The 72,089-nt window shown below is 42.2% G+C and overlaps 1 protein-coding gene and 1 long non-coding RNA gene across 2 annotated transcripts; both read right to left on the bottom strand.

The window, feature by feature from the left end:
• Positions 1–17,517: 17,517 nt before the first annotated feature.
• On the bottom strand, positions 17,518–19,136 carry LOC311029552. The gene is made up of 3 exons (XR_014598891.1): positions 19,076–19,136; positions 18,588–18,645; positions 17,518–18,404 (listed from the first exon to the last, which is right to left on the bottom strand). It is a non-coding gene; the product is annotated as an uncharacterized lncRNA (long non-coding RNA).
• Positions 19,137–25,681: 6,545 nt separating this feature from the next.
• LOC311029327 (uncharacterized protein) lies at positions 25,682–33,376 on the bottom strand (the record flags this gene model as incomplete). The annotated part of the gene is made up of 8 exons (XM_084034423.1): positions 25,682–25,765; positions 30,841–30,965; positions 31,257–31,404; positions 31,486–31,553; positions 31,656–32,022; positions 32,116–32,219; positions 32,384–32,491; positions 33,283–33,376. The coding sequence occupies 8 exons, from the start codon at positions 33,374–33,376 to the stop codon at positions 25,682–25,684; spliced, it is 1,098 nt and encodes a 365-aa protein (XP_083890549.1).
• Positions 33,377–72,089: the final 38,713 nt, after the last annotated feature.

Genomic DNA, 72,089 nt, shown 5'->3' on the forward strand with positions numbered 1-72,089 from the left:
GCCCGCTGTGTGACTGCTCAACTACTCCTGCTTTTTGGTCTACGGCGACGTGGTTGGGATGGATCCATCTCGGTGTGGCTGTGCCTGCTGCTATGGACTACTGTTACTGATACTATTGCTTCTGTTAACACCACCACTACTGTTAATGCTACTACTACCAACACCAAATGCAGTTGGAACCCAAGGGCCTGAGCTGCACGAGATTTCTGCCTAAAAGCCTATTAAGGCAGTTTTTTCTGGCCACTGTCGCTGTAACGCTTGCCCCTGGGTGTTGTTGGGACTTTGAAATTGTGTTGACTCTTGACCAATGTGTAAAGTGTCCTGAGATGACTTCTGTTGTGATTTGACACTATAAATAAAATTGAATTGAATTGAATAGTAGTTCGCTTTGTCTGCTCTGTCTTGACTCCAGAGCGAACTAAAGTTGTAAAGCTGCTGAAGAATTATCAAAATCACAAACGATCACGAGCATGTGTGTTTATTTGAAGCTGTCAATCAAACTCATCATCACCATGGAAACTGACAGGAAGTGGGGTTCATGGGTTTCACTTGTAGAGGACGTAGAAGGTGTAGCAGTGATGATTATAATGATGATGATGATGATGATGATGAAGGCTCTGGCCCTGAGCCAGACGTTGGTCTGTGTTGTCACTCAGTTGCCATGACGACAGAGCTGTCCACTTCTAGGGAGGAAAGGATCACAAGATGCAGCACTGAAGTTCTGAACACAATCAGATGATCAACATGTCAGATTCAAGGATGGAAATAATACACACACACACACACACACACACACACACACACACACATACACACACACACACACACACACACATACACATACACACACACACACACTCACCTGTTTTCAACGTGGTGGGCGGCCTGAAAAAGCAGGTTGAAATGTCAGTATAGCTTCATGATTGATCAGTAAAATGTGACTTTCATACGGTGCATTCTACAAACGTACAAATATTCAGATTAATTTGTATTTATATATATATATATATATATATATAATTATTTATATATATATATAAATATGTATTTATACACCTGTTTCCATATACACCTCCCCAACCGGTTAATAGGACGCAAACCTCACACATGCAGCTGATATGCCCCTCCTTATCTGTTCTTGGGGACGTCGTTTATATGAATACCTCAACCAGCTCTAGAAAGATGTTGGACGTTATCTGGAGCACTCAGATTATTTGAACGCCTCACTCACCATTACACTCTATACTCTGGAGTCAACAGGTCATCACTGCACTGCTATAACTTCATTTACAAATCCATTCTTGGTCTGCTGGCGAAACATGTATCCACCTATATGTTGTCCAATCAGCCCAACCAATGGCTGCACTCCCAGGCCTTCATGACCTTTAATGTTCCTTCAGCACTGAGCTGATTCTCCTTCTCCGCCCCTTCAACCTGGAATGCACTACAGCAGGACCTGAAGCTGTCCAGCTCATCCCACCAGGGGAATTCAGACTGATTTTAAGAGCACGGAAGATGGATTATTTAGAAACATGTTCCTGTTTATAGTCGTCAGTAATGCTTTGTGTTGATTGGCTGAAAGAAGATACAGTTACATTCATGTTTCTACTGTAAATAAAGCAGACTTACGGTGTCCTCCACCGAAACCACCGCCGAAACCACCACCAATACGGAAACCACCATATGAAGGTCCAACGTACTCCTGGACCACCTTTACATCCGGCTTCCTTTGTTGCCTCATTTCTGCATCTAGAGAACACTTAGCATTTTATCTGAACAACAATGTAACATACATATCAGTATTTGACATTATTGGTTTTGCCTGTGAAACTGGGGAAGAACTTGCATTTGGTCCAATAGAGGGGATGACACAAAAAAGTTCTTCTTCTTCAGAAGTGTATTTTATATGAATGATGAATGCTATTTCCGGCATTAAACATATTTATATCAATCAAGACATCAGTATGAAATATGTCACGCTTTCCAGATTATTGGCTGTCTAATCCGGTCGGTAAATATTCCAGATCACTGACATGACAGCTCACACTTTCCAGTTGTCATAGTAACGTTACACACTTTCTGTCAGTTATGTTTTCCAGATTCACAGCAGTGAGAAATAGTGATCTTCTTATACATAACGCTGATACATTGTGTGAAAAACTTAACTAATATATATATATATATATATATATATCTATACATGTCATGTCATATTTAGTGAGTGAACACTGAGGGGTACCATGAAATATAATTATAACAAAATATAATACATCTGGGTAAATTGCTGTATTATTAATATTCTAACTTTACTTTTAAAAGACAATCAGCTTTTGTTGACAGGAAACTCATACTGATGGATGAATATTACATTATTATCTTCACTAAAAAGAGCATTTCATATTTGGTTATTTACCCTGTGTATTGACAGGAAAGCTGGCTGAGCTCAGCAAGAGCAGGACGACAATCACAGCAGTAATCATTCTGGAAAAAACACAAAAACATCCATATGATGTCATGATATAGTTTGATGTTGCACTTTTCTGTCTTCCTGTAATGAGCAGTATACATCTATAAATGTATCATTTGTTCTTTAATTCTATTACCATTATGATACTTGAGGTTCAGTCCCAATAATAAAACAATAATTACATCAGTTTAAGAAATGTGAACATGTTCTTCTATAAAAGCATTAAATCAGGAACTATGTGATGAAATAACAAGTGAACAGGATTATGAATCTGAGCAACACGGACATATCTGAGTTGCTACTGAAAACTACCAGCTACTTCTCTACATCATGTGCAGAGTGTGAACTCACCTTCAGCAGCTTCTGATCAGATCACCTGATCACACACTCATCACCTGCACTTTATATCCTGACGCTCTCAGCCTGTGTGTGTGGCGGCATCACAGGTAACTAAAGGTCAACACCCACAGGCTGTCGATACATGAGCTGCTTTTTAATTAAATACTAATCATAATGTCCTGTGCCTGTTTGTTCTGTGTCACCCTGATACATCATGATGTGTTGGTTTAGGCTGAAGGGGAGAGAAGAGGGAGAGACGGAACTGAATTCATGGGTTGCGGTCGAGGAGTCAAAACATGAGATCCTAACGCCTTTTCCTTGACCTCTGGGCAAAAGGTCACGGGGTTAAGGAAAGTTGGAAGGAGAACTCAAAAGAATTTAGCCAAAGACCAGACTTTTACTAAACTACGTCATTATACTGCACCCACTGATGATTGACAGCGATAGACGTGAGTCTGCGGTGGAGAAACTACAATAATGGACGACTGTTGAGCTTTGCAGCATCACCAGTGCTGAACTCTGGGAATAAGTGGACGAAGAAGAAACCATCTTTAGCCTCTCTGGCATTTTTATTTGATACAAAGCAGTCTTACACTGTCTTCACAATGCAGGAATGAACTCTGAACTCAATGATGCTGCACGAGCCCTTCACCTGTAAACTAGCGCCACACTGTGGTGAACATAAAACACTGCACCTCAGTAAAACAGCAGTAAAATCACAATAAGTACACACAATACAGAATGTCTCTTAACACCCCTACTTGTACTCAGGTGGATGACATTTAAACAAAGATTACACACAATAAAATACAGTACAGATGTGGATCCCTCCCACTCTTTTCATACCAAACATAACACCTGCAAACTTCTTGGTGACAGGTTTGGTCATAACGTCTAACCATCTCTTCAGTAGTGCAATATAACAGGGTCACTTTCCCCTCGTTTACAACTGACCTTATAAAGTGGTTCTTAATGTCCACGTGTTTGCACCTCTGTCTGCTGACAGGATGTTTGGCTAAGGCAATTGTTCCCTGGTTCTCCTCATACAGTACTGTTGTGTATTTGTATTCATCAAGTCCTTCCAATAGCTGCTCTAGGTAGATACACTCTTGCATAGTAGAGGCCAGAGTCATATACTCTGCTTCACAGCTTGAGAGTGCTGCTGTAGGTTGTTTCTTAGTTTTCCATGAAACTAAAGAACTGTTTTTACTTCGGCTCACACAGTAGCCTGTGGTGCTACACCTGTCAGTAGTATCAGCTGCCCAGTCAGCGTCACTATAGGCTACTAGGCCGAACTCTAACACTTTTAGATCACAGGGAGTTTTTTTGGGTTTACAGTTTTGCATATTAAACCTCCAAAATCCTGTTGACATCTGCTCCATGTGACATCTTTACACATCCATCAGGGTCATTCCATGCCAACTCAGCCACCCATGTACATGACACCTCTCAGATTTGACTGGAAAGTTTCAGGTCAATATCTCAAACGGTTTGCCCGTGGCGTCCATTTGAATTTCAAGTGCCACGCCCCTTTTTGACACATTGGAATTTTGTATTTCATTTGTTGGCATTTTTGGAGGCCCATAACTTCTGTTCTAATAGTGATAGAAGGCTGGAAAATGGTCTGTTTGTTCATTGTGGATTGTACTACACAATACTGAAGAAGAATCAACATTCCCTACTGTTTGGGTGAGAGGTGGGTCACCAAAATGATGGGGTGTGGTACCACTGGTGGGGGTTTTATGGGGGTCCAAAAACCCTTTCGAGCAGAGGTGAATCTTTTGGAACCCCATATTTTGGACCCCCAACTGACCATGTGGGCACTTGATGATCCTAATGGGATTTATAGCAGATAAAGATACATATTTGTTCTTTCTTTTAATGAAATAAAACCTTTGACTATGAAGCTCCATAATATGAACATTATTCTTCATAATGCACCATTTTTTCCAGAAGTCTGGAATGTAGATCAGGAAGAATTTAGTGATGATAAAGCATGAAAATAGTGGAAATAACTTAGTATCTCCGCTGTTCTGCCTGCATTGTCTGTCCACGCTGCTCTGCTTTGCTCTGCCCGCTCACTCTACTCGGAGCATAATTAAAGGAGCTTTCAGGATTTTTATTACTTAGGACATGACCGTTGGGTTGCTTGTATCATTTCATGTATTTTTCTCCCAGTGTTTAGTTTGTTTATATTTTCCTTATTTCACTAGTCATTTATCAGTCATGGTGTCTGTGTGAAGCGCCAGTAAAACCAGTGCTGACATCTTGGCCTATTTTAGTGTGTTGGTGCTCTTTGAAGCCAGTGTGTTGGTTTGCACCATGCCCCCCTTCCAGGACTTGATTTTATAACGTTTGCTTTCTTTCATCAAACAGTGGCAGACTGATCCCTTTGGTGGCGGTCCCCTTCACTTCCTTGTTCAGCAGCGTGCAACGTGGTGTGATCCGATGGTGTGTGGTTTTTATGTTTGGTGTGTCTCATTGGACCCCTTCCCCTCTCTTTCAGCTAGTCACCTTCACTGGGAGGCCCACAGCCCTGTGTACTACACTTCTCATTTGGATTATACTTTTGAGTGAAGGGTATGGGGCGAAAAAAATAACTGTTCAATATTGGGCCAAAAGGGTGACTGTGCAATAAAAGTTACAAAATAACTTCCACCAGACCGTATATAATACTTTTAAAAGAGTTGTGTTCAATAAGAAGAAGAGAAATAGTTAATATACTGTCTATTTTTGGAAGCACGTCTCTGCCGAGAGATTTCGTACCTGTGACCTTTTTCTGTCCGTTATATCGAAGTGGTTGTACCCACTTAGACTATTTTTCTATGGGTGAAATTCCCCTTGGTGGCGTAATTGGAATTAAATAACCTTTTTAAGTGAACTTAATCAACTTAAAACGTAGAAACCTCACCGCATTGCCACACAATGATGACTTTTCTCCATGTGAACGGTCTGCTCTGCTGCAGAACTCACTCACTAACAGAAGGACAGAGCATGAGGTGAGTTTAAACCTCCATAATCTAATGTTGCATCCACATACTGTACATGTGAACGGGTAAACAGCCCCACCGTTTATTTAATTCAACTGTTCATGTATATAAGACGTGTCAGAAACCAGTGGGAAACAGGCATCAGAGATCAGCTGATTGAACGCGTGTTGTACAAGTTTCAGCCACTAGAGGTCATGAGTGGAGTGTTGTGAAGTGGGTGTGGTGACAGTGATGGTGACTGAGGGTGAAGGTGCTGCTGGTTCAGTCTCTCACAAGAAACAGCTGGACATGTTTGTGTTGAAAGTCTGCCCTCTTGTGGCTGAAAAGAGTCAAACAGTATCAAATACGTGTTCAATGGGGATGTTATATTAACAGGATGCATCCTTTTGCTCATTCTACAAGTATAAAAGGAAACAGACAACGACTAGTTATTTAATATGAGGTCATTTGAATTTTATTGAGGTCACAAAGTACTTTCTCATCCACAAATTGGTAAATTGTGGCTTTGATTCATGTTTTTATGTAGATGTATTTCAATGTTATGTATTATTTGGGGGTATTTTAGGATGAAAAAAACAGATATTTATAAAGAAATGTGCTTTTTTCGTTTGCATAGCAGCATCTCGTTCAGGTGTGCAGAAAAAAATCGACCTAGTTTTTTTGTTTGTGTGTGAAACATGTTTTTGAAAATCTGTTTACAGCAAAATATCCAATCCATGTCTATCGCGTCATAATGGAACGTTCTAATCTGGACGCAGAACGAAGAGAAGAGTCTCCGCTCATTTCAGCTGCAGACTCCGCTGTGTGAACAAGACAGAAACAAGTCTCACTGAACTAACTCACTGAACCGACACTGAACAGTAAAGTCCTCCAACAGCTTGCTAACCACGTGGAAACGTGCTGCATTCAGGCTCATAGCAGCTCAGTAAGTTGATACTAAGATCTCATTGAAACGGATTTCCTCTGGTCTGTTCATAGTTGAAGAAAGTGAAGAAACTCACTTTATTGGGGGGAAGATGTCGTGGAATCGGGGTAGGTTTAGGTCGACGTGTGGGGGGGGGCGATCGTTTGAGACACCGGAGTGTCGATATTTACTTGACCGCTAGAGGGCGCGCTATTTTGAAACGTAACATATGGTCGTAATTCGGTGCTTGACACACGACCTATGTGGTCGTTTTCTCGAGGAGGACAGTCTGCGTAGTTCACTCTTAAAATATTACTTACTCATAAAATGTGCAGTATTTTCCTTTGAAATGCAGTAAAGTAGAAAGTAGAACAAATAGGAAAAACAAAGTCCTATTAGTATTATTATTAGCAGTAGTAGAAGTTCAAGATTGTGTCATCTCTCTCAGTCAGCTATTGGGGGACATTTACCACCAGAATATAGTTGTAATCCCTCCAAAAGTGTCTCAACATCACCTTCTTCTGAATGTTTTTCACAGAATCCCTCAGACAGAATCAGGCCTCATTCTTCTGACACCGACAACAACGTGTAACCAAACAGAGTACAGCATGTCTGCTGACATGGACCAGTGTGCTGTATTTGCACAAATCTTGGAGGAGTTGGGCTTCGGAGACATGCAGTCCACTCTCCGGGACATGCTTGGTGATCTGTTGGACACGACCGACCCTCCAACGCCACCGCCTTCCTCTCCTCCTGTTGTCCACGCTGGGACAGAACTGGACATCCACCCTCAGCTCAGCTCCAGCCTTAGTGGAGGATATGATGTGTTCACTGACCTGGGAGCAGCTCCACATGGTGTTGAGCAGCCAAGTCTCCTGCACTGTCCAGCAGTTCCTCTTAGCCAGGGACCAGACTTCATCGTCCACCCTCAGCTCAGCTCCAGCCTTAGTGGAGGATATGATGGGTGCACCCTGATGGGAGCAGCTCCACGCAGCCTCAAGCAGGCAAATGCATCCATGGCTGCTCAGAGAGTCAATGTTGGACCGGCTGCTCCCATCATACACCAGGGAGGACAAGACGTCCTGCAGCCAGGTCCCCTGTACGATCAGGCCGCTGCTCACAGCCAGGGACAGGTAAGATAAAAAAATGTAAATAATCGATCCTTTAAGCAACAATGAGAATAATTTAGGGTTGTTACTCAACACACGTCACTGCAGCTACTTCCTACACGAGAGGGGAAACCCTCACACCCATCAGACAGTGTTATATCACCATAGCAACCTGTCTCACCACCTGCTCTGTGTGTTTGTCTCCAGTACAACAGCGTTCCAGCTGTGCAGCTCTCTCATGGCGTGACCCAGAGCCTGCACCCTGTTGGAGTCCTGTAACTAACACACACACACACACACACACACACGATACGGGCCGAGGACAACACAAGCTTGATGCCGGCTATCAACACCCTCCTGGGACAGAGGGTATGTGGGTCTGCTCTGTGAGACGCTGTGTTACACAACAACAACAAGCTTCTTTTTCACTCTGCATTTTCACTCATTATGACATCACCAGAGAACAGATCTAAATGCAAACTTTCTAGCGCTTTACGACACAAATGCACAGTGAGTTGATAACCACCGTCGTAGGACCACTTAGAGGGATCACAGTTAAACCAGATAAGCAAAAGATCCCCTGGCTAAGTGGAACTCGCTTCCTAGTCCAGATTGTGGAGTTGTGTGCTGACAGTGTGTCGTCTCTCCACAGTGGAAGTCGCTGTCGAAGGAGGAGCAAGCCAGATATTATGAGGCGGCAGATCACAAGAAACGTCTCCACGCACAGCTCCACCCGGACTGGTCACCCGGAGACAATTATGTATGTACATTCTGCTGACGTCCAGCTCATGCATGTTAACACCGGCATACCAGAGTTCATGAAACAGAGTCGGACAGAAAGTCTAATGTTGTTTTTTTGTGTAGGGCAAAAAGAGAAGAAGGGACCGGAGCTCGGCTGTGAATAGGGCTGAAGGGAAAACAGCTTGTTTTCATGTGAAAACGGAGCCGTCCACCTCATGGGCGTGTATGACGGAGCCGTCCCCCTCATGGACGTGTATGACGGAGCCCTCCATCTCATGGACGTGTATGACGGAGCCCTCCACCTCATGGACGTGTATGATGGAGCCATCCACCTCATGGACGTGTACGACGGAGCCCTCCATCTCATGGACGTGTATGACGGAGCCGTCCCCCTCATGGACGTGTATGACGGAGCCCTCCACCTCATGGACGTGTGTGACGGAGCCCTCCACCTCATGGATGTGTATGACGGAGCCGTCCACCTCTTGGACATGTGTGACGGAGCCCTCCATCTCATGGACGTGTATGACGGAGCCGTCCCCCTCATGGACGTGTATGACGGAGCCCTCCACCTCATGGACGTGTATGACGGAGCCGTCCCCCTCATGGACGTGTATGACGGAGCCCTCCACCTCATGGACGTCTGTGACGGAGCTGTCCACCTCATGGACGTCTGTGACGGAGCCGTCCACCTCTTGGATGTGTATGACGGAGCCATCCACCTCAAGCAGGAGTGTGATGGAGGCTCAGTCCAATGCTGGCGGAGCTGCTGGAGCCTCTTCCCGGCGCCACAGCCTCAGGAAGCCCAGATTGTGTGTGTGAGTCCAGTGTCCACAGGAGTGAGAGAGGCTCCGCCCCCACTGATGCAGCGTCCTCACACAGACACTTTAGTCACTGTTGATTTAAACAACATAGATGACTTGATCTGGACTATATTGGACCACTCTGGTCCAAGTGACTATTTAGATATTGTGTAAATGTATTTGTTGTTATTTGCTGTTTTGTATATTATATATATATATATACTTTTTTATTTATGTTTGGTCCATTTTAACTGTTGTGCATCTGTTTTTATTTGTGTGTGTGTGTGTGTGTGTGTGTGTGTGTGTGTGTGTTGGGATTTCAATAAAAAAACATTTATCTGTACTTGTATTCCTGTTAATAGTCATTTACATGTGTTATGATGTAATGTGTTAGTAGGTATAGTAGGGGTATTATTGCGGTGCCAAAAGTCACAGTGAAACATTTTGGGTGCATCTAAATTGTGTGCTGGTGCACCTAAATAAAAAGGTTAGGCGCACCAGTGTGACCAATGTAAAAAATTAATCTGGAGTCCTGCAGTGGCAGATTAGGATTGATCAGGATACAAAAGAAGGGAAATGTATTCCCTTACAATAACAGAAAAAAATTGCATAATCAGATACATTTAATAAAATAGGAATTATTAGCAGGATTACTATTTTAAAAAAATGTAGCATATTTCCTTTTTCTTCTAAATCATCAGGAATCCCAATCCCATTCGTATAAAGTAGAATAATATAACATAAACACTTCATTGTTGCCATGGTAACAGCTGCCCTTCCAGAATTGTGCACTGTGATGTCACACAGATGTCACTGGCTTTGATCTATGCCTTTGATGCCGGAATTCTAAATGAGACAGAGCCTATATATAGACCAAGGAGAAAGATACAGTATCATTCAGTATTTGCATCTGGATAACCCTGTTCAACTTTTTGTATTTGTGTTGTATTTCAGTGGTAAAAGGAGAAATTACTTCTTAGAAAAGCATGAAGACAGCAAAAAAAGACACAATGGATCAGTCCCACCACACCCAGGCACAAGATACCCAAAATAAAATGGATCAGATGCTAAGATGCATGACTGAATATCTCCTGATCATGCAAAAGCGTGTTTCCATGTTGGAGAGAGATGTCAAAAGGTGTGGAAAGTCAGCTGCGCTCGCTGACGAAGTCCAGGTCAAGGAAATGGACTGGCAGCGGAAAACACTGGAACTACAACTTACAGACCTCACAAAAACGCTGGAGAGTTTTGTTGGAGTGGAAGCCAATTACGCAGCTGCGAAACGAGAGAATGAGGAGCTCGATGCAGAAATTGAGTCCCTGCATCTTGAATACAAATTAGCCAGTGTGGAGGAGAACGCATGCACTGCATTGCAACTGGAGACAGAGGTATTGGTCCAGAGAAAGTTCATCATGCAAGAAGAAGTTAAGAAGCTCAGTGACAGGTACGCTCATCAAAAGGAAATGGAAGAATATCACATTTTTGAAAAAGATGAGATGAGGCGGCAAAATGAAAAGTTGCGTTGTAAAATTGAAGATATGTCCAAGGTGCTCCAAGATAAAACAGCAATGCTGAAAAACCTGGATGAAATGAAAGTATCACAAGAAGCCATGAGCCGCCAAAATGACACCCTGCAAAATCAACTCCAAGAGCTCAAGGAGAGGCATCAGAATGTCAACACTTTGGCTGAAACATGCAAAGTTGCCAGCGCTGAGAAAGAGGCCATTGAGGAGAAGAATGACGCCTTGCGACACGGAATTGACGAGTGGTACGAACTGGTGATGAATGAAGAAGAGTTGCCAGAAAACAATGACACACAGCAACCATCAGAAACAGCCTTGGTCCTTGAAAATTGTGCCCTGCAGCAGGAAGTACAGCATCTCAACAAAGAATGCAGTCATTTAAAGACCTCTGATTTGGTCAAGGAGGAAACACTGGTCCACATGAAGGCTCTGGAGGTTGAAAACCACAACTTGAAATTGGAAATTGATACCATCAATGAGCAGCTCAGCCTCAGAAAACATTTCAAGGACAATTACCCTGAACAGGAAGCCTTAGAGAAGGTCTTGATGGCTCAGAAGAGAAGCCTGCTCAAAAGTCACTCTGTCGCCCTTAACAAGCTTGGAATGGAACAAGACTGGCAGCAGAAGCACAGTGCGATGAAGGAGCACACAGACGCCTTGAAGCTTCAGAACAGCACAGTGACTGGAGAAATCCAGACTCTAAAAGACAGACTCGTAGCTCTGAATGAGTTAAAGGTCAATTATACATCTATGCAGGGTGACGAAAAAGCTCTCACCAGTCAGAATAAGTCTCTGCAAAAAGAATTTCAGGAGCTGATGAAAATGCTCTCCAAAGAAAAAACTCTGCAGGGCTTAAACGAAGACATAAAGTCAAAGATTGAAACCCTGAGGCTAGATAAAGACTTTCTTCAAGCTAAGGTTCAGAGGTTCCGCGACCTGCTCCGGGGTGAAAAAGTTCTGGCCGACATCTTCCATTCTCTGAAAGCAGAGAAGGCCGCCGTCAAACGGGAGAATGTCGGGCTTCAAAAGGAACTCAAGAAGCTCAGCGAAAAATTGGAAAAAGAAAGACATCTGATGGCAAACTGTAAGGCAATGAGGGAGGAGAAAGACCGGCACTGCAGACAACGGGACGCCCTCAACGAAAAAATGAGTGCCCAAACAGTTGGAAACTGAAACGTGATATGTTGGTGTCATGTTACAGTACTCCACACTGTACCCCTTCCCCTTCCCATTGTTACTGTTAATTCTTTAACGGGTTTCAATTAGATTTCTAAATGTGGCTATAAATTGCATTTAAGTGCATAAGTGCATTTAGGCCCTTTTGACACTGAGAAATGTATTATGGGCAAAGTCTGAAGACAGCACATAAACGGCTGATAGTAAATGTAAGATCAGAAAAGGCTGCCACAGCAAACTGAGATTCAGTGCCGATCAAACGAAGATGCCAGTGTGTTTTGTTCCTGAATGTTCCAGCAGGTGTGGCTGTTCGTGCTTTCTGCACCTCCAGTTTACCAAGTGCAGGTGATGACATATGTCATTCGTGAATGACATAAATGTGCTTTAAATAGGTGAAATCGGTACAGAAAGTAAGAGCAAACTATTGTCATTTTTATTTTGGCTCTCCTGTAAAGTTGGTGAAATGTCACTTACAGGGTTACAGGGTTCTCAGCCCTCGATATATAGATTAATTAATTCTATAATGGGTTTCCTCCGGGTGCTCCGGTTTTCCCACATCATTTAGATTTTTTAATTTGTTATAAATTCCTCAAAAATATATAGATTAATTAATTCTTTAACGGGTTTCCTCCGGGTGCTCCGGTTTTTCCCACATTAATTAGATTTCTAAATTTGGCTATAAATTCCTAAAAAACCTCTCCGGGAACCATCACCTTACCGTGGTGGAGAGGTTTGTGTGTCCCTATGACCCTGAGGGCTGTGTTGTCTGGAGCTTTGTGCTCCTGCTAGGGTTTCCCATGGCAAATTGGTCTCAGGCGAGGGGCCAGACTAAGAATGGTTCAAAAGACCCGATGTATATACGATATATACATATTTATTAGGGGTGTGAATCTTTGGCTTCACAGCGATTAACGATACAATAGTTGGCGATTCGATTCAAGGACGATTCTGTAAACCACGATTTGATTCAGTAACTTTTAACCAAAATTCTATATCCATGAAATAAACATGCAATAATAATGCAAGTGAGACTATCTGTATTCTTCTGATAAACAGACAACAGAATTACTTATTTAACATATTTATTCTATAAAAAAGTAGGTGGGTGAGAGTGAGTGGGTGGGTGGGTGAGTGAGTGCAGAGGTTAGCAGCAGTGTTACCGCTAGCAGAAGGGTTAGCCGAACTAGCTGCAGCTACTGAAGCGGACACTTCTGTGATACCGTGTCACCTTAAAAAGGTGGCTGGCCAGATTTGTAGTGTTTGCAGTGTATTTCCACACTGCAGACGTTTTGTCAATTTCACTTTTTTTCTTTGCGAAGCCAAAATGCTTCCACACTTTTGATTTTAAGTTTGCTGGTGCATTAATGATCTTGCTGCCGCTCTCTGCCGTGTTTGTTGTTGTCTCAAAACTCTTTCAAACTGACCGTTGTCGATCTAAAATAAAGACAGATTCAGCAACTTCATAGCTTATTTCTCGCCTAAAATGTTTTCAGAAACATATTTCGGTGAACTATTTGTGTAAAATAAGAGGGAGGTGGGAAGCTGCGAGGGGAGAACGATATGAGCTCAGAGGAGTACAGAGGGGAGGGGTGTGTGTGGGGGAGGATGCTTTTTTCAAACCTTTCAAATCATAGACTACAGCTTTAATGGGATGAATGGCATGTGCACCGTCAGTAATGCCACCAGGGGGCGTTGCATGCACACAGGATAGATGCTGGAGACAAGAACATTTCACTTTTGACTCACTTGCACACATTTTATGAGAGCAAACCTCATCTAGAAATGTTTTAGTCCAGCTTGATGATGCTCTATTTGATTGGCTGCCTGGGCCAACTGTGACATTTACTTGCACCTAAAAAACGTACATATTCAGGATGTATGTAGTGCTCCCCTCAGTAGTCATATTGATGAGGGCAGGGCTTTTGGGTTCTTTTAAGGTATCCAATATTATATATTATTAAACATTGCTAACCCTGATTAACTCAGTTTTAAATATTATCTTGGATTTCTGTTTAACATACACACGTGAAATGTTTTCAACCTACCTAAGAATTCACCATTCTTAAGATATAGTTCAATAGAGATTTTTAACCAAATGTGTCTCTCTCAACATGAAATGATCATTTCTTTCCAGGTAGGTAATAAAGTAACACACACAAGGTTTTAGAAAAATAAGTCTCAATTATTTACTTAAAAGGATAGTTCGGAAATTTGGACATAAGACCTATTTTCCAACTCAGCCGGTGTGTTGGAGACGTCTGGAGACGTTTCTGAAGACATTTCATTCAGTTCTTCTAGTTGCCGAGTTCGCTTGTGCTATGGCTAATGCAAGTCAATGGTTCTAGTTAGCATGGCATTAAAAACACTCATACCGACTCCACAGTGCACCAGAGGCAAATCAATTGTAACGGCAGACTATCGATGTACATATCTGTGTTGATAGAATGTTTGAAATAAAACCAACCTTGCATTTTTAAGGATTTATGTCTCAGCAGCAGCAGCAGCGTGTCATACTTCCTAGGAGGCTATGGTAGCGGCGGAGTGATATCACCTAGCGCTTATAACAGGGGTCTCAAACTCAACTTACCTATGGGCCGCTGGAGGTAGAGTCTGGGTGAGGCTGGGCCGCATCAAGTATTCCACAAAAAAGGGTTTAAGTATTCCCAAAAAAGTACAATAAAAAATTCAGAACCTGCAGAACATGCAGAACATGAACGGTTCTTCAGAACATTGGCTTCTCTCACGTCCTCCTACTCCTTGCTGCCAGAGACTTGGCAGCGCTTCCTCTTGACCAGCTGCGCCACATTTGGCTTGAGGGAGGAAGCAGTTGACACCCTCAGTATGGCTTGACGATGCTCATCTGTAAATTTGGACCTAAACTTTGACTTATTAAAGTTCATTGTGGAGAAGAGCTGTTCACACAGATACACTGCATGAAAAGTCGGATTTTCGTCCCTGTAAACGCCCGAAAATCTCCCTAATTTTCGGGAGTTAACGACAATTTACAGGCTGCGAACGCCGCGTTTGTCTGTGCCGAAAATTGTCGGAAACGAACCACAGCGAAGGCTCTAATTAGCATATGAATAGCGGCGAAACCCCGCCTGGCCAGAGATGGCTTGAATATCCTCACTCAGGATTGGATGAAACCACTAGTTTTAAACAAGTATAATCGCTCGTGATTGGTTGGCAGATCTGGTCATTATAAATGTAAAGCCAACCCACGTTGGTAGATCTGTCACTATTGGTCAACCTGATGAGTCATTATAAATGTAAACCCCACCCCCGTTGGCAGATGTGTTACTATTGGTCACACTGGGTCTTTTAAACAAGAATAATCACTAGTGATTGGTTAGCAGATCTATCACTATATATATATATACATGTTTATTTATATATATATATTATATATATATATATATATATATATATATATATATATATATATATATATATATATATATATATATATATATATATATATATATATATATATATATATATATATATATATATATATATATATATATATATATATATATATATATATATATATATATATATTTATATATTTATATATATATATATTTATATATATATATATATATATATATATATATATATATATATATAATTTATATATATATATATATATATTTATATATATATATATATTTATATATATATATATTTATATATATATATATATATATATATATATATATATATATATATATATATATATATATATATATATATATATATATTTATACATATATATATACACATTTTTTTTTTTTTATATATATATATTTATAAATATAAATATGAATGAATTTATTGAGGAAAGGAAAAATTGCCAGGAGGAAGTATTCAAAGAAAGAGCTTTATTGACAACACAACACACAAATGAACTGGCGACATTCTGTCCGAATTTGGTCAATTTTACAGCCGCCTGCGGTGCGTGGCCCTGTACTTGGGAGTCTTCTCTAATCGCGACTGTAGAGTCGCACAGAGCTCGGTGAGCTCCTGGCTACGAGAGGATGGAGGTCGCACAATCCATCCAGACACCCCGCCAACGACGCCGTCCTCCTCATCAGACATCATGTCTGTGGTGGCGCACTTCCAACGGTCCACCTCATCGCCAGCAAGCACACTCCGTCTCGCTTCCAGCAGCTGTAAAACAATCAATAAAGACAATCAGTACTGCGCGATGCACTGCGCATGGACACAACACATCTATTAATGCACCTGAAAATAGGTTTAGGTAGGTTTGGTCACATTGACCAAAAACGGATCTAATAAATCGAATAAGTCTTACCCTCTTTCTCCTGGAACGACTCCGAGCTGACCTCTTCACAGCTTCCGCCTGCGATGCGAGATCAGGCTGTGTGTGTCTGAAGCTCCTGCGTACCGTTTCATAGTATGTCTTACAGGCAGCTGGAAAACAATTAAATGAGTGGTATGAATAAGAAAACTTAAGTCACAGTAAAATTAAAACAAGGAAGAAGAAAACAGTAAAAGTTACTTACACACAATGGCGTCACTATCAGCGTCATAGACTTGCGGACAAAGCTCCGAGCAAGTAAGAGGTCACAGCTTCGTTATGAGGCGAGGTTCGTCTGTGAAAACAAAATGAACAGTTAAGATCGGTATCTACTGTTAACGCATCTATTTCCTTATACAGCAGAATGAAAGCATATTCTTTAACCTTTGTGTCGTGTTCGTTTCTCCCCCCTTACTTTAGTGTTCCCGGTCAAATTTGACCGGCCTGTTTTAACTGCTCTTACATTAACACAAAAAACACTGATCATCACCAAATTTTATTTTACTCCCCTTTAAGCTGTTAACAATGTCTCAGACTACTGGTTTACATGAATAACTGCAGTGAATATTAAAATTGTACACTTTATTCCAAAATTCGCGTGTATTGTCAAAACAGAGACCAAATTCACAAAACATCAGAACATCAGCATGAACACATCATCCATGTGTGAGTGTGTGTGTGTGTGTGTGTGTGTGTGTGTGTGTGTCTTCACACACAGGATTGGCATTTTGCAATCAGGTCAGAATGCACCTTGCAAACGTAGGCAAGGTCGGAAAGGTTGTGAAGTTCTGTCATCCAATCAGATAACTCGTGAGTGGACATGAAACTGTTGCAGGGACATAGTTGACCAGAATATAGGCCTCCCAGACTCCGCATCCCACAGACTTTTTGTAGCCTAATTGTTGGACCGATATACTCCTGCTAAAATCAACAGACCCATGTAGGCTTGGAGGTCTACCTGGTTCGATGCTTTCCATGTGTCTGCAAATACACGCCTCCCCTCCAGGTTTGTCATCAGTATAATTTCCATAATGGACTCTGGTAAAAAGAATTGGAAGCTGGACTTGATGTCATCCACATGAGATGTTGCATTCCGTGTTGGCCCTGGCATCATCCTAACAATATCCTAAACTCTTGCTCTGCCTCCTCTGTCCTGTGTGGATGAATACCAGAGCAAGTTGCCATCCTTGGACTGGAATGTCATCTCAGGTGCCTCTTCCCCAGGTGTGTCTTCCTCAGCTGTCTCTTCCTCAGGTGCCTCTTCCTCACCATCTGTTGACTGGTCGGTCTCACAATGGTCTGGGTCAAAATCAGGATCGATGTTGTCTTCTATTTCTGAGATATCCTCCTCTATTTCCGGTTCAACTTCAATCCCTTCTTCATCAGTTTGAAAAAAAAAGGTCAAGAGCCTCTCTGGCAAAAAATTGTCTTATCAGGCGCCTACTCATTGTGTTCAGAGTAAAATGACAGCAGTACACAATTAAAGCTTTATATAGGTGGTCTGTGTGAAGATATGATACATTTAGTATCAAAAAGTGTGGTTCACGTAGGTGAGAGGCACATAAGTGCAGGAAAGAGGTGAGAAGAGGAGACACCTAATTATTCAGTCTGAAAGGGGTTCACATGGGGTGTAGTGTGTGTGTGTGTGTGTGTGTGTGTGTGTGTGTAGTGGCGGTGGTGGATTTGTGGTTGTATACTATCTGATGGATGAACACAAACTAGGGTCACCCATTCATTTCCTATGGCGGTCATTTTTGACCGGGAACACCACAGGTGTTACAAAGTTGATTTAACCACTCAAAATTCAACGAAAGTGGTGATCATCAATTGTATATGTTCAAATGCCTAGTGTGGAGGATATCATAAGGCCTTGAGACAATAAAATGTAAAACACAATATTTATGATTGATGAAAGTAGGAAATCGGTCAGATTTGACCCGAACACGACAGAAAGGTTAAATCGTACCCTTGCTCCGGTTCGTAGCGCCTACAATTCGTCTCCGAGTTGTGAAGACGGCGTACTGCTTCCTGTAAAAGACCAACAACGTACACTTAACAAAGCAACTTAACGTTACACTGGTTCCTCTCTCTTGTTCTTTTACAAGGCTACTATGCTACTTTTAGCTTGGACTATTAGCTTTTAAGCTACTTTTAGCTTGGGCTTGCTTTGCTAATTTTAGCTTAGCTAGCAGTCACCGAACATATTCTTACCGCAATCATCCTGAGAGTCTCCAGCAGTCCTGGGACATCCTCAGAGTCTCCAGCAGTCCTGGATATAAGAATTATAACATTTAAACCACATTTTCTTAAGTGAAGCCTCTCAGAGCAGCATTCCTGCTGCCGGTGAACGTGAACGTCTCCGCCTCGTTCCCCCCACTGAATGAGGCGCCCGGTGTCTGCATCAGACCCTTTAACGGACAACGGTGCACGGCGTTATTAATCACCGTTAGTAAATATATAACCACGGTTTAACATAAGCACTATATTATTAGTTAACGTCGGTAAAAACGGCACATTTTCCGCTTCGCTTGCGCTCGCTAACCCCTAAATGGTAAATTACCGTCAGTAGGCTAGCCGGCTGGAAGGACCTTCGATTCGTAACGTTAACGTACAATGCCAACAACAATAAAGTAACGTTCATTATCAATACGATTTAAAAGTCAGCTGGAAACGTAAAAGTCATGTTACAGTATACTTACATGTGTACGCGGTTTGTGTCGGGCTCCTCGCCAGAATCACCGCAGTCGTCCGCCATTATCCAAAACTTGTGAAGTCAGACGAGCCGCAATGCATTTTGGGAAGTTGAGTAGATTTAGCAAGGTCCGCTGTACTCAGAAATTCTTGCCAATGCAGTATACATCCGGGCATTTCTCGCGTGCACAAATTCACATACTATTGTATGTGAACGCACTACGTACTCAAATTTACGTCACAATTAAGTACGAGTAGGACGTTAGTATGGCATTTTGAACACAGCCACAGCCTCTGATCCACAAATGCGTTTTTTCTAAGAGGAGGTTGTCTGTAGCCAATCAGATGTCTCCCTCCTTTACAGCCAATCACGTGAGTGTCTCCCCCAAAAGTCTAAAACACAACTCCGCCTGCACCGGTTCATCTTCCCCAGAATGAGGGAATAAATTACTTCCATAAAATGCTTCTTTATAAAAGAAAAATAGATATTTATATAACTGTACACCTAATCTATACAGCATAAAGACAGGGAGCACAGGAAGAAGGGAAATTATCTCCAGAAATAAGGTCGATTCTGGCTCTAGCACCCATATCCCTCCAACGCAACGCACTCACGTGATTGGCTGTAAAGGAGGGAGACATCTGATTGGCTACAGACAACCTCCTCTTAGAAAAAACGCATTTGTGGATCAGAGTCACGTCAGGGGAGTCTCAAAAGTTTCACACACAAATGCAGGGAGGTTTACAAATTAAAAGCACTTTGTAAATACAGGTCCAACACTCATATATGAATGTAACAAGCCCCAAATGCGTATTTGATGAAGATTGCAAATACTTTAACATTCATGTATTTGTGATTTTTTTTTTAGATTTGTGTGTGCATTGGAAATATGTTTATGAATCTTGTTTTTTATATGTGAATATGTTTTACTTACATATGAAATGAAACATATTTGTGTGTGCATTGAAAATGTATTTGTGTTTTGAGTCACATGTATATACAAATCCCCAAATACATTTGTAAATCTTTTTTGTGCATTTATGAATTATGAGACTGTTCTAGCTCCATATTTCTGTGAGTAAACCTTGTTCTTAAAGTTGTTTAAAAACAACCACCATCATTCTGAGTTCGTGAAGGTGTGAGCTTTTGAACGATCAAATCAATTTCCTCCCAACATTATGAACTTGGAAGTACGTCACCATACGGTAGAAAGGTTCTCCTTTTCAGCTCGACTTTGAAGACAATAAATCCACTCAAAATGAACCAAACTACAATCAAACAATAATAACTGAAGAACTCTCATACATAACATTATTTTTGTTTAATTTCCGTTTGGTTTATCAAAAATCCAGCCAAAGAGTGACAAGCGTTAGATGGGAGAAGACTAGTGGACGAAGGTCTGAAACCGAAGTCCTGTTACCCAGCCGACGTGTGTATTCATGACATTAGATTGTGTTAACATTAACGCGGTTTTATCCAAGATGGATTACTGTCCTTTTAAATCGATAATCTTGTCATGTTATCTCGATCAATATGTTAAGTCTGCACTTTCGTTCCAGGTTTACTGGTATATATTGATCTAAAGACATCCAGTGTTTGAAATAACACAAGTGAGAGGAAATGGTGATCTAGTCTAATTGTGAACGTATCACCTGTGCCAAAAAGATTTGTGTTTGTTGAGGAGAGGTTTAATCCAATTCAAAAAACTTTATTTGTCACCGGGGGAAAACATAAAATGTACAAAAAGAAATGTATAAAAATAAATGTACAAGAATAAATGCATACAAATAAATGTACAAGAATAAAATGAAAACATTCAAGAATGAAACATACAATTGTATTTCAGTACATCTGAAGAGGAAGCACAAACTCTTTTATCTGACATGTGACTACTTTAGAGGTAATCAAACCACAAAACTGCCACTTGAGGGAATTTGGAGTCTTTTCCAAGGCGTTCTTGCTTAACAGATGAGGTCTGCCATGACTTGTGAGTTTTGTGTTTTATTTTTGCAGAGAAATATTATTTAAAAACACTGGCTGTGATGAATGAGTAAAACTGAAACCAACGTGCATGGTTCCAACCAACAGCCCCCCCCCCCCCTTCTCCGGTGACTGCCCTCTATAGCTACGTCACCACCGTGATTCCCGCTATGCCCCCTAGTGGCCAGGTGAACAAGCATCACCACTACTTACGTGACTGAACCATACACAACACAACATATTCACAATCTATAGAAATTGGCTACAACATCATTATTTCTTGAAAGGAATGGAACTTATAAAATGTGATTAGTTTTCTAACAAATGTTGGGTAATAAACTGAAAAGTCAAAGCAGAAATACACTGATTACTGTAGTCTTAAAGTATGTACGCTGTACTGTAGAACCCTGCATGTTCAAATGAAACATTTTTGTTAAAACATATATGTCACAACACAAAATATTAGTGACGTTACACACTCAACCATTGATTTCCTGTGTACATATAATGTAAATGCTGACACAGCAGCTGTAGGACTGTTCATTCCAGTGACTGGTCTGTGCACTCACTGTGATATATTCCCTTGGTAAAATACTTCAATAACCACCTTCTTACTATTGTAAACGTGCATTTAAATGCCCTTTCCGCAAGAAATGACATTAAAAAAGATTTGACCTAAAACTACACACACACACACACACACACACACACACACACACACACACACACACACACACACACACACACACACACACTTGTAAGTCACACATCAATTATCATGCTTGCACCCTCCCTTTATGTATTGAGAATATTACACAACTATTAAAAACATGATCTAAATACATGTTCAAACCAAAAATGGCTTCCCACTTTGCTGTCCACCTTTACTTTGAAATATTATTGTAATTTGACATGTCATTTGAGAGGTTTAGCTCAGGAGGTAGAGCGGGTTGGCTGGTAACCGCAAGATTGCCGGTTCGATCCCCGGCTCCTCCTAGCTGAGTGCCTGATGTCCCTGAGCAAGACACCTCACCCTAATTGCTCCTGACGAGCTGGCTGTCGCCCTGCGTGGTTGACTCCGCCGTCGGTGTGTGAATGTGTGTATGAATGGGTGAATGTCAGTCATTGCTGTAAAGCACTTTGGACAAAAGCGCTATATAAATGAGGCCATTTACCATTTACATTTGCTATGGAAGGAATGTGTTGTCTGTGTGTAAACACAAGGTGTGAACTACAGCAGGATATTCTGCAAACAATATCCATTGATCAGGTCCATCATACATCAATCCACCACTCATCACAGGTCCACATAAGGTGACAGGATACACACTGAGGGAATGTCAGACATTGCCATTATAGCAGTTACAGTCCTGTGATACTTGCCAACTAATATTAAATCTGTGTGTGATTCTGCACTAGTAGTCCGCTTTGTCTTCTCTGTGGCGGTGAAATCTAACGTCAGGATAAACCAAAGCAGGGTTTTGACTCCAGAGCTGACTAAAGTTGTAAAGCTGCTGAAGAATGATCAAAATCACAAACCATCACGAGCATGTGTGTTTATTTGAAGCTGTCAATCAAACTCATCATCACCATGGAAACAGGAAGTGGGGTTCATGGGTTTCACTTGTAGAGGACGTAGAAGGTGTAGCAGTGATGATTATAATGATGATGATGATGATGATGAAGGCTCTGGCCCTGAGCCAGACGTTGGTCTGTGTTGTCACTCAGTTGCCATGACGACAGAGGTGTCCACTTCTAGGGAGGAAAGGATCACAAGATGCAGCACTGAAGTTCTGAACACAATCAGATAATCAACATGTCAGATTCAAGGATGGAAATAATACACACACACACACACATACAGACACACACTCACCTGCTTTCAACGTGATCGGTAGCCTGAAAAAGCAGGTTGAAATGTCAGTATATAGCTTTATGATTGATCAGTAAAATATGACTTTCATACGTCATTCTACAAACGTACAAATATTCAGATACATTTTTCTGTGATTATATTTATATTTATACACCTGCTTCCATTTACGCCTCCCCAACCGGTTAATAGGACACAAAGCTCACACATGCAGCTGATATGCCCCTCCTTATCTGTTCTTGGGGACGTCGTTTATATGAATACCTCAACCAGCTCTAGAAATATGTCGGACGCTATCTGGAGCACTCAGATTATTTGAACAGGCTGTAAACGCCTCACTCACCATTACACTGTTTACTCTGGAGTCAACAGGTCATCACTGCACTGCTATAACTTCATTTACAAATCCATTCTTGGTCTGCTGGCGAAACATTTATCCACCTACATGTTGTCCAATCAGCCCAACCAATGGCTGCACTCCCAGGCCTTCATGACCTTTAATGTTCCTTCAGCACTGAGCTGATTCTCCTTCTCCGCCCCTTCAACCTGGAATGCACTACAGCAGGACCTGAAGCTGTCCAGCTCATCCCACCAGGGGAATTCAGACTGATTTTAAGAGCACTGAAGATGGATTATTTAGAAACATGTTCCTGTTTATAGTCGTCAGTAACGCTTTGTGTTGATTGGCTGAAAGAAAATAATTCATGTTTCTACTGTAAATAAAGCAGACTTACGTCCTCTACCACCAACGCCGAAACCACCTCCACCGAAACCACCATCTGAAGGTCCAACATACGCCTGGACCACCTTTACATCCAGCTTCCTTGGTAGCTTCATTCTTGCATCTAGAGAACATTTAGCATTTTATCTGAACAACAATGTAAAGTACATATCAGTATTTGACATTATTGGTTTTGCCTGTGAAACTGGGGAAGAACTTGCATTTGTTCCAATAGAGGGGATGACACAAAAAAGTTCTTCTTCTACAGAAGTGTATTTTATATGAATGATGAATGCTATTTCTGGCATTAAACATATTTATATCAATCAAGACATCAGTATGAAATATGTCACATGCTTTTCAGAAATAGTGATCTTCTTATACATAACGCTGATACATTGTGTGAAAAACTTAACTAATATATATATCTATACATGTCATGTCATATTTAGTGAGTGAACACTGAGGGGTACCATGAAATATAATCATAACAAAATATGATACATCTGGGTAAATTGCTGTATTATTAATATTCTAACTTTACTTTTAAAAGACAATCAGCTTTTGTTGACAGGAAACTCGTACTGATGGATGAATATTACATTATTATCTTCACTAAAAAGAGCATTTCATATTTGGTTATTTACCCTGTGTATTGACAGGAAAGCTGGCTGAGCTCAGCAAGAGCAGGACGACAATCACAGCAGTAATCATTCTGGAAAAAACACAAAAACATCCATATGATGTCATGATATAGTTTGATGTTGCACTTTTCTTTTTCCTGTAATGAGCAGTATACATCTATAAATGTATCATTTGTTCTTTAATTCTATTACCATTATGATACTTGAGGTTCAGTCCCAATAATAAAACAATAATTACATCAGTTTAAGAAATGTGAACATGTTCTTCTATAAAAGCATTAAATCAGGAACTATGTGATGAAATAACAAGTGAACAGGATTATGAATCTGAGCAACACGGACATATCTGAGTTGCTACTGAAAACTACCAGCTACTTCTCTCCATCATGTGCAGAGTGTGAACTCACCTTCAGCAGCTTCTGATCAGATCACCTGATCACACACTCATCACCTGCACTTTATATCCTGACGCTCTCAGCCTGTGTGTGTGGCGGCATCACAGGTAACTAAAGGTCAACACCCACAGGCTGTCGATTCAGGAGCTGCTTTTTAATTAAATACTAATCATAATGTCCTGTTTCCTGTTTGTTCTGTGTCACCCTGATACATCATGATGTGTTGGTTTAGGCTGAAGGGGAGAGAAGAGGGAGAGACGGAACTGAATTCATGGGTTGCGGTCGAGGAGTCAAAACATGAGATCCTAACGCCTTTTCCTTGACCTCTGGGGAAAAGGTCATGGGGTTAAGGAAAGTTGGAAGGAGAACTCAAAAGAATTTAGCCAAAGACCAGACTTTTACTAAACTACATCATTATACTGCACCCACTGATGATTGACAGTGATTGACGTGAGTCTGCGGTGGAGAAACTACAATAATGGACGACTGTTGAGCTTTGCAGCATCACCAGCGCTGAACTCTGGGAATAAGTGGACGAAGAAGAAACCATCTTTAGCCTCTCTGGCGTTTTTATTTGAGACAAAGCAGTCTTACACTGTCTTCACAATGCAGGAATTCCTTGAAAGTGAAAACTTACTTTGGCAATAAACCTGATTCTGATTCTGATTCTGATGCAGCACAGACTCTTTGTATGTATGAACATGTATTACACTTTACTTATATGAGTACTTAGTAGAGTTAGTTGTGGTGGTAAAGGTCATGATGTAATATATCAGTCAACCTCTAGTTTAGAACTAGTCAAGAGCATCTATAAGACACTTGTATGTATCATTCATTAGAAGTCTCATCTATTTTTTGAATGCCTCATAATGCACTTTAGACGTGTTCTTCAGAGAAGGTTTGAACAAAATGGGGATCAGGGGAGGCCACTGGATCATGGAAGTGGTTCTCTCTCATGGATGAGGCTATAGGTGGCAGGCCATCTGTTCAGCCTCCTCCCTCATTGCCTCAGCCTGGGGAGACAACCCTTCCAGTCGTGAAGCAGCATCCCTTCATTCAGGGCCTTCTGAGCCAGAGAGTCCGACTCCAGAGCCAGGGAGTACGTCAGGGGTCAGGGGTCAGGGACGGAGGAGCCAGGGCCACCAACGAGGTAACTGGAGAGGGGAGAGGAGAGGTGGTTTTCTTTACAAATAAAATCATTTTTCAAATAATGAGCACAGACTGATAAATAATATGTATAGCATATTTTAACATGGACACATTTCCTTGACTTTCCAATGGGTTTAACACTGGTATGGAGAAGTTACAGATCAAAGGCGTTATGGTAACTTTACTATTAACCCGACTACAAACAGCATTTTGAACTATTTCCACTGGAATTGCAGGATTGTTTTGACTTGAACGTGTCTCCTTAATAGTAATGAAGAGCTGGAGGAGTGATGTTTGGTGCTGAAAGAGCAGCAAGTCTGGCTGAGGCTGACAGGAAGACAGGAACACTAGGATCTCAAGGTCACGACCCCGTTCATGCCCAATGGGGAACAGGAACATGGGGGTTAAGTGCACAATACTGAAGGTTCTTCACACTGTCAATAAAGATATTAAAACTGAGTATGGTGTGAAATGAAATGTGATGTCAAAACCGGAGCAGAATTAAGTCGGGATTAGACAAAAGCAGGAAAAACAAGAAAATGTTCCATTGTTCATCTGTCAAAATAATATAAAATATAAGAAATATAAGAAGAAGTCTACAGATTGTATTGTTTTCGCTCAGTAACAGAAGCACAGAGCATCAGGTGAGTCTAAACCTCCATAATCTAATGTTGCATCCACATACTGTACATGTGAACGGGTAAACAGCCCCACCGTTTATTTAATTCAACTGTTCATGTATATAAGACGTGTCAGAAACCAGTGGGAAACAGGCATCAGAGATCAGCTGATTGAACGCGTGTTGTACAAGTTTCAGCCACTAGAGGTCAGGAGACGAGCGTTGTGAAGTGGGTGTGGTGACAGTGATGGTGACTGAGGGTGAAGGTGCTGCTGGTTCAGTCTCTCAGAAGAAACAGCTGGACGTTTGTGTTGAAAGTCTGCCCTCTTGTGGCTGAAAAGAGTCAAACAGTATCAAATACAACGTGTTCAATGGGGATGTTATATTACAGTTTTTCTCCATTGGTTTGGCTCATTTCTTGAAACAGAAATTACATTCTCAAAACTCTAAGATCATTTGGCAAAACAGTCTTACAGTTCAGCACAACACCATAGTTCCCTTGCAAAAGCTCATATCTCTCCCAAAACTGTTCACTCATGCTTCAAAACTAAATTCCTTTCCCATATAAATAGTCAGTGCCCCCAAAAGACAAAAGATCCTTCTCAATTGCTTTGGCTAATTTCTCGAAACATGAGAACCGGACGTTCTCAACGCTCTTGGTGCTTTTGCCAAAATAACCTGGATGGTTCAGCACACCACCATGGCTCACCTGCAAAAGCTCATATCTCTCCCAAAACAGTTCACTCATGTGTCAAATCTAAATTCCTTTCTCATATAAATAGTCAGTGCCCCCAAAATGCATCATCCCTTTGGCATTGTGTAAGCACTGCAAGTCAAAATGTTTAGATGTTTTGTCACTATGGCAGAGGACAATTGAAATATCCCTCATGTGCACCACTAAGTCTTAGCCCAGTCCTTCATTGACAATGGTTACTGTACTCGTTTTTTTGTCTAGCTAACAGAATACAATTGTGTGTAAAACTGAAGAAAAAAAATGATTTTATGGTAAGAGTAGCCACCCGTGCCAGGTTGTCGTTCAACATAGAATTCAAAGGACAACACTCCATTCGTAATGTATGTCTTATGTATTTCTTACAGAATGAGTTACCAATGAAATTGTATTTTTGCTTTACTTTTTACCACTATTCTAATGCATCACTGAACAGTGACTGGAATACTACTGTATCCCATTGAGGTACATTACTGCAGGGCTATAACACACACACACACACACACACACACACACACACACACACACACACACTACAGTTTTTCTCAATTGTTTACACACAAATACTGGTACTTGAGACACAATGACCACAACATGTAACTCATGCACCAACACCCTGAACTAACTCTGCTAAACTGCAAGCACAATTCCTGCTTTACACTTAAATTGCAGTTTTAAAACACACTTTTTTCAAAACACTACACACAATTCTCTGCATTTGGCACAATTTTCATGTAGAAAATCCCTTGTTTTCACAAGGAACACACTGCCTTTCAAAATTCTAAAGTTAATTTCCCTATATGCACACTGACTCATCACATGGGAAAACACCTGCAACACAGTTTTACAATTTGCAATCAGAGCATTAGCATAAAAGGGTAACAGGTGAGCTCTTCTGTTTTGGAGCAATGGATGCTAACATTGGCAACAGAGGCAGAGCCAGAGGAGTGAGAGTACGAGGAGGAGCCTAGCATGGATTTGCCATGCTAGGCGATATTTCCCACGCTGCTTGGCCATCGCTTGCATTGCCTGTGATGGATGAGGTGCTGTGGCCAGACCGAAACAGAAGAGAGGATGCAGGATAGTTGTTGTTTTTGTAACTGTATACAGTAAATTCTTCTGGTTTTGTATGTAGACCACTGTATATGCAACCTTGTGTTGGTTGGGATGAAAACTGTATACAGTATTTACAGTATTCTTGTGGGAAAAATAAAATATATAAAAACAATATTCTAAAATATTTTACAACACATTTATGTATGTACTGTCTGTAGTGAGTGTAACACTGAACAAAAAAAGGCCTAAGTCATTATGGTAAATGGAGAAGAAGTGTTCATCGTGTTTTACATTGAGCACATCAGTGTTCAACTGGTTCTTATAAATGTCTATTCATATGATGGTTTGTGTGTGTCATTTGAAAACAAAATACCATTTTGAGAAGAAATAACATTGTTTTGAATGTAAAGTTTCATTTTGCAGGAGAATTGAGGGGTTTTGCCCATTGTGTGTGTGTTTTTTTGATTTGCGTGTAGAGTTCTGAGAGTATGAGGCATGCGTTCAGAAAATGTGTGTAAACAATCGAGAAAAACTGCAAATGAATAGGTAAATGCACATTTCTTGCTTTATGCACAGTGTCCAGTCCTACAGTATACAACATATAATTCAATTATTGACTGATATGAGTACATACCTGTTTTCCCTGTGAAAGGTTTGGATGATGGAGGAGACTGTAGAGTGAGGCACATTAGGCTGCACTCTGCGACCTGCCTCCACCATTGTGAGACGGTGGTTGACAACATGGTCTATAATTGTGGCCCGAATTTCATCCGGGACAACATGGTGTCTTCGTGCTCCTCGGCCTCTTCCCCCTATTCCACCACCACGCACCCTTACTCCTCTTCCTCTTCCTCTTCTTCTTCATGGAGCAGGCAGTTGCCCTTGTTCATTTGCTTGGCCAGGTGCCTCCATGTTCAGAAATGGTACTGGTCCTGGTCAACCTTATACTGTATATGTTTGGCAGCATTCACAATCATAGACAGCACCTGTCAGGTAACTAAACATACGGTTTGATTGGTCATCTGAGATGAGTGAAACTCCTCCTTCGTTAGTCAAGTTCTAGTTTCACCTGACTGTCAATGACTGTACTCAATTTATCAAATGTTCCAAGAGATTCATATATGGTATTCATGGTATTATGTTCTTGACTAATTTTGACAATTGATCAGACTATTGTGCAAGTGATGATTTACATAATGAAATGATGCTGACATGTTTTGAAGAGAACAACCATTAGACTGAGAATCGACAATCAGTTTAGATCAACAAGATCTATTCACATGGAAATTGTGCTAAATGTAGGCTACCTGTACTTAATCATTTGCAAAGATGTAATGAGATATTGAGACATGTACTAAGACAATTGCAATTTGATGAAATTAATGAGAAATGCAATTCTGTTGTGGACAATTGCCAAGTGGTTTGGAGATTTGTCCATGTTGTTTTGAGAATGTAATTTCTGTTTCAAGAAAAGAGCCAAACCAATGGAGAAAAACTGTAATAAATATATATATACACATGCAAACACCATTCTATATCCATCCTTGTGAACCTCAGCGCTCACAGGGAGAGGAATGAAGGACGACACAGCGTTGTTTGGGGTTCAGAGCGTTTATTTTTGCTCGCACAAAACATGGCTCAACGTAGCAAAAACAGAACATTGATGGATTGAATTCAGTTAGATGAGATGTATACAACATTAATACACAACCAAACCATCATAAATACACCAGGGGTCGACAGCAAGATAGAGAAAAAAACAAACAAACAAAAAAACAAAATGTAAATAAATATTTTGTAAAGCTTACAAGGATCATACGTTTTAACAGCTTTTTTTAGTCTCACAATCACAGAGGGAGGAGATATATCGACCAACATATGCAGACAGTTCCAGGAAGTTTGGCTTCTTACCAGAAAATTTTGACTTATGTTTGGAAAATTTGGATAAAATAATTAACAAATTAATTATATAAAACTGAGAATTTAGAATTTAAAACTGAAGCATTTTAAATGAGATCATTTTGACCTTGTTGGTAAAAAAAACTTAATAAAAACTAATACCCGAAGGCAAAGCATCAAAAACAATAGAAAAATCCTTGGGTGTAACAGGGATTCCATACCGTTGCATAAATTCAACATAACTGTAAAGACGCCCATGTTGGTCAAACAACTGACTCAGTAAAAGTATATTGTTATCAAACCATTGTTGGAGGAAAATAGATTAGTTTTTGTGTTCTGTTTGACCGTTTGCTGTATTTACGTTTCATTTGTGGTTTTAGTTTAGTTTTTGTCAAGTTTGTAAGATGATTGAAATAAAAAATAAATAAAAAAACATTCTATTATTATCATCACTGTCCACACACATGTATCAACACAATTACAATTATTAGACTACTTCAGGAGTCTTCTTGGAAGCCACGCCTACGACGAAGCCTCCTACGATGACGCCTCCTACGATGCTCCTCGTTCTAAATGTAGAAAAGCGACAAAACAAGGACGTATTGAAAACAGAGCTCCTTTTTGACATCAGGAAAAACATAATTAAAAAGTGGAAACTTTACAACATGGCATAAAAAAAACCAGATCTCATTTAAATGCTAATTACCCGTTGGCCTTCTGGAGCTGCAGTGGAGTCCACGGGGGCACTGAGGTCCGCAGGCACGAGCCGGTCCGTGGACTCCAGCATCTCCGAGCTGAACCGGACAGGAGTGGGGGGGGGAACACACGCCCCTGTGAAATAAAAACACAGAAAGACTATTAGTGGAAATGTTTCATCAGAAACAAAGCATCCATACAGTCAAACATATACACATTTTTCAATTAAAACGTAATCAAAAATAACAAACCGTGTGAACCACCCTCATCTTCCCAGCACCTGTGGACTGGCCAAGTCCCTCAGGTCGCTTCCTCTGTAATGACGGACAGAACAGTTTTGATCAAAAAGTGGCCTTTCATCGTCATGACAGTAAACTGATTTGAAATATGACATTTTCCAAATAGTCTCAACCACACAAGTCTTACCTTCCTGTCCTGTCCAACTACGGTCCAGCGTTGGGGCAGGGGCGACGTCGTCCATCACGACCGGCTGGGGAGGGCGACGCTGGGCTGGAGGCGATCTCCACATCAGCTGGACCAGTACACCCATCCCATGGTTGTCACTCAGATGGACCTAAAAAAGAAATCACAATCACAATTAATTGACAGAACCGACATTTTACAGTAAATCTCCCTTAAATACTTGTATACTTACACCATCCCGGCTCCACAGCTCAAGGCGGTTCAATGGGAAGTGCTCCGTGATGCAGCAGTACCGCACGTCTACAATAAATACACAGAGATGGCATCGTTAAAAGTCTGCTATCGAACACATGACACACCATACATGTAAATGTACTTCACAAACATCCTTTTAAAACGTACCCATGACTGCTGCAACGCGGCGAAACTCCTGCCTGAAGTTATCCTGGACATCCACGTCGACCGACAGGCGAGGAACGAAGTCCAGGACGAACACCTTGGGCCACCGACTGCAGGCACTGGCGATGAGCTCACCGAAGTCCTCCCCTGCCTGCTCCACCGTCCTCCTGGCCGTCAGGTTGTTGCTGGGGGCAAGAACACATACAAGGTCTGGTGTACGTGGCACGACTGCACTCACCAGCTCGGTCCTCAGGTCCCTGGCACAAGCCCCCGGCGTCGCCATGGCACCAAACGACAGGCGTCCCTCCGGCATCGTGACGAACCCATCCACGATGCTACGAAGGTGGGAGTCCCCGACAAGAAGAACAAACTGGAACGACACAACGGAGAATTATTATCATGCAAACAAGATTATGATCAACATCAAACATCATTTGTCAAATGACTTCCAACACAACATTACCTTTTTGTCTGGAGACTCCGGCGGGATGACCAACTTGTGGCTCCTGCCGGTGCGAGCAGAAGTTGGCCACTTCCTCACGGCATGGCGACGTCCAGTTCCACGGGCTAGTGAAAAAGTAAAAAAAAAAAATTATAAATCACAGTCAGAAATTTCATTCATAATTTATAATAAAGTATAGAGGCATAGCTCTTTCCAATATAGTGAGAAAACGTCTAACAATTAATAAAGTAAAACATGTAATGATAAAAGAAAACATTTGAGTACATACCAGGGGGTCTGCCCGAGAAGGAAATGACAGGCTCCTTCCTGCCCGTCACACCGATCCTCCATCCTCCGCCTGGCAGCAGCGGACAGCCGGTGGTTCTTCCGAGGCATCCTAAATGGAAAAATGAAAAAAAAAACTGGCCAAACAAGTTAGCAGGAATATAACCGTCAAAATTTGTATTGAATGTGTAAAACAAATAGAAATCTCTTCCTCTGAGACTCAGTGTCCACTAGTCTCCTCCTCAGCAAAAAAAAAAAAAAATTAAATAAATCCAATTACATCAAATAATATATAGGCCTACCATAAAAAGTCATCTCAGACCACTTATCATACAGAGCTGGACTCTAAATCTATTCTCTATGATATAAAAACATTCTTAAACATACTTGTCAGCAGTAAAAACACAAACGTAAAAAAATATAAAGATAAAAATTTACGGGCGGCTGGTTTAACTTCGGAAAAACGAATGACGGCTCACTCGACAGCAGCACGAACACTTCCGTCGTTTCCATGGTGAACAACTAAAACACATGTTTGGCATTTTATGAAATATGGCGCCGCCGCCATTTCTTTCCCACAAATCTCCATGTCAGATGTGGAACATTTGACGCCTTCAAATCCAAACAACACAACTTTCCGACCACCGCACTTTCTATTACGACACTACACGGCTCTCCCGCCATATTTAACACATTCTGTCCCACACAAATATTACATTTACACGAAGACATCGTAGAGCGAGTGTCTGCTTTCACCAAATGTGGGTTTTCCCACCAGTCCTCGTGAACTGATGTGACCTGTTCACCGTCAAACTCTGATTTCTGACTTTGGGCGCTTTTAGCGTCTTTAAGGGATGCATCAACAAGTAAAACGTAAAACCCAAACCAACAGAGTTGTCTTACCCCGATGCCTCGGTTCAGATCCGGGCCTGCTGGGGCTGCTCCTGGGTCCGCAGCCCCGAGGGGCTTCGTCGTCCTCTTTCCCGCAGTAGCTCATTGACGATCCCTCTCGTTCGGCTTCCTAGCAAAGATGCGTTCAGGTGCTTCTTCTTCGGCGGTGTGAAACTCTCCGTTTGGGTCTTCAGCGATTTGATACTCTCTACAGTTTGGATCAACTCTCCAGTTTTACCAATGTGTGTCAAGTACAAGTGCGAAAAGAGAACACAAAATGGTCGACAGCCCTTTTATACCCGCTCTGGGGGCATCGTTCTGTTTCCACGACAATTGATGACGTCAGTGTGCGAACTATACCGCGGCTTTGGGGGGGGGGGGGGGGGGGGGGGGGCTGCGCGTGCCTCACAGCGAGGACTTGCTCAAAACATCCATTATTACAAGCCTGTATGCCAGAGCGGGGGTGCAGTCGAATAGTCAAAAAATAAGGCCCTAACTCCTATTCCTAACTCCTATTCCTTGACCTCTGGGGAAAACGTCACGGGGTTAAGGAAAGGCGATAGGAGAACTCAAAAGGACTTAGGAATAGTCGACCGCGGGGTTCAGAGAATCCGACCGGACTTTCACTAAACTACGTCATTATATCGCGGCCGCTGATGATTGACAGCTGATGATCGACACCGGCGATTGACGTGCGTCTGCGCTGGAGAAACTACAATAATGGACTACAAAAAACGCGTCGTCCACTTCTCCACATGTTGGTTTTATAAACAGCTGGTTCACTGACCGGCTTCAGGTCCAGCAGCTCCTCCTTTCTGTTTGACCGTTGTTTTATTTACTTTTCATTTGTGGTTTTAGTTTCGTTTTTGTCAAACATTTGTAAAATTATTGAAATAAATAAAAGTATCATTAAATTATTATCACTGTCCACACATTTATCATCACTATTCCAATTACTATATGTCTGCATGAAAGTCATTGTTAAATATGTAAATGCACATATCGTTTGTTTTCATGAACGGCCGACGTGTGCGGCACTTTAAATGTTGCTCTCGCAAAGAATTGTGGGTCGGCGTAATCTCCTTTCCTATCGCATAGGAAGGACCGTTGCATCCTATGCTAAAGGAGCTCTGAAAGGAAGCACCCGGGGGTGCAGTCGAATAAGTAAACAAGTGGCCGCCATGATAAGAGCTGTTCGAATTCTCTAAATGCATAGGAAAGGAGCTCCAATGCTTCCTTTCAGAGCTCCTTTAGCATAGGATGCAACGTACCTTCCTATGCGAAAGGAAAGGAGATTACGCCGACCCACAATTTCTTTGCGAGAGCAACATTTAAAGTGCCGCACACCTCGGCCGTTCATGAAAACTAACGATATGTGCATTTACATATTTAACAATTACTTTCATGCAGACATATAGTAATTGGAATAGTGATGATAAATGTGTGGACAGTGATAATAATCAAATGTTTTTTTTTTTTTTTTCATTTATTTCAATCATGTTACAAATGTTTAACCAAAACGAAACTAAAACCACAAATGAAACGTAAATAAAGCAAACGGTCAAACAGGAAGGAGGAGCTGCTGGACCTGAAGCCGGTCAGTGGACCAGCTGTTTATAAAACCAACATGTGGAGAAGTGGACGATGCGCTTTTTGTAGTCCATTATTGTAGTTTCTCCAGCGCAGACGCACGTCAATCGCCGGTGCCGATCATCAGCTGTCAATCATCAGCGGCCGCGTTATAATGACGTAGCTTAGTGAAAGTCCGGTCGGATTCTCTGAGCACCGCGGTAGACTATTCCTAAGTCCTTTTGCGTTCTCCTATCGCCTTTCCTTAACCCCGTGACGTTTTCCCCAGAGGTCAAGGAATAGGAGTTAGGAATAGGAGTTAGGACCTTATTTTTTGACTATTCCACTGCACCCCGGGTCTTTTTTTTCTCCGATGTCTGATTTAAAGTGACGTTTAAGACATAGCGCCCCCACGCTTCAATGGTGAGGACAAGAATTGCATGCAGGCCGATATCTTTATTAAAGTGAAATAGTGATCAATCACCCCTCTTGCGCAAATCATACATTAAAAATAGCCTCATTTTACACATGATCCATGATTATGACAAAACCAAAAAACAAAACAAAAAGGAAATGCATGGGAAAAACAGCATTTTGCCAATATTTTAGAGACCCCCGGCCCCCCCAAAAAAATTTCACAAATCATGTTTTCAGGGGAGCTCATGTCTCATTAAGGGGGGCTGAAACCCCCCTGGCTCTCCCGTAGTTCGCACCCTGGTTACTCTACTGGGCTTTGTGATCAGTGGGTTCAACCCTCTACTATATAATGCATCCAAAAAATCACAAGTTTGTTTCTGTGAAGATATCTTTGAGAGGTCGATATTGAAATCGCCACAGATTATAAGTGTTTTATTGTCATTTAAACCATTCATTAATTCTTCTAAACTGTCCTTATAAGTTTCTACATTTGATCCTGGTTTCCTGTTAACACATGCAACAATAATATTCCTTATTCTTTAAAATTCAATTTCCACAGCAATACATTCCATTAAATCATCAATTACAGACGTCACACATTCCACTGATCTGCATTTGAACTTACTATCCACATAGATGGCCACGCCTCCTCCACTCCTGTTAGCTCTGCTGGTAACATAGAAATCATAGCCCTTAATATGCAAAGCAATATCTTTTTCTTTCTTAATCCATGTCTCAGTTCAAGCTATCAACTTGAATTGACTTTTAATGTGTCTAAATATTCATTGATGTTTTTGACTTTTGTTTTAGGTTAGCTTCTACAGTTGAAATGTATTCATTAAAGTGTCTTATCTAGTTCAACACTATCATTAAGTTCTTCCTCAGTATAGTATCGACAAGAATCATTGATATGATTAAAAACGTGATCCTCCGGATCCACATCACCTTCAAAATCATAACTTCTATGTTCTGTGAATTCAGATCTTGAAAAGAATTGACTCTTAATTAAATCAATCCTTTATCAGAAATAATAAATAAATAATGTCCTGTCAATTCTAACAATCCATAAGGGAAAAAATGATTCAGTAAAGAAAAAAACAAAGAAAAGAAAAATGTCCATAGAGAACTTCATTGTTGGTCGCTTATCATTGTCACTTGTATCGATCCAAGTCCTTCAAATGTCTAACCACGTCCACGTTGGTTGCACCTTAGCTTGCTCTGGTGGTCGAAATCACAATCACACCGAAATCACAATCACACCGAACGAAACCATCAACTGTGTATAAACACAAGGTGTGAACTACAGCAGGATATTCTGCAAACAATATCCATTGATCAGGTCCATCATACATCAATCCACCACTCATCACAGGTCCACATAAGGTGACAGGATACACACTGAGGGAATGTCAGACATTGCCATTATAGCAGTTACAGTCCTGTGATACTTGCCAACTAATATTAAATCTGTGTGTGATTCTGCACTAGTAGTCCGCTTTGTCTGCTCTGTGGCGGTGAAATCTAACGTCAGGATAAACCAAAGCAGGGTTTTGACTCCAGAGCTGACTAAAGTTGTAAAGCTGCTGAAGAATGATCAAAATCACAAACGATCACGAGCATGTGTGTTTATTTGAAGCTGTCAATCAAACTCATCATTACTATGGAAACGGACAGGAAGTAGGGTTCATGGGTTTCACTTGTAGAGGACGTAGAAGGTGTAGCAGTGATGATTATAATGATGCTGATGATGATGATGATGATGATGATGATGCTGATGACGATGATGATGACGGCTCTGGCCCTGAGCCAGACGTTGGTCTGTGTTGTCACTCAGTTGCCATGACGACAGAGGTGTCCACTTCTGGGGAGGAAAGGATCACAAGATGCAGCACTGAAGTTCTGAACACAATCAGATGATCAACACGTCAGATTCAAGGATGGAAATAATACACACACACACAGACACACACACACACACACACACACACACACATACACACACACACACACACACACACACACACACACACACACACACACACATACACACACACACACACACACACACACACACACACACACACACACACACACACACACACACACACACACACACACACAAACACATACACACACTCACCTGTTTTCAACCTGATCGGTAGCCTGAAAAAGCAGGTTGAAATGTCAGTATATAGCTTTATGATTGATCAGTAAAATATGACTTTCATACGTCATACTACAAACGTACAAATATTCAGATTAATTTGTCTGTGATTATATTTATATTTATACACCTGCTTCCATATACACCTCCCCAACCGGTTAATAGGACACAAAGCTCACACATGCAGCTGATATGCCCCTCCTTATCTGTTCTTGGGGACGTCGTTTATATGAATACCTCAACCAGCTCTAGAAAGATGTCGGACGCTATCTGGAGCACTCAGATTATGTGAACAGGCTGTAAACGCCTCACTCACCATTACACTCTTTACTCTGGAGTCAACAGGTCATCACTGCACTGCTATAACTTCATTTACAAATCCATTCTTGGTCTGCTGGCGAAACATTTATCCACCTACATGTTGTCCACTCAGCCCAACCAATGGCTGCACTCCCAGGCCTTCATGACCTTTAATGTTCCTTCAGCACTGAGCTGATTCTCCTTCTCCACCCCTTCAACCTGGAATGCACTACAGCAGGACCTGAAGCTGTCCAGCTCATCCCACCAGGGGAATTCAGACTGATTTAAGAGCACGGAAGATGGATTATTTAGAAACATGTTCCTGTTTATAGTCGTCAGTAACACTTTGTGTTGATTGGCTGAAAGAAGATACAGTTACATTCGTATTTCTACTGTAAATAAAGCAGGCTTACGGTGTCCTCTACCGAAACCACCGCCGAAACCACGGAAACCACCATCTGAACGTCCAACGTAAGCCTGGACCACCTTCCTGACCGGCTTCTTTTGTTGCATCATTTCTGCATCTAGAGAATGCATTAAGCATTTTATCTGAACAACAATGTAACGTACATATCAGTACATCAGTATGAAATATGTCACATGCTTTTCAGAAATAGTGATCTTCTGATACATAAAACTGATACATTGTGTGAAAAACTTAACTAATATATATATAACTATACATGTCATGTCATATTTAGTGAGTGAACACTGAGGGGTACCATGAAATATAATTATAACAAAATATAATACATCTGGGTAAATTGCTGTATTATTAATATTCTAACTTTACGTTTAAAAGACAATCAGCTTTTGTTGACAGGAAACTCATACTGATGGATGAATATTACATTATTATCTTCACTAAAAAGAGCATTTCATATTTGGTTATTTACCCTGTGTATTGACAGGAAAGCTGGCTGAGCTCAGCAAGAGCAGGACGACAATCACAGCAGTAATCATTCTGGAAAAAACACAAAAACATCCATATGATGTCATGATATAGTTTGATGTTGCACTTTTCTTTTTCCTGTAATGAGCAGTATACATCTATAAATGTATCATTTGTTCTTTAATTCTATTACCATTATGATACTTGAGGTTCAGTCCCAATAATAAAACAATAATTACATCAGTTTAAGAAATGTGAACATGTTCTTCTATAAAAGCATTAAATCAGGAACTATGTGATGAAATAACAAGTGAACAGGATTATGAATCTGAGCAACACGGACATATCTGAGTTGCTACTGAAAACTACCAGCTACTTCTCTACATCATGTGCAGAGTGTGAACTCACCTTCAGCAGCTTCTGATCAGATCACCTGATCACACACTCATCACCTGCACTTTATATCCTGATGCTCTCAGCCTGTGTGTGTGGCGGCATCACAGGTAACTAAAGGTCAACACCCACAGGCTGTCGATACATGAGCTGCTTTTTAATTAAATACTAATCATAATGTCCTGTTTCTGTTTGTTCTGTGTCACCCTGATACATCATGATGTGTTGGTTTAGGCTGAAGGGGAGAGAAGAGGGAGAGACGGAACTGAATTCATGGGTTGCGGTCGAGGAGTCAAAACATGAGATCCTAACGCCTTTTCCTTGACCTCTGGGGAAAAGGTCACAGGGTTAAGGAAAGTTGGAAGGAGAACTCAAAAGAATTTAGGAAAAGACCAGACTTTTACTAAACTACGTCATTATACTGCACCCACTGATGATTGACAGCGATAGACGTGAGTCTGCGGTGGAGAAACTACAATAATGGACGACTGTTGAGCTTTGCAGCATCACCAGCGCTGAACTCTGGGAATAAGTGGACGAAGAAGAAACCATCTTTAGCCTCTCTGGCGTTTTTATTTGAAACAAAGCAGTCTTACACTGTCTTCACAATGCAGGAATGAACTCTGAACTCAAGGATGCTGCACGAGCCCTTCACCTGTAAACTAGCGCCACACTGTGGTGAACATAAAACACTGCACCTCAGTAAAACAGCAGTAAAATCACTGAGTACACACAATACAGAATGTCTCTTAACACCCCTACTTGTACTCAGGTGGATGAAATTTAAACAAAGATTACACACAATAAAATACAGTACAGATGTGGATCCCTCCCACTCTTTTCATACCAAACATAACACCTGCAAACGTCTTGGTGACAGGTTTGGTCATAACGTCTAACCATCTCTTCAGTAGTGCAATATAACAGGGTCACTTTCCCCTCGTTTACAACTGACCTTATAAAGTGGTTCTTAATGTCCACGTGTTTGCACCTCTGTCTGCTGACAGGATGTTTGGCTAAGGCAATTGTTCCCTGGTTCTCCTCATACAGTACTGTTGTGTATTTGTATTCATCAAGTCCTTCCAATAGCTGCTCTAGGTATACACTCTTAGTAGAGGCCAGAGTCATATACTCTGCTTCACAGCTTGAGAGTGCTGCTGTAGGTTGTTTCTTAGTTTTCCATGAAACTAAAGAACTGTTTTTACTTCGGCTCACACAGTAGCCTGTGGTGCTACACCTGTCAGTAGTATCAGCTGCCCAGTCAGCGTCACTATAGGCTACTAGGCCGAACTCTAACACTTTTAGATCACAGGGAGTTTCTCTGGGTTTACAGTTTTGCATATTAAACCTCCAAAATCCTGTTGACATCTGCTCCATGTGACATCTTTACACATCCATCAGGGTCATTCCATGCCAACTCAGCCACCCATGTACATGACACCTCTCAGATTTGACTGGAAAGTTTCAGGTCAATATCTCAAACGGTTTGCCCGTGGCGTCCATTTGAATTTCAAGTGCCACGCCCCTTTTTGACACATTGGAATTTTGTATTTCATTTGTTGGCATTTTTGGAGGCCCATAACTTCTGTTCTAATAGTGATAAAAGGCTGGAAAATGGTCTGTTTGTTCATTGTGGATTGTACTACTCAATACTGAAGAAGAATCAGCATTCCCTACTGTTTGGGTGAGAGGTGGGTCACCAAAATGATGGGGTGTGGTACCACTGGTGGGGGTTTTATGGGGGTCCAAAAACCCTTTCGAGCAGAGGTGAATCTTTTGGAACCCCATATTTTGGACCCCCAACTGACCATGTGGGTACTTGATGATCCTAATGGGATTTATAGCAGATAAAGATACATATTTGTTCTTTCTTTTAATGAAATAAAACCTTTGACTATAAAGCTCCATAATATGAACATTATTCTTCATAATGCACCATTTTTTCCAGAAGTCTGGAATGTAGATCAGGAAGAATTTAGTGATGATAAAGCATGAAAATAGTGGAAATAACTTAGTATCTCCGCTGTTCTGCCTGCATTGTCTGTCCACGCTGCTCTGCTTTGCTCTGCCTGCTCACTCTACTCGGAGCATAATTAAAGGAGCTTTCAGGATTTTTATTACTTAGGACATGACCGTTGGGTTGCTTGTATCATTTCATGTATTTTTCTCCCAGTGTTTAGTTTGTTTATATTTTCCTTATTTCACTAGTCATTTATCAGTCATGGTGTCTGTGTGAAGCGCCAGTAAAACCAGTGCTGACATCTTGGCCTATTTTAGTGTGTTGGTGCTCTTTGAAGCCAGTGTGTTGGTTTGCACCGTGCCCCCCTTCCAGGACTTGATTTTATAACGTTTGCTTTCTTTCATCAAACAGGAGCTGTTGGGCCCGAGCGAGTGGCAGACTGATCCCTTTGGTGGCGGTCCCCTTCACTTCCTTGTTCAGCAGCGTGCAACGTGGTGTGATCCGATGGTGTGTGGTTTTTATGTTTGGTGTGTCTCATTGGACCCCTTCCCCTCTCTTTCAGCTAGTCACCTTCACTGGGAGGCCCACAGCCCTGTGTACTACACTTCTCATTTGGATTATACTTTTGAGTGAAGGGTATGGGGCGAAAAAAATAACTGTTCAATATTGGGCCAAAAGGGTGACTGTGCAATAAAAGTTACAAAATAACTTCCACCAGACCGTATATAATACTTTTAAAAGAGTTGTGTTCAATAAGAAGAAGAGAAATAGTTAATATACTGTCTATTTTTGGAAGCACGTTTCTGCCGAGAGATTTCGTACCTGTGACCTTTTTCTGTCCGTTATATCGAAGTGGTTGTACCCACTTAGACTATTTTTCTATGGGTGAAATTCCCCTTGGTGGCGTTGTTGGAATTAAATAACCTTTTCAAGTGAACTTAATCAACTTAAAACGTAGAAACCTCACCGCGTTGCCACACAATGATGACTTTTCTCCATGTGAACGGTCTACTCTGCTGCAGAACTCACTCACAACAGAAGCACAGAGCATCAGGTGAGTCTAAACCTCCATAATCTAATGTTGCATCCACATACTGTACATGTGAACGGGTAAACAGCCCCACCGTTCATTTAATTCAACTGTTTATGTATATAAGACATGTCAGAAACCAGTGGGAAACAGGCATCAGAGATCAGCTGATTGAACGCGTGTTGTACAAGTTTCAGCCACTAGAGGTCATGAGTGGAGCGTTGTGAAGTGGGTGTGGTGACAGTGATGGTGACTGAGGGTGAAGGTGCTGCTGGTTCAGTCTCTCACAAGAAACAGCTGGACATGTTTGTGTTGAAAGTCTGCCCTCTTGTGGCTGAAAAGAGTCAAACAGTATCAAATACGTGTTCAATGGGGATGTTATATTAACGGGATGCATCCTTTTGCTCATTCTACAAGTATAAAAGGAAACAGACAACGACTAGTTATTTAATATGAGGTCATTTGAATTTTATTGAGGTCACAAAGTACTTTCTCATCCACAAATTGGTAAATTGTGGCCTTGATTCATGTTTTTATGTAGATGTATTTCAATGTTATGTATTATTTGGGGGTATTTTAGGATGAAAAAAACAGATATTTATAAAGAAATGTGCTTTTTTCGTTTGCATAGCAGCATCTCGTTCAGGTGTGCAGAAAAAAATCGACCTAGTTTTTTTGTTTGTGTGTGAAACATGTTTTTGAAAATCTGTTTACAGCAAAATATCCAATCCATGTCTATCGCGTCATAATGGAACGTTCTAATTTGGACGCAGAACGAAGAGAAGAGTCTCCGCTCATTTCAGCTGCAGACTCCGCTGTGTGAACAAGACAGAAACAAGTCTCACTGAACTAACTCACTGAACCGACACTAAACAGTAAAGTCCTCCAACAGCTTGCTAACCACGTGGAAACGTGCTGCATTCAGGCTCATAGCAGCTCAGTAAGTTGATACTAAGATCTCATTGAAACGGATTTCCTCTGGTCTGTTCATAGTTGAAGAAAGTGAAGAAACTCACTTTATTATTGGGACGTTATTTGATGGTTTATTGACACAGTGGTGGAATAATTATTCAGAGACTTTACTTAGGTCCAAGTAGCAATGAAACGATGTCAAAATACTGCAAGTGAACGCAACTCAATGCAACATACGAGCACACTTAACAACATGAGAACTCAAAAAACAACAACAACCCGCACCGGCAATCATTGGATTATTAATGCTGATTCATCAACACGTAATTCACTCTTAAAATATTACTTACTCATAAAATGTGCAGTATTTTCCTTTGAAATGCAGTAAAGTAGAAAGTAGAACAAATAGGAAAAACAGAGTCCTATTAGTATTATTATTAGCAGTAGTAGAAGTTCAAGATTGTGTCATCTCTCTCAGTCAGCTATTGGGGGACATTTACCACCAGAATATAGTTGTAATCCCTCCAAAAGTGTCTCAACATCACCTTCTTCTGAATGTTTTTCACAGAATCCCTCAGACAGAATCAGGCCTCATTCTTCTGACACCGACAACAACGTGTAACCAGACAGAGTACAGCATGTCTGCTGACATGGACCAGTGTGCTGTATTTGCACAAATCGTGGAGGAGTTGGGCTTCTGAGAAATGCAGTCCACTCTCCGGGACATGCTTGGTGATCTGTTGGACACGACCGACCCTCCAACGCCACCGCCTTCCTCTCCTCCTGTTGTCCACGCTGGGACAGAACTGGACATCCACCCTCAGCTCAGCTCCAGCCTTAGTGGAGGATATGATGTGTTCACTGACCTGGGAGCAGCTCCACATGGTGTTGAGCAGCCAAGTCTCCTGCACTGTCCAGCAGGTCCTCTTAGCCGGGGACCAGACTTCATCGTCCACCCTCAGCTCAGCTCCAGCCTTAGTGGAGGATATGATGGGTGCACCCTGATGGGAGCAGCTCCACGCAGCCTCAAGCAGGCAAATGCATCCATGGCTGCTCAGAGAGTCAATGTTGGACCGGCTGCTCCCATCATGCACCAGGGAGGACAAGACGTCCTGCAGCCAGGTCCCCTGTATGATCAGGCCGCTGCTCACAGCCAGGGACAGGCAAGATAAAAAAATGTAAATAATCGTTCCTTTAAGCAACAATGAGAATAATTTAGGGTTGTTACTCAACACACGTCACTGCAGCTACTTCCTACACGAGAGGGGAAACCCTCACACCCATCAGACAGTGTTATATCACCATAGCAACCTGTCTCAACACCTGCTCTGTGTGTTTGTCTCCAGTACAACAGCGTTCCAGCTGTGCAGCTCTCTCATGGCGTGACCCAGAGCCTGCACCCTGTTGGAGTCCTGTAACTAACACACACACACACACACACACAAGATACGGGCCGAGGACAACACAAGCTTGATGCCGGCTATCAACGCCATCCTGGGACAGAGGGTATGTGGGTCTGCTCTGTGAGACGCTGTGTTACACAACAACAACAAGCTTCTTTTTCACTCTGCATTTTCACTCATTATGACTTCACCAGAGAACAGATCTAAATGCAAACTTTCTAGCGCTTTACGACACAAATGCACGGTGAGTTGATAAGCACCGTCGTAGGACCACTTAGAGGGATCACAGTTAAACCAGATAAGCAAAAGATCCCCTGGCTAAGTGGAACTCGCTTCCTAGTCCAGATTGTGGAGTTGTGTGCTGACAGTGTGTCGTCTCTCCACAGTGGAAGTCGCTGTCGAAGGAGGAGAAGCCAGATATTATGAGGCGGCAGATCACAAGAAATGTCTCCACGTACAGCTCCACCCGGACTGGTCACCCGGAGACAATTATGTATGTACATTCTGCTGACGTCCAGCTCATGCATGTTAACACCGGCATACCAGAGTTCATGAAACAGAGTCGGACAGAAAGTCTAATGTTGTTTTTTTGTGTAGGGCAAAAAGAGAAGAAGGGACCGGAGCTCGGCTGTGAATAGGGCTGAAGGGAAAACAGCTTGTTTTCATGTGAAAACGGAGCCGTCCACCTCATGGACGTGTATGACGGAGCCGTCCACCTCATGGACGTGTATGACGGAGCCCTCCACCTCATGGACGTGTATGACGGAGCCCTCCACCTCATGGACGTGTATGACGGAGCCGTCCCCCTCATGGACGTGTATGACGGAGCCCTCCATCTCATGGACGTGTATGACGGAGCCCTCCACCTCATGGACGTGTATGACGGAGCCCTCCAGCTCATGGACGTGTACGACGGAGCCGTCCCCCTCATGGACGTGTATGACGGAACCCTCCACCTCATGGACGTGTGTGACGGAGCCCTCCACCTCATGGATGTGTATGACGGAGCCGTCCACCTCTTGGACATGTGTGACGGAGCCCTCCACCTCATGGACGTCTGTGACGGAGCTGTCCACCTCATGGACGTCTGTGACGGAGCCGTCCACCTCATGGATGTGTATGACGGAGCCATCCACCTCAAGCAGGAGTGTGATGGAGGCTCAGTCCGATGCTGGCGGAGCTGCTGGAGCCTCTTCCCCGGCGCCACAGCCTCAGGAAGCCCAGATTGTGTGTGTGAGTCCAGTGTCCACAGGAGTGAGAGAGGCTCCGCCCCCACTGATGCAGCGTCCTCACACAGACACTTTAGTCACTGTTGATTTAAACAACATAGATGACTTGATCTGGACTATACTGGACCACTCTGGTCCAAGTGACTATTTAGATATTGTGTAAATGTATTTGTTGTTATTTGCTGTTTTGTATATTATATATATATATATATATATATATATATATATATATATATATATATATACTTTTTTATTTATGTGGTCCATTTTAACTGTTGTGCATCTGTTTTTATTTGTGTGTGTGTGTGTGTGTGTGTGTGTGTGTGTGTGTTGGGATTTCAATAAAAAAACATTTATCTGTACTTGTATTCCTGTTAATAGTCATTTACATGTGTTATGATGTAATGTGTTAGTAGGTATAGTAGGGGTATTATTGCGGTGCCAAAAGTCACAGTGAAACATTTTGGGTGCATCTAAATTGTGTGCTGGTGCACCTAAATAAAAAGGTTAGGCGCACCAGTGTGACCAATGTAAAAAATTAATCTGGAGTCCTGCAGTGGCAGATTAGGATTGATCAGGATACAAAAAAAGGGAAATGTATTCCCTTACAATAACAATGCAACAATAAAAAAATTGCATAATCAGATACATTTAATAAAATAGGAATTATTAGCAGGATTACTATTTAAAAAAAATGTAGCATATTTCCTTTTTCTTCTAAATCATCAGGAATCCCAATCCCATTCGTATAAAGTAGAATAATATAACATAAACACTTCATTGTTGCCATGGTAACAGCTGCCCTTCCAGAATTGTGCACTGTGATGTCACACAGATGTCACTGGCTTTGATCTATGCCTTTGATGCCGGAATTCTAAATGAGACAGAGCCTATATATAGACCAAGGAGAAAGATACAGTATCATTCAGTATTTGCATCTGGATAACCCTGTTCAACTTTTTGTATTTGTGTTGTATTTCAGTGGTAAAAGGAGAAATTACTTCTTAGAAAAGCATGAAGACAGCAAAAAAAGACACAATGGATCAGTCCCACCACACCCAGGCACAAGATACCCAAAATAAAATGGATCAGATGCTAAGATGCATGACTGAATATCTCCTGATCATGCAAAAGCGTGTTTCCATGTTGGAGAGAGATGTCAAAAGGTGCGGAAAGTCAGCTGCGCTCGCTGACGAAGTCCAGGTCAAGGAAATGGACTGGCAGCGGAAAACACTGGAACTACAACTTACAGACCTCACAAAAACGCTGGAGAGTTTTGTTGGAGTGGAAGCCAATTACGCTGCTGCAAAACGAGAGAATGAGGAGCTCGATGCAGAAATTGAGTCCCTGCATCTTGAATACAAATTAGCCAGTGTGGAGGAGAACGCATGCATTGCATTGCAACTGGAGACAGAGGTATTGGTCCAGAGAAAGTTCATCATGCAAGAAGAAGTTAAGAAGCTCAGTGACAGGTACGCTCCTCAAAAGGAAATGGAAGAATATCACATTTTTGAAAAAGATGAGATGAGGCGGCAAAATGAAAACTTGCGTTGTAAAATTGAAGATATGTCCAAGGTGCTCCAAGATAAAACAGCAATGCTGAAAAACCTGGATGAAATGAAAGTATCACAAGAAGCCATGAGCCGCCAAAATGACACCCTGCAAAATCAACTCCAAGAGCTCAAGGAGAGGCATCAGAATGTCAACACTTTGGCTGAAACATGCAAAGTTGCCAGCGCTGAGAAAGAGGCCATTGAGGAGAAGAATGACGCCTTGCGACACGGAATTGACGAGTGGTACGAACTGGTGATGAATGAAGAAGAGTTGCCAGAAAACAATGACACACAGCAACCATCAGAAACAGCCTTGGTCCTTGAAAATTGTGCCCTGCAGCAGGAAGTGCAGCATCTCAACAAAGAATGCAGTCATTTAAAGACCTCTGATTTGGTCAAGGAGGAAACACTGGTCCACATGAAGGCTCTGGAGGTTGAAAACCACAACTTGAAATTGGAAATTGATACCATCAATGAGCAGCTCAGCCTCAGAAAACATTTCAAGGACAATTACCCTGAACAGGAAGCCTTAGAGAAGGTCTTGATGGCTCAGAAGAGAAGCCTGCTCAAAAGTCACTCTGTCGCCCTTAACAAGCTTGGAATGGAACAAGACTGGCAGCAGAAGCACAGTGCGATGAAGGAGCACACAGACGCCTTGAAGCTTCAGAACAGCACAGTGACTGGAGAAATCCAGACTCTAAAAGACAGACTCGTAGCTCTGAATGAGTTAAAGGTCAATTATACATCTATGCAGGGTGACGAAAAAGCTCTCACCAGTCAGAATAAGTCTCTGCAAAAAGAATTTCAGGAGCTGATGAAAATGCTCTCCAAAGAAAAAACTCTGCAGGGCTTAAACGAAGACATAAAGGCAAAGATTGAAACCCTGAGGCAAGATAAAGACTTTCTTCAAGCTAAGGTTCAGAGGTTCCGCGACCTGCTCCGGGGTGAAAAAGTTCTGGCCGACATCTTCCATTCTCTGAAAGCAGAGAAGGCCGCCATCAAACGGGAGAATGTCGTGCTTCAAAAGGAACTCAAGAAGCTCAGCAGAAAATTGGAAAAAGAAAGACATCTGATGGCAAACTGTAAGGCAATGAGGGAGGAGAAAGACCGGCACTGCAGACAACGGGACGCCCTCAACGAAAAAATGAGTGCCCAAACAGTTGGAAACTGAAACGTGATATGTTGGTGTCATGTTACAGTACTCCACACTGTACCCCTTCCCCTTCCCATTGTTACTGTTAATTCTTTAACGGGTTTCAATTAGATTTCTAAATGTGGCTATAAATTCCTAAAAAACATATAGATTAATTAATTCTTTAACGGGTTTTCGCCGGGTGCGCCGGTTTTCCCACATCAATTACATTTCTAAATTTGGCTATAAATTCCTAAAAAACATGGGCTGAGAACCAAGAGGGCATAAGTGCATTTAGGCCCTTTTGACACTGAGAAATGTATTATGGGCAAAGTCTGAAGACAGCACATAAACGGCTGATAGTAAATGTAAGATCAGAAAAGGCTGCCACAGCAAACTGAGATTCAGTGCCGATCAAACGAAGATGCCAGTGTGTTTTGTTCCTGAATGTTCCAGCAGGTGTGGCTGTTCGTGCTTTCTGCACCTCCAGTTTACCAAGTGCAGGTGATGACGTATGTCATTCGTGAATGACAAAAATGTGCTTTAAATAGGTGAAATCGGTACAGAAAGTAAGAGCAAACTATTGTCATTTTTGTTTTGGCTCTCCTGTAAAGTTGGTGAAATGTCACTTACAGGGTTACAGGGTTCTCAGCCCTCGATATATAGATTAATTAATTCTATAATGGGTTTCCTCCGGGTGCTCCGGTTTTCCCACATCATTTAGATTTTTTAATTTGTTATAAATTCCTCAAAAATATATAGATTAATTAATTCTTTAACGGGTTTCCTCCGGGTGCTCCGGTTTTTCCCACATTAATTAGATTTCTAAATTTGGCTATAAATTCCTAAAAAACCTCTCCGGGAACCATCACCTTACCGTGGTGGAGAGGTTTGTGTGTCCCTATGACCCTGAGGGCTGTGTTGTCTGGAGCTTTGTGCTCCTGCTAGGGTTTCCCATGGCAAATTGGTCTCAGGCGAGGGGCCAGACTAAGAATGGTTCAAAAGACCCGATGTATATACGATATATATATATTTATTAGGGGTGTGAATCTTTGGCTTCACAGCGATTAACGATACAATAGTTGGCGATTCGATTCAAGGACGATTCTGTAAACCACGATTCGATTCAGTAACTTTTAACCAAAATTCTATATCCATGAAATAAACATGCAATAATAATGCAAGTGAGACTATCTGTATTCTTCTGATAAACAGACAACAGAATTACTTATTTAACATATTTATTCTATAAAAAAGTAGGTGGGTGAGAGTGAGTGGGTGGGTGGGTGAGTGAGTGCAGAGGTTAGCAGCAGTGTTACCGCTAGCAGAAGGGTTAGCCGAACTAGCTGCAGCTACTGAAGCGGACACTTCTGTGATACCTTAAAAAGGTGGCCAGCCACCTTTTTAAGGTGTCACCTTAAAAAGGTGGCTGGCCAGATTTGTAGTGTTTGCAGTGTATTTCCACACTGCAGACGTTTTGTCAATTTCACTTTTTTTCTTTGCGAAGCCAAAATGCTTCCACACTTTTGATTTGAAGTTTGCTGGTGCATTAATGATCTTGCTGCCGCTCTCTGCCGTGTTTGTTGTTGTCTCAAAACTCTTTCAAACTGACCGTTGTCGATCTAAAATAAAGACAGATTCAGCAACTTCATAGCTTATTTCTCGCCTAAAATGTTTTCAGAAACATATTTCGGTGAACTATTTGTGTAAAATAAGAGGGAGGTGGGAAGCTGCGAGGGGAGAACGATACGAGCTCAGAGGAGTACAGAGGGGAGGGGTGTGTGTGGGGGAGGATGCTTTTTTCAAACCTTTCAAATCATAGACTACAGCTTTAATGGGATGAATGGCATGTGCACAGTCAGTAATGCCACCAGGGGGCGTTGCATGCACACAGGATAGATGCTGGAGACAAGAACATTTCACTTTTGACTCACTTGCACACATTTTATGAGAGCAAACCTCATCTAGAAATGTTTTAGTCCAGCTTGATGATGCTCTATTTGATTGGCTGCCTGGGCCAACTGTGACATTTACTTGCACCTAAAAAACGTACATATTCAGGATGTATGTAGTGCTCCCCTCGGTAGTCATATTGATGAGGGCAGGGCTTTTGGGTTCTTTTAAGGTATCCAATATTATATATTATCAAACATTGCTAACCCTGATTAACTCAGTTTTAAATATAATCTTGGATTTCTGTTTAACATACACACGTGAAATGTTTTCAACCTACCTAAGAATTCACCATTCTTAAGTTATAGTTCAATAGAGATTTTTAACCAAATGTGTCTCTCTCAACATGAAATAATTTCTTTCCAGGTAGGTAATAAAGTAACACACACAAGGTTTTAGAAAAATAAGTCTCAATTATTTACTTAAAAGGATAGTTCGGAAATTTGGACATAAGACCTATTTTCCAACTCAGCCGGTTTTCTCAGCAAATTTCAATGCATAGTCGTTAAAGATTTTGTCTGCCGCTGTCTTGCCTGACTTTGAAGTTGTGGCATACGCCTGGACAAAACGTGTAAAGTGGTCAACAATTACAAGAATGTATTCATACCCACCCTTACATTTGTCAAGGTGTAAGAAATCAACTGAGACTAGCTCAAACGGCTGAGTGGTGACAATGTTCGTCAGTGGTGTCCTCGTCTCACGACTTGGCTTCTTGTGCTTGAGGCACACACATTTCCTCGTGACATAGTCCTCTATCTCTTGTTGCATGTGGGGCCAGTAAAACCGGTCTCGCACCAAAGATGTGGTCCTATCTACACCTTGGTGGCCCATTTCATTGTGGAGTTCCCTCAACACTGTAGTTTTATGTTTTTCTGGAAGCACCAACTGTTTTCTGGTTGCAGTTTTCCTGTGCAGTACTCCACTCTCATTTATCTCCAATTTCTCCCACTCTCTAAGGAGACATACCATCGGTGAGCTGAGTTGTTTGAGTTCTGGACCTGATGGGCGTTTTCCTGCCAGTTTATATTGAATGACTGGTCCAATAGTGGAATCATTTCTTTGGTCATGTTTGATTTGGTCTGTTGTTAGTGGAATGAGGACTGTCTCTGTAGCCACAGCTGCACATTTCACTGAGACACCCATGGACCATGACACACTAGATTCATCCTGATTTTCCACTGCTTGTGTCGTTGCTCCAATCACATCATGTGATATTTCCTCTGAACACTCTTCCATGAATGTTTCCATATCCAATGGCATTCTGGACAGACTATCTGCATCAATGTTTTCCTTACCAGGACGGTATTTGATTGTGAAGTGGAAATCCGCCAGTTCTGCTACCCCTCGGCTCCCTGTTGCATTCAGCTTAGCAGTGGACAATACATAGGTAAGAGGGTTATTGTCACTGTAGACGGTGAAGGATGGTGCATAGTAAAGGTAGTCACAAAATTTTTCTGTAATTGCCCATTTGAGGGCGAGGAACTCTAACTTGCCTGAATGCAAATTGTAATTTTTCTCTGCTGCTGTTAGAGTACGGGAGCCATAAGCAATCACACGAAGCTTTCCATTCTGCTTTTGGTACAATACGGCACCCAGTCCCTGGTTGGAAGCATCAGTATGAATGATAAATGACTGTGAAAACTCTGGGAATCCTAGAATAGGAGGCTGGAGGAGACAGTCTATCAACTGTTCCAGGATTGACTGATGCATGTCCGTCCACTCGATCCTTGTATTTGATGGTACTCCTCTGCTGTTCTGTTTTGTTGGCCACATCCTTTTTTTGGTTTTCAGAGTTTCAGTTTCCACGGGTGCTTTAAGCAGGTCATATAAGGGGCTTGCAATACGTGAAAAGTCTTTAATATACTGCCTGTAATAGCTTAACAGTCCCAATATTGCTCTTATCTCACCAACAGTACCTGGATGTTTGTTTTTCAGGGCCCTTACTGCAGCAGTGTCGGCAGGGTCCACCCTGTTTCCCTCAGCAGACACAATTCTCCCAAGATACCTAACTTCTGCTTTAAACAGGTCACACTTTCTGGGTTTTAGTTTAATGCCATGCTCCCTCAACCGCTGCAGCACCCTCCTAACATCACTGACGTGATCCTCAAATGTCCTGCTAAACACAAGAACATCATCAAGGTAAGGCACACATATTTCATCCCTCAAGCCCTCCAAGCACTCTTCCATGCAGCGTTGGAATGCTGCCGGTGCATTCATAAGCCCAAATGGGATTCGGACCCACTCATATAGGCCCCAGGGGGTCACAAAAGCAGTTAGATGTTTACTGTCCTTGGTCATGAATCCCTGGTGGTATGCCTTACCCTGGTCCAGCAGTGAAAAGAGGGTATTTCCTCCCAGGTTGTCCATAATGTCCTGTACTCTGGGGATGGGATGGCGATCTGAGTGAGTTTTCCTGTTGAGCTCCCTGTAGTCGATGCATAAGCGTAGAGTGCCGTCTTTTTTTCTTACACAAACAACTGGAGAGGAGTAGGAAGACATAGACTTTTCAACCCATCCTTGTGCTATCAAGTCCTGCAAGTAGCCTTTCATCTCCTTGTATAACGGTTTTGGAACAGAGCGATATGCTCTTGAAACTGGCTCAGCATCTTTTAGTGGAATGTTCATTTGCAGGTTTTTTATACAGCCTATGTCGTCATCAGACCTGGAGAATGAGTCGGACTCTTCTCTTAGCATTTGTCTCACTTTTTGTCTCTGGTGTTCATTAAGGTGAGTCAAATCAACAGGCGGGTCCCACTGTTCCTGGATAGGCGTGCTTTCACTGGAACTCTTGACCTTGACATGGTGCATGGTCGCAGCAGGTAGGTTGTCTGTTTTAAATATGTCTGCAGGATACACTGACCTGACTGACTGCACAGTTCCAACAACAGTCCTTCCTGCCAGTGAAATGTCATGACTGGTACGATTTTGCACACTAACAATAATTCTTGGGGCCATGCCTGCCTCCACTGACACAAGAGTTTCACAAAACTCTAGCCCTTCTGGCCACTGGGGGTTCTCATGGGGCTCAAAAATCATAATCTTATCTTCCCTGAGGGGTGGGGCCTGTACTCGACACTCAACTTGGATGGAGCTACGTCTAGGCACACTGACCCTCTCATTTACAGTCCTTACATAATGATCACATGTCTGTTCTACACCCACAGCATTAATAAAGGTTTTTGCTTTATTTTTCCTAAGGTGAGGAAAAGCCAGTTTTACTGCCTTTACAAGCTTGTCTTTGTCACTATGTTTTACCTGAGCTTGCAGACTGTCGAACACAAGATGTTCAATGACATTAAAGCCAATAATGGGACACTGCTGTTGGTTACCTTTTAGCACTAGCATGGGTATTAGCAACTCATCATCACTAGCAGTAAGTTTAAAGGACACTTCAAGCCAACCAATGTATGGCATTTCTGTTCCATTTGCTGCTTCAATTTGTAAGGGGTCAAGTGGGTCAATTAGCTCTGCTACATCCCTTAGTGGAATATCAGGTAAGTAGTTTCCTTTCCATGCTTCATCTATAGCACAAATTTGTGAACCCGTATCCCAAAGTGCCTGAGTTTTCTGTTTGTGCAGAAAACACTTGATAAGACACTTCTTCCCTACTAGCTCTCTTACAGTAGGTATTCTCCCAGGACCACTACTTTCTTTACACTTGGATTTCTCACCTGACTGTATTGCTTGTTTCTTAATACCTGAACATGTGTATGGCTTACAATGTTTTTTGTGTGCAGGCCAATGAGTTCCCTGGCATTCTTTTGAGCAGTATAACGTGCTTTTACAAACCGAACAACGTTTTAGTCTACCACTTACTTCCTCTTTTTCACACCCTACACAACATTGGGACCGATCTATGTTGCTGGTTGCTCCATGTCCCATGGGAGCAACCCCACTTAGTTTAAAGGGCTCCCCTGAGTAGATTCCACTTGCCTCTGTGCCCTACAACCTGCTCTGAAATGTTCACCGCTTCCACACCTAAAACAATGCTGACAGTACTCTTCACCTTTCTGAATGCAAGAGAAGCACCTAGGACGGGGGCGTGGTGCTGGGTAATAACGCTGTGGTGCAAACCTTTGTTGAAACTGAGCAGTGTCCCTCATCCCCGTAGAGCTGAATCCTGGTCGGTACCCCTGTACTGCTGCTGGTGATCGCTGGTGGTACAATGGCCTGGCATTTGACTCAGTTTGATAAGGTGAGGGTTGTGCGGGTGAAAACACTGGATATGGGGCAGGCACATGAGGTGGTTCTTGGATCGGTGGGAGGTACTGTGGGGTAACAGCAGTGGGCCTTTGGATGGTTTCTCGGATTTGGGAGACCTCAGCTCTTAAATCTTTCAACAGCACCATGTCAGATCGCATTTCTTTTATTTCGGACAGCAGATCAGGGGGCAAAGTGGCAGTGTTTTGCTTGGTGGTTATCCTCTTTTCCACTGGAACCTCACTGGACTGGACTGTGTTCACATTTGCTGATCGTGATGGGACAGCATGTTTCTTTTTGTCCTGTCTCTCCTTTTCATTGGCACATGCAGTGTTCAGTTTCTCCAGCAGGAGCTCATCTGACGTGTTTGTCTGAAGAAGGTAAGGCTGCAAGTCACTTTTAATATTGTCGTTCTGTAGGCCAGTTAGGACAGTATGCATGAAGAGACTCTGAACTAAAGCTGGATCATATTTTAAGTTTGACTCAGCTTCCTGAGAGGCAAACAGAATTTTCTGTCTCATGTCCATTGCCCTTATCAGGAAGTTTTGAGGGGTCTCTTTGCAGCTCTGGACCTCCGAAGTGAGTTGTTTATATAGCTCTGTGGCCCCTCTCTCCTGGTAATGTGACCTGAGGATTCTGCGAAGAGCAGGCAGCGTAAGTTGTCCTTTCCCTTCAAGGTAACTACGTAACTGCAAGCCTGGTGTGATAGCGCGGATTACAGCATCAATGATCTCTGACTCTGGATAGCCTTTGCTTAGCCCATTTTCAATTTGTCTAGACTAGAAAATGTTAGCCTATCTTTTTGCCCTGGCTCGCCTATTTGGCCTGCTATCTTTAAATCTTTACGCCACATAGAGTTATCAGGGGGTGCAGGGGCCATATTCCTCACTGGAGTTCTGGGACTGGCAGGGGGATTCATGCTTGTGTACCTTAGGTCATACATTGCATTTTCTTTTTCTTGTAATGACAGCCTTAGTGCCTCTACCTCCTTCTGGAGGTTTGACTGTTTTTCAGTTTGATCTATGATTTCCCATGCACTTGGATTTGGTGCCATTTGAGTTTTGTCTATGACGTCCTGAACATTGAGAAGGTCTGCCATGCCTCCATCCTCTAGATCGGATAATTCCACCCGTTCAAGATATCTCATGACATGTGAAATTAATTGACTGCGGGTTTCACCGGTCACATCTTTCTTTCCTAGTCCTGAAACCTGAAGTGCATTGCATACAGTAGTCAGTTGTCCTACAGTGAGTTGGTACAATGCTCCTTTAATCCCGAGCTGCAACTTCTCCAATTCGGACTCCATTTTATCAGAGGAGTAGGCAAAAGCAGTTAGATAGGGGGTTCTCTGACGTAATTGGCTTTATACTGCTCCCTAGTGGTTATTTTGCTCACTTCAGGATACAAGTTTCCAATGTCTGTCTGAAGGCCACCTCGACGCCCTGCCTGGCTCCTTTCTCTGATGACTGGGTTGTTTGGGGGGATGATGACCAGAGGATTCCACTTATAGCTCAGTGATGTTCCTCAAGCCGAACATCCCAGCGGTGCCTCCAAATGTTGTGCCCTTAAAAAGGGGAATAGTGAGAGAGATGTGAAGAAATGCACAAACGCTGCTCTCGCATTCACTCGTCTCTGTATTGAGTCAAACTTATTATAAAAACAAAACATATTACACTTATACATGTTTCCAGTATGCACACAATCAATTTCAGGACCACAGTTACCATAACTAGAGGGTCGTTTTAACTGTATCTAAATAATTTAAATTATCTTTTTACCTAAGTTGCATGAAGTCTGGATTATGAAATGTATTTTAAACATGTTGGCTTATCTACTTTAGCTGCCGCATGAACTGGGCTCTTACAGACAATATAACAGTTTTCCAGTTACAAGTACATATATAGGAGTACGAATACAATATACGGCAACAACAAAAGGAACACGCCGACTCGACGGAACCACGAGGCCTCCAGCAGCTAGCTTAAACTCTGACCGAATTAGCTCCACTTTATCAACAATATATCAACAGGACACATATTTTACTTTCACAAAAAAACAACGGCCACATGACAAACCCACTACGTAACATGTGCTCCTAAACTTATAGTGTTTTGTGTACAGTAATTACCTTAAAAAGGGGAATAGTGAGAGAGATGTGAAGAAACGCACAAACGCTGCTCTCGCATTCACTCGTCTCTGTATTGAGTGAGGGAGAGAAGCGCGATCCCCCTACTGGATCCCCGAGGCATTACCAACAGAGCCACGAACAATTTAGTGGTGATTATAATAACAGTGACCAACAAAAACAGTGACCATTACAAATACACATCTGGAACCACATTGAGATTGCATGTGCTGAAACTATTACAATATTGACTAACCATTGATTAATATTCTTGTCCGTTACACTGCCAAAAAGGCACATGATCGGCTTGAACACCCTGGAAAGCTATGGGAAGCCACTCACCTCCCTGAACTTGGCTTTGAGTTCAGAGTTGCACTGCAGATCAATTAGCTCCATCTGAAGCACAGGGGGGGGGGGGGGGGGGGCATCTTCCACATCGAAGGAGAAGGGGTCAGCAAACATTTGAAAAGTGGCTCTGTGTGTCTTGAAGTCTGCAAACCTGTGATCAAATTCTACCTGTAGCTTTACAATGGTATCAGCATACTTCTCACCACTGAATGGTGTGCCTGAATCCATGAGTGCCTTGCATGCTGGGAAATGGCAGAGGTTTGTCTGGCAAAGCTGGGCTTTCCATAACACAAGTTTTGTGGAGAACGCTCTGACATTGTCATATGCAGCACTGAAAAGCTGGCCCTGGCCTTGTAACTTTTTGTTCAGTATGTTCAGCTCCTGTGTGATGCCAACAAGAAAAGCCCATTAGCCATGTGGGATCACTTAGCATAGGAACAGCCATCCCATCCTTCTCCATGAAGGCTTTCACTTCTGCTCTCAAAAACCTCTTCAGGACCTTCCCCCTGCTAAGCCAACGTACCTCAGTGTAGTAGAGCACATCCTCATATGCTGACTCCATTTCCTCCAAAAAGGTGCGAAACCGCCGGTGCTTTAAGGTCCTGGATCTGATATGGTTGATGAATTTCACAACATCAGACATCACATTGTCAAACTTCAGGCATTTACTGCAAAGGGCCTGCTGATGGATGATGCAGTGCAGAGCAATGGCATCTTCCACACCCTCCTCTTCCAGTTTTCTTTGAACAAGTGCCACCAGTCCATTTCTCCTCCCTGTCATTGATGGCGCTCCGTCGGTTGTTATTCCAGCAAAACTCTTCCATAGTAAACCGGCATCCACAATGGCATCACAGAGCTGGTGGAATATCTGCTGACCGGTGGTCTGGCCATGCCATGTTTAGTTTTCTAATGCAGTTAATCATAAATGTTACCTGACATGTCAGAAATGCGCTCTGCCACTGTGTTGGCTGAAATGTTGCTAAACTGACTCTTCTTTTCCGGACAGACTATACTTGCAGCCTGTAACATGCACTGTTTGATGAACTCGCCGTCTTTGAATGGCTTTCCCGCCTTAGCAATCATCTCACTCACAACGTAGCTAGCTTCAACAGCCGCATCACTCTCTTTGCTTGCTTTCTTGAACAAACCTTGTTGCCTCAGTAGACACGTTTTAAGTTTGGCGACCCGGTCCTCTCGCTCATCTCCCTGGGATTTTGCATACTCATCAGCATGTCGACTTGAGTAATGACGTCTGATGTTATACTCCTTGTGCACTGCAACTTTATCCAAGCATATTAGACACGTCGGGATGCCCCTGAGCTCAACAAAAAAATATTCCGTCGCCCACATCTCCTGAAATTGTCTGTGCTCATCGCCAACTTTTCGTTTCACGACAGGTTTGGAAAGAGACATGACTGGGGCTGGGTGACAAAAAAAACGTATTGCACTGGATGACAGGATAATATTTTCCTCCACTCTGTGACAGTCCCAAAACACGTTACCGTAATTTCCTGACTGTATGTCGTTACTTTTTTCACACGCTTTGAACACGGCGGCTTAAACAATGATGCGGCTAATTTATGGATTTTTACGGGCTCAGGAGCTTGATGCCACAAAAAACATTTAGCCTCGTCACCTCAGACCAATGAAATTACCGAACGGGTCACAGTGGACCAATGTTAGTGGGTGCGGCTTATATTCAGGTGTGCTCAATAGTCCGGAAATTACGGTACAAGTGACCAACGTTGCATATGTTGTTGTCACGAGCCTCAGCTATGGAAGCCCACACGTGTTAAAAAATACCAAACAAAATATTGCAATTGGCCCGCGGGCCGCGAGTCCGAGACCCCTGTCTTAACAGCATCTTCTGTGGAGCACAGTTTCTTTGGGTTTACAGTTTTGCAAATTAAACCTCCAAAATCCTGTTGACATCTGCTCCTTGTGACATCGTTACACATCCATCAGGGTCATTCCATGGCAAGTCAGCCACCCATGTACATGACACCTCTCGGATTTTGCTGAAAGGTTTCAGGTCAATATCTCAAACGGTTTGCCCGTGGCCTCCATTTGAATTGAAGTGCCATGCCCCTTTTTGATACATTGAAACTCCACATTTCATTTGTTGGCATTTTTGGAGGCCCATAACTTCTGTTCTAATAGTGATAGAAGGCTTTGATAGTGATAGAACATTGGTGTGTTAGTTCATTGTAGTTTGTTCTACACAATTCTGAAGGCAGAATCAACATTCCTTACTGTTTGGGTGAGCGGTAGGTCACCAAAGTCCGAAAAATATTTGACGGCATGTGTGATTTTTCACTTTTTGGGTGCACGTAGCACCACGATTAATGATACTATTTGTTCTAAACAGGATTATTCGTTATATTTGGGAACATTGCTCTTGCCAAAATGAATTTGAAGGGTGTGGTACCACTGGCGGGGGTTTTAGGGGGTCCAAAAACTCTTTCGGGCAGAGGTGAATCATTTGGAACCCCATATTTGGACCCCCAAATGACCATGTGGGCACTTGATGATCCTAATGGGATTTATACCAGAAAAAGATACATATTTCTTCTTTCTTTTAATGAAATAAAACCTTTGACTATGAAGCTCCATCATATGAATTTTCTTCTTCATAATGCACCATTTTGGAAATTTTTTCGAGAAGTCTGGAATGTAGATCAGGGAGAATTTAGTGATGATAAAGCATGAAAATAGTGAAAATAACTTAGTATCTCCACTGTTCTGCCTGCGTCTGTCCACGCTGCTCTGCTTTGCTCTGCCCGCTCACTCTACTCGGAGCATAATTAAAGGAGCATTCAAGATTTGTATTACATAGGACATGACCGTTGGGTTGCTTGTATCATTTCATGTATTTTTCTCCCAGTGTTTAGTTTGTTTATATTTTCCTTATTTCACTAGTCATTTATCAGTCATGGTGTCTGTGTGAAGCGCCAGTAAACCCAGTGCTGACATCTTGGCCTATTTTAGTGTGTTGGTGCTCTTTGAAGCCAGTGTGTTGGTTTGCACCGTGCCCCCCTTCCAGGACTTGATTTTGTAACGTTTGCTTTCTTTCATCAAACCGGAGCTGTTGGGCCCGAGCGAGTGGCAGACTGATCCCTTTGGTGGCGGTCCCCTTCACTTCCTTTTTCAGCAGCGTGAAACGTGGTGTGATCCGATGGTGTGTGGTTTTTATGTTTGGTGTACTCATTGGACCCCTTCCCCTCTCTTTCAGCTAGTCACCTTCACTGGGAGGCCCACAGCCCTGTGTACTACACTTTTCATTTGGATTATACTTTTGAGTGAAGGGTATGGGGCGAAAAAAATAACTGTGCAATACTGGGCCAAAAGGGTGACTGTGCAATAAAAGTTACAAAATAACTTCCACCAGACCGTATATAATACTTTTAAAAGAGTTGTGTTCAATAAGAAGAAGAGAAGTATTAAATAAACTGTCTATTTTTAGAAGAACGTTTCTGCCGAGAGATTTCGTACCTGTGACCTTTTTCTGTCTGTTATATCGAAGTGGTTGTACCCACTTAGACTATTTCCTGGGGGTGAAATTCCCCTTGGTGGCGTTGTTGGACTTAAATAACCTTTTTAAGTGAACTTAATCAACTTAAAACGTAGAAACCTCACCGCGTTGCCACACAATGATGACTTTTCTCCATGTGAACGGTCTGCTTTGCTGCAGAACTCACTCAGTAACAGAAGCACAGAGCATCAGGTGAGTCTAAACCTCCATAATCTAATGTTGCATCCACATACTGTACATGTGAACGGGTAAACAGCCCCACCGTTTATTTAATTCAACTGTTCATGTATATAAGACGCGTCAGAAACCAGTGGGAAACAGGCATCAGAGATCAGCTGATTGAACGCGTGTTGTACAAGATTCAGCCACTAGAGGTCAGGAGTGGAGCGTTGTGAAGTGGGTGTGGTGACAGTGATGGTGACTGAGGGTGAAGGTGCTGCTGGTTCAGTCTCTCACAAGAAACAGCTGGACATGTTTGTGTTGAAAGTCTGCCCTCTTGTGGCTGAAAAGAGTCAAACAGTATCAAATACAACGTGTTCAATGGGGATGTTATATTAACGGGATGCATCCTTTTGCTAATTCTACAAGTATAAAAGGAAACAGACAACGACTAGTTATTTAATATGAGGTCATTTGAATTTTATTGAGGTCACAAAGTACTTTCTCATCCACAAATTGGTAAATTGTGGCCTCGATTCATGTTTTTTTGTAGATGTATTTTAATGTTATGTATTATTTGGGGGTATTTTAGGATGAAAAAAAAGATATTTATAAAGAAATGTGCTTTTTTCGTTTGCATAGCAGCATCTCGTTCAGGTGTGCAGAAAAAAATCAACCTAGTTTTTTTGTTTGTGTGAAACATGTTGCGATCAGTAAATTATTATTTGAAAATCTGTTTACAGCAAAATATCCAATCCATGTCTATCGCATCATAAGGGAACGTTCTAATCTGGACGCAGAACGAAGAGAAGAGTCTCCGCTCATTTCAGCTGCAGACTCCGCTGTGTACAAGACAGAAACAAGTCTCACTGAACTAACTCACTGAACCGACACTGAACAGTACAATCCTCCAACAGCTTGCTAACCACGTGGAAACGTGCTGCATTCAGGCTCATAGCAGCTCAGTAAGTTGATACTAAGATGTCATTGAAACGGATTTCCTCTGGTCTGTTCATAGTTGAAGAAAGTGAAGAAACTCACTTTATTATTGGGACGTTATCTGATGGTTTATTGACACAGTGGTGGAATAATTATTCAGAGACTTTACTTAGGTCCAAGTAGCAATGAAACAATGCCAAAATACTGCAAGTGAACGCAACTCAATGCAACATACGAGCACACTTAAAAACATGAGAACTCAAAAATCAACAACAACCCGCACCGGCCATCATTGGATTATTAATGCTGATTCATCAACACGTAGTTCACTCTTAAAATATTACTTACTCATAAAATGTGCAGTATTTTCCTTTGAAATGCAGTAAAGTAGAAAGTAGAACAAATAGGAAAAACAGAGTCCTATTAGTATTATTATTAGCAGTAGTAGAAGTTCAAGATTGTGTCATCTCTCTCAGTCAGCTATTGGGGGACATTTACCACCAGAATATAGTTGTAATCCCTCCAAAAGTGTCTCAACATCACCTTCTTCTGAATGTTTTTCACAGAATCCCTCAGACAGAATCAGGCCTCATTCTTCTGACACTGACAACAACGTGTAGCCAGACAGAGTACAGCATGTCTGCTGACATGGACCAGTGTGCTGTATTTGCACAAATCGTGGAGGAGTTGGGCTTCTGAGAAATGCAGTCCACTCTCCGGGACATGCTTGGTGATCTGTTGGACACGCCCGACCCTCCAACGCCACCGCCTTCCTCTCCTCCTGTTGTCCCCGCTGGGACAGAACTGGACATCCACCCTCAGCTCAGCTCCAGCCTTAGTGGAGGATATGATGTGTTCACTGACCTGGGAGAAGCTCCACATGGTGTTGAGCAGCCAAGTCTCCTGCACTGTCCAGCAGGTCCTCTTAGCCAGGGACCAGACTTCATCGTCCACCCTCAGCTCACCTCCAGCCTTAGTGGAGGATATGATGGGTGCACCCTGATGGGAGCAGCTCCACACAGCCTCGAGCAGGCAAATGCATCCATGGCTGCTCAGAGAGTCAATGTTGGACCGGCTGCTCCCATCATGCACCAGGGAGGACAAGACGTCCTGCAGCCAGGTCCCCTGTACGATCAGGCCGCTGCTCACAGCCAGGGACAGGTAAGATAAAAAAATGTAAATAATCGATCCTTTAAGCAACAATGAGAATAATTTAGGGTTGTTACTCAACACACGTCACTGCAGCTACTTCCTACACGAGAGGGGAATCCCTCACACCCATCAGACAGTGTTATATCACCATAGCAACCTGTCCCACCACCTGCTCTGTGTGTTTGTCTCCAGTACAACAGCGTTCCAGCTGTGCAGCTCTCTCATGGCGTGACCCAGAGCCTGCACCCTGTTGGAGTCCTGTAAGTAACACACACACACACACACACACACACACACATGGACGCAGATATGGAGCTCCTGTCTGGACATTCAAACACAAAAGTTCTGGTATCTGATGTGTGTGTCTCTTTATTTGGGCAGTGATGGACAGCTGTCTTGTGAGCTTAAAACTGATGGCTATCAACGCCATCCTGGGACAGAGGGTACGTGGGTCTGCTCTGTGAGACGCTATGTTACACAACAACAACAAGCTTCTTTTTCACTCTGCATATTCACTCATTATGACATCACCAGAGAACAGATCTAAATGCAAACTTTCTAGCATTTTACGACACAAATGCACAGTGAGTTGATAACCACCGTCTTAGGACCACTTAGAGGGATCACAGTTAAACCAGATAAGCAAAAGATCCCCTGGCTATGACGGAGCCCTCCACCTCTTGGACATGTGTGACGGAGCCGTCCACCTCATGGACGTCTGTGACGGAGCCGTCCACCTCATGGACGTCTATGACGGAGCCGTCCACCTCATGGACATGTGTGACGGAGCCGTCCACCTCAAGCAGGAGTGTGATGGAGGCTCAGTCCAATGCTGGTGGAGCTGCTGGAGCCTCTTCCCCGGCGCCACAGCCTCAGGAAGCCCAGATTGTGTGTGTGAGTCCAGTGTCCACAGGAGTGAGAGAGGCTCCGCCCCCACTGGTGCAGCGTCCTCACACAGACACTTTAGTCACTGTTGATTTAAACAACATAGATGACTTGATCTGGACTATAATGGACCACTCTGGTCCAAGTGACTATTTAGATATTGTGTAAATGTATTTGTTGTTATTTGCTGTTTTGTATATTATATTTTATATTATATATATTTTTTTAAATATATATATATATATTTTAACATTATATTATAAATGTATAACATAGATGACTTTATCTGGACTATACTGGACCACTCTGGTCCAAGTGACTATTTAGATATTCTGTAAATGTATTTGTTGTTATTTGCTGTTTTGTATATTATATTTTATATTACATATATTTTTATAAATATTATATTATAAATATATTTATATATAAATAAATATATTTATAATATATTTATATTATGTAAAATATATATATATATATATATATATATATATATATATATATATATATAATGTTAAAAACTATTTAGATAGTGTGTAAATGTTTTTGTTGTTATTTGCGGTTTTGTATGTGTGTCCGTCCTGAGAGACGATCCCTCCTATATATACTGTACATTTATTTTTTTATTTTAAAACATATTAGTATTTCTTCATAGTTAATGAAGACAGTGGTCTCGTGGTTCACCGGTAGATTTTGGTGCTCTGATACTGACTCAAGAGAATTAAAGTGATGGTTCGGCGTAAAATGCACCCTAGGTCATTTCCACCATGACATCCAGCCAAATACCCCCTCAGAAGCATTTTTAGCGATGGTCAACATTAGTCAAGATAGGGCTATCAGCCAAATGGCTTAGTATGGTACATTATGTATATCTCGTAAATTACCCCACTAATAATTCATGGAATGTAACCAAACTTCTGCAGTAGTACACATAGGGTCTGTACTCACAAAACAAGGCATTTGAAAGTTTGTAATACACCAGGAGTTTATTTTAAAGAACATTTGCCTAATAGCTTCTATCCTCGGCTACTAACGCTACCGCTGCGTCGTGTTTACCCTTTTTAATATGAAAAAGTTTCGCTGAATTTTTATAAATGCTTGTATTTTCAGGTCAACACTTGTCATCACTTGTTGACCTGATAATACAAGCATTTATAAAAATGTGTTGACCTGATAATACACGGAAGTAGCGTTGATGCAGCGGTACCGTTAGCAGCCGAGGATAGAAGCTATCAGGCAAGTGTTCTTTTAAATAAACTCCTGGTGTACTTACAAACTTTCAAATGCCTCGTTTTGTGAGTACAGACCCTATGTGTACTACTGCAGAAGTTTGGTAACATTCCATGCATTATTAGTGGGGTAATTTACGAGATATACATAATGTACCATTCGTGCTAGTAAGCCATTCAGCTGATAGCCCTATCTTGACCAATGTTGACCATCGCTAAAAATGCTTCTGAGAGGGTATTTGGCTGGATGTCATGATGGAAATTGCTCCTGCATGAAAAAGAGTGAAGCACCCACAGCCCTCCCCCCAGCGCTGCTCAATTACACACGTTCAAAGCATCAGGTAATTAGTGCTGCAGGTACGCAGGCAGACACACCCACACACTCTCAACCTGTCACCCTGTGACATATTCATGACATTAGATTGTGTTAACATTCAATTCAATTCAATTCAATTTTATTTATAGTGTCAAATCACAACAGAAGTCATCTCAGGACACTTAACACATTGAGCAGGACTAGAATACGCTCAAAATTTCAAGAGTCAACATATTTTCAAAGTCCCAACAACTCGACCCGACGGGCCCCTACACAATATGCAAATTCGGGCCGGGTACGGGCCTTAAAATCAATGAATAGAACGGCTCGGGTCGGGCTCGGGCTTGACACAAGTAAAGTTGGTTTTATGTATTCATGATTTTTTCAATTATGATGTCAGAATTTGATTTCTCTGAGCGGAGATTATTGTCCAATGCGCTATTGTAATATTGCCTTTATTAGGTGAGCAATACAGTTATTTGATTGTTATTTAATGTAGCGCCCTGCTATAAATGATATTCTTATTTCATGTTTTTGGGTTCACAAATATTCAGTATATTTTGCAATATTGCCTGTTAAATTAGTTCTATGGTGAAATAACCTTGAAGTAATACAGAGAAATTAATAAGTTCACTTCATTTGGGGAAGGTACTAAAATGTCCCATGTTTTCATGGTCTGTGAATGTCTCATGACGTTTCTTTTGTTTATTTGAGTAATCAGGTATCAATCTGTTATTAGCCAGATTGGCTAACCCTGGATTCGGAAGGGGGTGGGACTAACAAATAAAGAGAGGAGACGAGGCTCGGGCTAGTAACGGGGAGAGACGAGGAAAAAGAGTGACAACACCATGGAAAAGTAGTAATAAGCTATTTGAAACCGTTTAAAGTTACGGTTGTTACTAAAACCTTAAACCGGAAGGTCTGTTTGTGTGTTACCGGTAGTGATGGCGAGATGATGCCTCATGAAACGTCGAAGCCTCTCAGCTGGATGAACCACCAAAATGGTTCATCCAGCTGGGTTCCTATTAGACATTCTCTGACCCAACCCAAAATGTGACGTTTGCTTCATGTGCTGATCCAACATCATTTGAGAATTAAAGTCATTTTCGTTAAAGGTAGGTATTTAGCAGACGCTTTTATCCAAAGCAACATGGACTCGCAGCGGGGGATCGAAGCCCAGTCTCCTGAGTGTCAGTCGGGGACGCTAACCACTGCTCCAACCGATGTGTTATTCAAAAATATCTCCTGAGTTCATGAGAAAGTCAATTATTTGGCAAAGATTTGAACTAGTCATCCCAGGCGAAAGAAACTGTCTTATCAACTACTTTACTAATGAATAATAATACTCAGTGATTGATAGATTAAAGTAGTATCACACTGCATCATGACTGATAATGGACGTGATTAATAGCCATTAAAGTGATCTTGGAACTGGGTTCTGTGTTTTTTGTTGGTAAATTATGTGTTTAGGCAACAGGACAATGGAAGTGCTTTTGTTATTGAACATGTTTTGGGAACATGATAGTGGAATAGTGGGGATAGTGGATAGTGGATATGGCAATGTAGTTGAGATGTGGGGCAGTGCTTTGTGTAACATTGGAGGTGGGGGGAGTTGAATAATTATTTTTATTCAAGATCAAAATTTGCTCCAAAACCTTTGGCCTTAGCCGGTTTCTCTTTTTAGAGACCACCTCTCCTGCCTTTGAAAAAACCCGCTCACAGGGGACAGAGGATGCAGGTGAAGACACATCGCGGAACAGTAGCCCGAGACGAGGCCTCGCTCGTCACACGCAACGTCATTTCGCTAAGGTGAACCAGAGCTCGACACGGAGCTTCGCTGGGGGAGGAGCCGACGTACTCGACACACGCCTCGATGCCTCGACGCAAACCATAACATCACTAGTTACCGGTACCAAATGTGGAAGTAAGCCAAGTTCAGAGCTGTTTCAGCCGGGAATTGTACTGAGTGTCCGAGACGCCATTATCGTTGTGTATCGAGCTAGAGTTAGCCTCGTCTCTGCTAGCTGGAAGGAGACCACGTGTGTGTGAGTATGAGCACTATTTGAACTGGTAATAATATGGAAATGTATGAGAACGAATAGTGAGTTTATTAGTGTTTTGAATTTATGCTCAGTGTATCGCCGACCTACAGGCCTGCATGCCGGTTTGCCTGCCGCTGATCTGCTGCTGCTGTAGAGGGTGCTCAGGATCCCCGCTGTCGCCAGAGAGACTGCTGCTGCACGAGGACGTGTCAGCAGGACTAGTTTCTTCATCTCCTTTCACCTTACTCCTCTGAGCCGAGGGTTTGAGGGAACTGTGGTTATCCGTGAGTACTGAAAAACACTTTCACAAGGATACATGAGCTCCAACTCGACATGCGCGCCAACGATATGGTACCATAACTGACTTACAAAACCCCGGGTATTTATTTATTTTTTATTTTATTTTCGGAACTCAAAGGTCACCAGGTCAAAGGTAAAGGGTGATTGCCTATGTTTTCTTTCTGTGTAATAAACACTTCTTCCTGTTGCAACGTGTATTTGCAGTCACAAATGTTTATTTGAATGTGGTATTATTAGGGCTATAGTGTGTTAAAGGTACATGCAGTATTAAAGTTCACAATAACAATGTAGCTATAAAATAAGCTAACCAGGCCTCTCTGCACCCTAAGCAGAGTCATACATTCTAGTTTAAGTAAACACATAAAAGGTTGATATTTTCGTGGACTCCCTCCAATTCAGCTCCCATGCTCGAGGTGTCATCAGGTATAAGGGGTTTTACCATGACAATGCTGTAATAAAATAGAGTTGGTTGGGAGGGCTACATTAATAAATATTCAAAGTGATTCAATTCCTTTATTTCACGGTGCTTACTAAGTTGGCTATTGACAATGAGCTCATGTGTGCTGCTCATTTATCTACTCCCGCGGCGCACAGATTTACCGATGTCATATATCAGGCTGTCCTTGGTTACATGCTGCTATTGCGACATCCCGTTATTTCGACATTGAGGTCTAATTAAATTCATGAATGTTTGTCTTTGCAAGGGTTAATCGTGTGTTAAAAGTATTATTTGTTTAATTGTTCAAGTCGGCTTTCTGAGAAACTATTACGAGACCGAAGTGTCGGGAAACCGGCATGTCTAAATAGCGGACCCTTTTAGTCGGGCTCGGCCTCAGTAATTGCTTAATTTGTCGGGCCAGGTTCGGGCTAGGGCCTGATTGCCGGGTTTCCGGGTCGGGCCGGGCCGGGCCTGAAATTTTAGGCCCGTGCAGGCCTCTACCAACAACATCCAGGGGCAAGCGTTACAGCGACAGTGGCGAGAAAAAACTGCCTTAATAGGCTTTTAGGCAGAAATCTCGTGCAGCTCAGGCCCTTGGGTTCCAACTGCATTTGGTGTTGGTAGTATAGTAGTAGTAGCATTAACAGTAGTGGTGGTATGTGGTTTTATCCAAGATGGATTACTGACCTTTTAAATCGATAATCTTGTCATGTTATCTCGATCAATATGTTAAGTCTGCACTTTCGTTCCAGGTTTACTGGTATATATTGATCTAAAGACATCCAGTGATTGAAATAACCAGGGTGTCCACGGAGTCTTAAAAAGTTTTAAAAAGTCTTAAATTCATTTTTCTAAATTTAAGGCCTTAAAAAGTCTTAAATTCGTCCAAAATGTCATATGTTTGTCTTAAATAAATAACTCAGAGGTCTTAAATTTATCGGGGCAGGACTATTTTATTTTTTATTTTTCTCGCGGGACTTTTCGGGAAGGAGATGTAGAGAGGCTACTTTCTTGCTAGCTGCGTATATAAACGGATGTCTGCGCGCTTGCTAGCTAGTCTGCGACAATGGGTAAGTGCAAATTCAACGTCAGTTGGCTGGAAGACGTCCGTTTCCGAGGTTGGCTGGCGTCCGTTGCCAACCCAGAAGAGGCCAGATGCATTCCGTGCAAAACTACTTTCAAGCTCGGCACCATGGGGATTAAGGCTGTCGTCAGCCATATGCAGAGCAAAAAACACAAAACCTCTGCCAGGAGCCACACACAGACCCCAGCCATTTCCACGTTTTGCATCTCTGCCCCGGCGCCACCGCCGCAGACAACGGTCCGCGCTGCTAGCACTGACCTGAGGGTAGCATTTGGTGCGACACCAACACTGAAAGCGGAGGTGTTGTGGATTCTAAAAACAGTGGTCAAGCACCAGTCCTACAACTCGAATGAGGGGATAGGAGATCTCTTCGGTTTGATGTTCCCTGACTCTCAAATCGGGAGCACCTTTACTGCTGGAAAGGACAAAACGGCGTATATAACTCGCTTCGGACTAGCGCATTTCATCCGAAACGAGCTAATCTGCAGCGTCAACAAGGCTGATTTTGTTTTGATGTTTGATGAGACGTTGAACCACGCCACTAAAAGCAAGCAACTTGACGTGCACGTCCGATATTGGGTCGGAGATCAAGTGCATTCCCGGTACTTGGGCTCGCAATTCATGGGACACGCAACAGCCCGAGATTTACTGCACCACTTCAAATTAAGTAATATACATTTTTTTCAATGATTAATTGTTAACTTTATATGCATTTGGGCAAATTCATTATGCAGGCCTATTCAGTATAATGGTAGGCCTAAAATAGGGAATGATGGCATGTGTGTGTGTGTGTGTTAGGGTGACCAGATCCCAATTCACCAGAAGTGGGACAAAGACTATCTTTGCGCGGGACAATGCGGGACAACGTGGGCAGGCCCGGTTTTACGTGAAAATACGCTTTAGGCGACACCTCCGAGGGGGGGGGCAACCCGTTGTTTGTGACTCGCATTTTCTGTCTATTTTTACGTCGAATTCACCTCCGTGTGAAATGGACTTATGCAAACTTCACATAACACTTTACAAGACTGCCCTTGCACTGGTTTCACCCAGGGATATATGGTTTCCCTGTCTTTGTTGTAGCTGCATTTCCGTGCGTTCACACCAAACGTGACATTTGTCGCCCGTTCGCGTTGTCGCCGAAGTTATGTCGCCCCACAAATCATAATCTCGCTGTGCAAGTTTTGTCGAATTTGTCGCGCCACAACAAGATAACCACCATTGCCTTGTCTTTACGTTTTGTGGAAGAGGGAGAGACGTCGGAGGACCGACGCAGTCTATTCATAATATTGTAATGACCACGGAAGAGGCAGTGAATGAAGTATTGATTAGACAGATATTTATTAGATGGAACTACCTAATAAACCGTTGGAACGCACAAGACCGGAAACCATAGCAACGCCGGTAAACAAACCCCGAGAAGCCCAATCCCTATGAGAGCTCCCCGCGCTACGGCCATCCGGAGGCGCACAGAGCTTTTGGCCGTGATATTATACTGTACAATTATATTATATACTATTATATATATATAGAGCTCCGGGAGTCGCAAACGCCAACAATCACTTTCTCCTTCATGCTGCAGTTCACCTCGGCCTGCACTGCACTGAGTTGGCCGGTTGAACGCTGATTGGCTGTTACGTTACACATGTCACTCAGTGGCCACGTTGTTGAACGCTGATTGGCTGTCATCACGCGAAATTCGCGTCAAAGTTGAAATATTTCAACTCGAGCGAATTTGTCGCGCAAATCCTCGTGAACGCGCTCGCCTGTGCACGTCGAAAGTGTGGCGCCGCGCGACAAATCAAAACTTGTCGCCGGTTTTCTCTCGCGAAAAATTCACCCGATACGCGTCTCTACGTTCACTTTGTATGGGATCTTGTCGCCCCGTCGCGTTTGGTGTGAACGCATGTACGGGTCGCGCTCTCCTCCATATCTCCTGCCGTTCTGACCTGATTGTTTCTTGTTGGTGCGCGTGCCCTTAACCGGCGTCCGCGTCCCAGTTTGATTGACATGATCAAACAGCCCGCCCTTCCCCCTGATGACAGCCCTCACTGCTGTCTCCGCACACAGCTATTTGATAAATGCCAGATTATAAAACACGCATTTCCAAAAAAAATCGAGTCTGACTGTCAATAATACTATAAGGTATAATGTGGCTGTATGATGAATATAAAGTGCTTGTAGCTTTGAGTGTTATGTTTGTGTGTTTATACGTGTGTGTGTGTGTGTGTGTGTGTGTGTGTGTGTAAAGGAGTTAAGTTCATACATGTGTGTGTATTGAGTGGATGGAAGGAAGAGGGAGAGAGTTAATGTTAACTGAGGATGGGTGCAGACAGAATGTTAAATTGAATTGCACTGAACCATTGGCAATCATGTCATTATAATCATAATCAACTTCTTTCTCAGGAGTGTGTGGAGGAGCTGAATCTGAGGAACATGGTGTCTATCTCCATGGATGGACCCAATGTAAATTGGAAATTCTTTGAGCTTCTACAGCAAGAGCACGCTGAGCAGTATGGTGGTGTCCAGCTGGTGAATGTGGGTAGCTGTGGCCTCCACACCCTACATAACGCATTCAAATGTGGATTCTCTATGTGGCAACTGGAGAAGGTAAGATAATTATAACTAAGAGAAATCTTTCATTAGTTTCACAAGGGAAATTTGAATATTTCCACACATGGACAATAGACAGAATATAAAAAGAGCATGAATTTGATTTAATATTATTACAGATGTTTAATACTATTTACACATAATGAACATTAACGTTCAGTCGAGGGATTTGCTCAGGATGTTGCTTTGGTTACCCGGGCAACAGCCCATTTGCCTTCCTTGACTCAAGTTGCCCCTGTGAGAAAAAGATATCACCGTCACTGTGTGTGGTCTAATGGGCGGTGCTGGTTTTACAGTCTGATATGACAGGGGGAATGGGCCTGCAATATATTGCTCCTTTAAACAATTTTAGTGAAGAAGTCCCACCAGTGCTATCAGTGTGTGCATGGATGGGTAAAAGTCATTCTCCATCAGAGATGACGGTTAACTCATCATTCCTCTCTCTTCCACCAAGGTGTTGAGGGGGATGCACTACCTTTTTCATAACACACCAGCAAGGAGGGATGACTTCATTGCCCTCACCAAATCCTCAGTCTTCCCGCTACCATTCTG

This window comes from Eutrigla gurnardus (genome assembly GCF_963514095.1).
Source record: "Eutrigla gurnardus genome assembly, chromosome: 19".
In the NCBI taxonomy this organism is placed as follows: Eukaryota; Metazoa; Chordata; class Actinopteri; order Perciformes; family Triglidae; genus Eutrigla; species Eutrigla gurnardus.